Here is a 72089-nt window from a genome sequence, read left to right as displayed (position 1 = left end):
TATATATATATATATATATATTAATACAATTTTTTTTGATAAATTAATAATAATTTATCATGTAGACAATTACTCCTCGGTAAAAATATAAGTAAAATCTAACTATTCAAATCTCCAATCTAATTCCTGTCTCCAACTCAAAATTAAAAATTTCTTCATATCAAACTTCAATTCTAATCACAAATCTAAAATATATATTAAAAAAAAGTTAGGTTTGGGATGTCCTAAAAAAGTGCACTTTTTGACTTATTGGTGGGTTTGGGTTAGATTTGGGTTGGGTTTGATGTGATGTGTTAGAGAGGTGATGTGATTTAAATAAGATGATGTGATTTAAATAAGATAGTAACTTTTTAACTTTTTGACTTATTTAGTACATGCCAAACTAGCCCTAAACAAACAAAAGAAACAGATAATTGGTTGGCATTGACTATTGAGCTAGGAATGTCCCCCAGAGGCGTAGGGGATGGACCACAAGGGTGAAGAGTTCACACGTGTGGGGGAGGGGTGTGGGAACTTTGACTCACGTGACAACTTTACCATAAAACATGGTGGTACGGCCAAAGGACACAAATAGGTGACTATGTTGGGTTGAGTTGGCACGTGAGAGAGTACTGTAACACGTGTGTGCAGTGGCTGAGGGAGCCGAGTGAGGGTACAGCTGTCTCCCTCTTTGATATTTTTTTTTGGCTTTACACTTTCCTCTTTTCTGTTATTTTTTCTGTTCCAATGACTCAACGCAATTTCATGTACCTAACAAGTAAGGGTAAATTGCACTTTTACCCACTAAAGTATACTCAATTTCTCGTTTTGATTCGTATAAAAAAATTTCTCTCATTTTAGTCCTCGACTATCTACTCCGGTTCAATTGTGAATTGCAGTTCAATTTATCAAACCAAAAACGCCACATAGTATGGGGCGACATAACTCGATTCAGACTCGATCTTTTAATAATGCTAATTGAAGGAAATGTAAATAAAAAATAAAATATACATTAAAACCACCACCAACGTTCCCCTCGTATTCAATTTATAACTTATATATCTTCTCTTAATCCTTACTCTTAGTCGTTAAAGGCCCATATAATTATCAGCAATAATTTAGAACTCTAAATAAGGAGTTCTAAATCCACCACCAGTGAGGTGAAAATTGAAAAAAACAAACAAACAAACAAACAAGGCACAACATACACTGTGACAGTGGATGAGACCCACTGCCATATCATTAGTGACTCTAATTAGAACTCCCAAATATTTTTGTATAATTATTAGGCCCTTATAGGTTAGACATGTTGTCAATATAAAATTTTAAAAAAAAAGAATAATTACACATAGATGGTTGTGAGTTTTTTAAATTTAAAAGTAGGAAAGATTAGAAAATAAAGTTAAAAGATGAGAGATAAAAATAAGAGCAAATCATGAAATATAAATAATAAAAGAGTAAAATATTCTTTTACCCATTATTGTTAACACGTTAATCGAAAAATACTAATGGAGAAATCAATCATTTTGTTTGATTTTGAATTATTTCGTTTTTATTTTTTATTTTCAATGAACACTTTTTAAAAATATTTTAGTCAATTTATTTTCACTATTTTAAAAAATGTTAAAAATTTTGTCTTTGGTAAATATTTTCAAATTTCGTCACAAAAAAATTTACTTTTTATGTATATTCGGATTAAGTCAATTTGAAAAGTAAATATATATATATATATATATATTTGTTAAGAATATAAAAGTTTAAAAAAATGAAAAACAAATAACAGGAAAACAAATTTCAAAAAGTAAAGCGAAAACCAAGATTGTGTTTGATTATATTTTCAAATTAATTTTTACAATGAAAAATTATAAAACTTGTTTGGTTTACAATCTTGAAAAATTATTTTCTCTCTCCTTTCTCTTTCTTTTATATTTTATATATCAATTATATTTCTCTTATACCTACCTATTCAATTATTATAAAAAATTATAAATCATTTTAAAATGATTTTCAAAATATATAATTAAATAATTTTTAAAATTTTACAAATTCTTTGAAAATTTTATTTTTTAAAATTAAAGCAAACGAAGTTCAAAGTTTTTCTTTTAAGCCCCGTTTGTTTGGGGTTATAGAAAGGGGATTGGAACTACTAATACCTTGTTTGTTTTAAGAAATGGCCTTGGGACTACTAATACCTTGGTATTACTAATATCCTTAGAAGGGGGATTCATAGTGAGAAGGTAGAGATGATATTAGAAAAATAGTGAGGGGATTATAAATTTTTTTATTTTTTATATATTGGGAATTTTTTAAAAAATATTAATGTTTAATTTTTTGTTTTTTATTTGTTTTATTATTTTATATAAAAATAATTTAACAATTTCTCACTATCAATCATCTCCATTCTATCTCTGAAAACAAACGGGGTCTTAGTATAATTTAGCCTCCGTTTGGAAAGTGGGTTGACTTTTTGACTTTTTGACTATTTTAGCCTAGGGCTAAAAAGCCTAATTTGGAAAGAGTTTTTTGACTTTTTAACTTTTTTTACTTTTTTTTGTGAGAGAGGAGTGTAATGATTATGAGTTAGATTTGATATTTTATTTTTTGTGGCTAAAATATTTTATTTTTTGTGGCTATTTTAACCTCTAACCCACCAAAACTAACTTCCCAAACTATGCCTTACTTAATTTTGGAAGGCTGGGATGACATGACAGAGAAACCGGTGGAGTTGGTTTTGGGCAGTTTCAGGAAGTGAGACCGGCACGTGTAGGTAAATAATAGGCGGTTAGTGGTAATGCTACATGCACTAATTAATATACACACTAGTATATCAATTAGTATTATGTCTTATGTACCAATTGATGTACTAACTAGTATACCAATTGATGATGTATCATAATTTAATATGTTTTTGATATTTATAATTTATATAATAAGTGAGGTCAATAATAATCTCATAACTAGTGTTGGTATACTAGTTAGTTCAAAAATTGGTGCATGTAGCACTATCGTTATTACTGATCCCACCTATTATACATATTACAAATATCTAAAATTTTTAAAATTATGTCACATCATCTGTTAGTATAGTAATGTTAGAGGCCCAAAAGTTTTACCAAATATCTTATATGAGTATGTGATCCACACGTCCTACACCCATATGAGACATTTGATAAAAAATTTAATAGAACTTCTGATATTTTTAATATTTTTATTAATTAATATATTAATTAATATATATAACATTATTTATTATTTATTTTTATTTTTTAGAGAGGAGTTTTTTTGTTTTCCCAATGACGAGTCCTCTACTATTAAAAACCTAAATAATACTGAATCATATTATTTTAACTAATAAATATTAAAGTGGAATATCATATAAATTTGCATCAAGATCATCAAATAATTTTTTTCGATAATATCCATTGCCGTTGCAGGGCAGGTTTACATGCTGTACTCACACCCCAATCACAAAAACTAGAAAATTTAAGGGTAAATTATAAATATGCTTTCTAAAATTTATTTAAAATACGAATTATTTTTTATAGTTTAGAAAATTATAAATATTTTTTTATTATAATTTTTTATTTGACAGAATTAATTGGAACAATAAAATTTTTAACTGTTCTTATATACAATAATAAAATTATATAAATTATTATTTAAAATAAATTTTTAATATCATTAAAAACTATTAATTGACTTAATAATTTATTAATAAAATAATTAGTATTTTAAGTAAATTTCAAAAAAGTGTAGATTCAAGTTTTGTTGAAAAAATGGAATCTAAGGGTTGGTTTAGGTTGTGAGTTGGCATTTTAACTTATTGGCTAGGTTTTTTGGTTGTTTTGATTTTTGTGGGAGAAAAAAAAAATGATTATGGTTTGAATGTGACATTTTTTCTTATTTGATCAAAAAGTTTATTTTGTCTTTTTGTTACTATTTTAATAAAAAAAATCTCATTTTAATTTATGTCAAATGAAGGCTAATGCGTTTTTCAAATTTAAAAAAAAAAAAAAAAAATCTTGTTACCAACTTACCACACAAGCTAAGATGTTTAAAATTATATATATTTTTTATGTTACAAAATGCAATTTTCTTTTAAGATTTTCAACATGGTCCCGGTAAGGGTTTTTTTTGGCAAGTTAGTTACGAGTTGATTTTTTGATTTTTTTCATAAATTTTTTTGTTTTTTTATGAATAAAAAATATGTGAGGTGATGTGATTAAAAATAGATAAAGAGTTAAAAGTTTATTTTTAACCATGCCGCCAAAACAGCCTTATGGTTAGTTTGGAAAGTAGGTTGGCTTTTTGACTTTTTGACTTTTTTTGGCTATTTTAGCCTGGGCTAAAAAATTTGGTTTGGAAAGAATTTTTTGACTTTTTGACTTTTTAAATTTTTTTTTTTAGAGAAAAGTGTAATGATTATGAATTTGATGTGATGTTTTGTTTATTCTGAATAAAATAATTTATTTTGTCTTTTGTAACTATTTTAGGCACGAACCATCTTCCCAAACGGAAGTATATACACATTAACAAAATCTAATCATAATTACGAAAGAGTCTTGTCAACCTGTGTAAGGTATATGCTAAAATAACTTTAAATTATTATATTATATTCACTTTTATTTAGAATATTCACAATAATTTTTAACTTCTTAATATTTATTTTAAAGGCATCATTTAACAAAATCTTACAAAAAAGTAAATAAATTTATTTATTAATATTTGTAATTAATGTTGTATAGCTAGACTTATTTTATTTTAAATTGATATGGCATTAGTTTAGTTTTAGACAATAATGCTATATATAAACTAAATAAAATTTAAAAATAGTCAAAAGATGAAATATATGTACCAAATTCAATTTGAATGAGACCAATATCACACCAAAAATTCTGTAAGAATTGCTTTTTATATATATATATATATATATATATAAAGTTTATGCTATTATGAAAAAAGGAATATCACTATAATTTTATACAAAGTAAGCTTCAAGAATAATATGACAATGATGTATTTATAAATCATGTTGATAATAATAAATATTAATGAAAAGATCATAGTTAATCAGTTTTTGTATGTATAGCTAGGGGTCTAATCAGTGGTGGAGCCAGAAAATTAAATTAGAAGATGTATTTATTAATTACAATATCAAAAAATTTTACAAAAATATTTCACGTAAGTTTTTACGATTGATTTCGAGAAATACAAAAAAATAATATTATTTATAACTAATGTATCATGAACAATACAAAAAAAGGATATAAATCTTAAAATAAATTATATAATGATAAATTATTTTTTTTATACAAATTTTGATTAAAAATTCAATTTAATGGTAATACCACGTTATCATTGGTATATAATATCACCCACTAATAGTAAATAAACACATACAGAGTGATCCTCACATGTCAAATGTAACTAATAATCTAATAAATTTCATATCTTTATAGTGAAATTACTTATACTTGCATGTCATTAATAACGATATCACCGTTACATTCAAAAAAATTTATAGATAATATAGTTTATCATAATCTCTTTGGCTCTGTTTGGATGTGTTTTGAAATTACATTTCTAACCTATCACTCCCGCTTCACGTTTGGATACCACTTTCAAAATAGAATTCCACCATATAATTCAAACTACAATTTGAAAACCCGTTTGGCAGCTTTGTGATTCATTTCTCCACTTTTAACGGCTTCAGCCTTCTTCCTCTTCCTTTCTGAAAAGCTTTCATATCCATTGTCTCTGAAAAGGTTCATGTGAACTGATCTACTCATCTTTCTTTCTCTGTTTCAAAGATCAGACTGAAGATTTGTTACGGGTAGTGTTCACAGAGAACTTAGACTATTTTATAAATCATGAATCCTGTGAACCCACTCCCTACTCATACCATCTCCCACAAATCAAGTGACTTACAATTTGTGCGTTGTGAAAGATTCCTTCTACAGGTAACCAAACAACGACGAGTGCAAGATCGAATAAATCACAAATTTATTTCACATATTTTCAATCAAAATAACTATTATTGTTCTCATAATTTTTAAAATGTCATTGATATTTTACTCTAATAATATTTTTATAATTTTTTTATTTAAAATATTCTCTTTATGTTTGCAAAATAAAAAATAAAACTCCTAAAATCCAACAGCACGTGACCTACCTAATCACTCACTCCCTCCGCCTGCCGAATCCGCCTAACCAAATTTGATATTTTTAGAGTTTGAGAAGAATATTTAGTTTATAGGGTCAGATTTGGACTAAAATTCTTAGCGCATTTAATTTTTGGATTGGATTTGGGATAAAAAGTTATAGGCCCATTCTACTTCCCATTTATAAAATATTAATATTAATTTTAATATTATTTAGTTACAAAATAAACTAAAAAAATACCTGTATAAACTTTTTTCTGGAGCTTAAACTAGAAAAAATCATATTTATTTTATAATTAAATTTGTTAAGTTCCAAATTTAAATAATTATTAAAAGAGTATAAATAATTTAACAACAGTTCAAAAATGAAAAAAAAAAAAATTAATAACTTATATATATTAAAGTAGGTAATTATAAGACCGAGTTTAGAATGATTAGATTGGGCAAAATGTAAAACTAGCATATTGAGAGGGTAATTTATATGAAAAGTGGGCTGAGCTGGGTAATGGGCCGTCATGGGCCACAATACGAAGGGCCGAGTAAAAAGGCTTTGAAGTTAGTCCGGTCCTAGAGCCCCGAAGCTAGTCCGGTCCGGAGGAGACTTGAAGTTGATCCGGTCTAAAGACGCTTTGAAGTTAGTCCGGTCTCAGAGTTAGCCCGGTCATGGCGTATTGTGGTTAGAACGGTCTGAACCTTACTATTCGGTAGCTCGGTCTAATCACACCATGGCTTGTACATGAGAGAACCGAGATAAGGTGTAGTGAAAGGAAGAACCGAACTAAGGATAGTTCGGTCTACTCTGCGGCTCAGCATAGCCATGATTACCTCGGTCCTATTAGAAACCTACCATGGTAGAACCATCTCACTTGGTTTAAGCAGTGAGGGGGGTATTGAAGGATAAGTATTATCTTTCAGAAGTATGAATCCTAGGAGGACTCTACATGGAGGAGTAAAATTCCTACTAGGATTGTGCCACATGAAACTTATAAAAGCTCACAACATCACCTTTGGAGAGGTAACACAACTTTGTTTTCTGAATACATAGAGCTTTTGTCTATTTGTCAAGCTTACTGACTTAGGCATCGGAGAGGTTTCCGGCACACACCCGCCGGCTAGTTCACGTTTGTGTTTTCAGGTAATAAAGCGACGTCGTACGGAGGAGCGCAGATTTGATCAACAGGATAATACGAGAAAGTTTATTTCTTTCCCATACAATTGGCGCCGTCTGTGGGAAAAAACAAACAGGACAAAACCTCTTGATCAAGCTTTACCTCTTTAGGAACAATGGCGCACAATGAAGAATTACCACAGTCCGCCATCGACGAGCAAACACCAAATGGGGGTGCAAGGCGTGAAGGATTACCTTCTATCCCTCTCATGGCGGACTTGGAGCCCCAACGACATAACTCCAGGAGAGATACTAGGGGGAGGCAAACTCACAGCCCCCGTCACTCTCATTCACAAAGTCCTGACAGACAAAGGTGGAGAATTGATCCTCAAGTTCTGGAGGACCGCGTGAAGGAGCAGGACGAATTAATAAGGAAGATGGCGGCGGACATAAAGACCTTGAAGCGCCAGATGAAGGGAAAATGAGTGGCGACAGGAGAGGGGCGCAGAAACAAGACGCCCCATCGCCGCTCAGAAGACCATGGAAGGCATTCCACACCATCACAAGCAGAGAGTAGAAGCCTCAGGACAGGCGATACTCAGTCTAGAACCTCCAGAACTCGTTACTCCAGGCCTGAGAGAACGAGATCATTAAGGTCTTACACAGAGGGAAGTACCTACCGACCTTCACACTCGCACCAAACATCATCCAAACAGGCGGAATTGCCCAGATCATCCGATTTGCGGAACATGCTAGAAGAAAAGGCACGATGGAAGGAGGACAACAGGGCGCGCGACCCACGCAGAGTTTCTGCCCTTCAACGATTGGCCCCTCGATCGCATAGAAGCGTCGAGGTTGGAACGCCATTACCACGCCCTGCCTACGAATCGACGGACAAAGCATTAGCGAGGCTGCAGACCTCGCCGTTCGTTCCGGCAATCGAAAACGCGTCCCTGCCTTCAGGCTTCCTTCAGCCCAAATTCACCACGTACGAGGGGAAGACGGACCCCTACATTCACCTAAGCCACTTCCGCCAGGTTATGGCGGTATATCGACGAAACGAGGCTTTAATGTGCATCCTATTCCCATCAAGCCTTGGCGACCTAGGCTTGACTTGGTTCGAAAAACTTCCAGAAGGCAGCATAGCCTCCTGGGCACAATTGGCGGAGGCATTTGTCACAAGGTTCAGAACAAACACCAAAACCCCGGTGGAGATTGACCAGTTACTCTCCATCGACATGGGTGAAAAAGAGACACTAAGGTCCTACAATAGCCGCTACTGGGAGACATTCAACCAGATTGGGGACTGCCCCACCAATCTCGCCATTGCACAATATAAAAGAGGCCTACCAGTCGGGAATAGACTGAGGGACTCAATCACCATGACACCGCCCCTCACCATGGAGGCCCTGATGGAAAGAGTGCATCAGCACATCAGGGTGAAGGAGGATGGCGCACGTACCAAAGCAAAATCTGGCACAACCACAGCACCAGAAAAAAAGACCTCAGCCAAGGTCAACGCAGTAGATCGTCCGAACAAAAACGGACATGGCAGACGAGACAACGGAGAGGACCAAGATAAAAGATGGTTGAGGGTCCGCACGGCCATAACCACGGTATTCAAGAAACCGATTTACCGAATTCTAAGTGAAATAAGAGATGAGCCTTTCGTCAGATGGCCAGCTAAGCTTGGGGAAGCTCAGAAGGACTATGACGAAAGATCACGGTGCACCTTCCATAAAGAAAAGGGGCACCGCACTGAGAATTGCACGCCATTGAGACAGCACCTGGAGGAGTTGGTGGCAGCAGGACACTTGGATAAATACATTGAAGGAGGGATGCAACCAGCCTCCCAGGATCACAATAACCCTAACGGGATGCCAGTCGACGCCCCACCTCAAGGCATTATCAATGTGATACATGGAGTCTTTGAACCTGAGCGTGTATGCGAGCTCAGGGGATCAATCAAAAAGGCTGAACACTTAAGAGAGGTGCTAAGTGCCCAACCTGCCATCAAGAAGGGGAAGACAGAAGCCACAAACGTCATGTCTTTTTCGGATAAAGACTTGGAACGGATATATTGCCCTCACAATGATGCCTTGGTCGTCATTCTCCGAGTCAAGGATTTTGACGTCAAGAGGATTCTGATTGACCAGGGTAGTTCATGTGAAATCATGTACTACGAAACATTTAAACAATTGAAGCTGCAAGACAAAGACTTGGTGCCTGTGTATCTCCCCTAATTGGATTCAACTCCATGCCAGAATGGCCCGTCGGCAAAATAATTCTTCCAGTCAGAGCAGGAAGCGTGACGAAACAAGTGGAGTTCTGGGTATTGAAGGTCCCCTCCACTTACAACATCATCTTGGGCAGAACATGGTTGCATGCCATGCGATCGGTGGCGTCATCCTACCACCAAGTAATGCGGTTCCCCAACGGAACTGGAGTAATTGAAGAAGTATATAGAGATCAGATCATGTCGAAGCAATGCTTCGCCAAGGTGAATGACAGCCGCGCCGCCAAAGGATACGTCCATTCGGTGGAAGAACCTGAGAACAATGAGCTATTCGCAGATGTCGGCAAAGCGGCTGATCAGAAAGCAGTGGAGGACTTGGTAGAGGTAAGAATAGATGAAAAGAACCCGGATAAGTTCTTTTTGCGCGGTTCATCGTTGTCCAGCACTGAGAGATTAGAGGTCATGGAATTTTTAACCTCTAATATCGAAGTGTTTACCTGGACACCATACGACATGCCAGGCATTGATTCCAACTTCATCTGTCACCAACTCAATGTCCACCCATCCGCCAGACCAATCATTCAACGCACCCATAGATCGGCACTCCACCATGCCGAGATAATGACGGAAGAAGTAGGAAACCTGCTGGAGGCAGGAGCAATCAGAGAGGTGCACTACCCAAGATGGATCTCCAACACAGTTGTGGTGTCAAAGAAAAATGACAAGTGGCGTGTCTGTGTCGACTACAAAACAGTCAACAAAGCATGCCCAAAAGACAGCTTTCCTCTACTACGGATAGATCAACTGGTAGACCTAACGGCGGGGCACAACCGACTTAGCTTTCTGGATGCATATAGAGGCTACCACCAAATCGCCATGCATGAACCAGACCAGGAGGTCACATCCTTTACAACTCCAAGAGGACTGTACTGTTACAAGGTCATGCCCTTTGGCCTAAAGAACGTAGGGGCAACATTCCAACGAATGGTCACCAAGATGTTTGAATCATTGTTAGGCAGAACAATGGAGGCTTACATCGACGACATGGTGGTCAAGAGCAAGGATGAGAATAACCATCTCAAGGACCTAGGAGAGATGTTTGAAATCCTGAAGAAGCACAAGTTGCGCCTCAATGCATCCAAGTATGCATTCGGAGTAGGATCTGGCAAATTCCTGGTCTTCTTTGTGACCAACCGGGGTATAGAAGCAGACCCCTCCCAGATCAAAGCAATCCAAGATTTGGAGAGACCAAACTCAGTAAAAGAAGTGCAGCATCTCACCGGCATGGCAACTGCGCTCAATCGGTTCGTAAGCCGGTCATCGGACAAACTACGACCATTCTTCCATGCACTAAAAGCCAAGTTTGAATGGGACGAAGAATGCGACCAAGCTCTAGAAAGCTTGAAAGAATACATGTCTTCTCCACCATTATTGGTCACCCCAATACCTGGAGAAGAACTCTTCTTGTACCTGGCAGTCTCTCAACACGCAATTAGTGCAATGTTGGTCCGTGCGGAAGGAATTCAACATCTGCCCATTTATTATGTTAGCAAGACATTGCTGGGAGCCGAAACAAGGTATTTGCCACTGGAAAAACTGGCATTGGCCTTGATGATGGCCTCAAGGAAGTTATCGCACTACTTTCACGCCCATACCATAGTTGTCCTCACAGCCTTCCCATTAAAAGCTCTGTTTGAGAGGACAAACTTTTCTAGGCGAATCTTAAAGTGGGCAGTAGAGCTGGGACAATTCGACATCAAGTTCCAACCCAGAACCGCGATAAAGGCCCAAGCTTTAGCAGACTTTGTCGCAGAATTCACCCCAGGAAGTCATCATATCTGCCCAATCGACCTGACTGATACAACCAAACCAGGGATAGAAGTTGACGCCGGAATAGCGCAACCCCTGGTGCAGGATACTCAATCAGATCCCATGGCAGACCAGACTAAAGACAGCAAGGAAGAAGCAAACCAAGCTGCACCGAACCAAGACTCACCAACAAATAAAGACTTAGTGCAATCAGATAGCGAGGGGCAGACAGCAAGTATGGACCTTGAAGAAACCACCAGCAACATTCTTGACCCCACGACATCATCTGACCCCTCCACTTACTGGAAGTTGTTCGTTGGCGAGATGTGGAAGCTCTTTGTGGATGGAGCATCCAACCGGCATGGTGCAGGACTTGGCATAGTCCTCATCTCACCAGATGGCCTGGTTGTGGAGCAAGCAATCAACCTTGGCTTCCCAGCATCAAACAACGAAGCGGAGTATGAAGCACTTCTTGCGGGACTCAAATCAGCGTTCTACATGAAGGCCATTGAATTAATGGTCTACAGCGACTCACAGCTGGTGGTAAACCAAATTTCTGGTGACTATGAAGCAAAGGATGACAGGATGGCCAAGTACAAAGAATTGGTCAGAACAGAGATCAAGAAATTTGAAGTAGTAAGGATAGAACAGATTGGCAGGGAGGAAAACAGCAGAGCAGACGAACTAGCAGGCTTTGCGTCAATGGCAGATACATCCATCCCACACCCACTACTAATTGACTACCTACCAAGGCCAAGCATTGAAGACCCCGAAGTAGAAGAGGTATGTTGCGCTGAATTAGGCCCCTCATGGATGGATCTCATTATACTGTTCTTAAAAGATGGCATCTTACCGGAAGAAAAGAAAGAAGCCAACAAAATTAGAGCAAAGTCACAGCGATTTTGGTTCTCCCCATCTCTGGCATTACACAAAAAGTCGCTCTCAGGACCCTATCTAAAGTGTGTCCACCCCAGCAAAGTGGAAGCATTCTTATACGAGATACACGAAGGGGTGTGCGGAAGCCATCAAGGTGGAAGATCGCTAGCTTACAGGGCCATTTCGCAAGGATACTGGTGGCCATACATGCAGGCATACTCAGAGAAATATGTGAAGAAGTGCGAGATATGTCAAAAATTCGCGCACCAAATACATCAACCAGCTAGAGAACTCCTACCATTAACTAGCCCATGGCCTTTCGCAATGTGGGGCTTGGACATAGTAGGACCACTTCCAACAGCGCCCGGCAACAGGAAGTTCTTTCTCGCAGCAACAGACTACGTCACAAAGTGGGTGGAAGTAGAAGCATTGGCATTAATCAAGGAAAAAGATGTAAAGAAGTTCGTCTGGCAGAATATCATCACTTGGTTTGGCATACCAAAAGCCCTAATCTCAGACAACGGCACCCAGTTCGACGGCAGAATTTTCAGAGGCTTTTGTGAAGAGTACAAGATAGAGTTCTATAATTCTAAACCGGCATATCCCCAAGCAAATGGATAGGCAGAAGCTTCAAACAAGGTAGTCTTGGATGGGTTGAAGAAAAGGTTAGAGAAAACCAAAGGCAAATGGGCGGAAGAGCTTCCTCATATTTTATGGACTTACCGCACCACACCTCGGCGGTCAACAGGAGAAACACCATTTTCCTTAGCCTACGGTATGGAAGCAGTAATCCCACTAGAAGTTGGTCTCCCCACAATTCGAAGCGAAAATTTTGATCCAGACCTAAACAGCGAAGCCATAACATTAGAACTCAACCTTGCAGAAGAAAGAAGAGAAAGTGCACTAGTTCACATTGCCTCATATCAGCAAGAATTATCCAGGAAATACAACAAGACAGTGCATCCAAGACAATTCAAGATCGGCGATTGGGTACTATGCAAAGTGATGGGAAACACCCTCGTGCTAGGAGATGGCAAGCTAGGGCCTAATTGGGAAGGTCCTTACAAAGTGGTTGGGTTAGCAAGCAAAGGGGCATATCACCTAGAAGACAAGGACGGCAAAGCAATCCCTAGGCCATGGAACACCGCCAATCTCAAGTTATTTTATTTTTAGCTTTCCTCTTTCAAACATGTGTAATTTTTTCCTTCCTCAATAAAACAAGTCGATTCTTTTCAGCATAGTTGTTTTCTGTAAAAGTTAGTTTTAGTGAAGTTAGGAACATTGCAAACATTTTACTTTAGGTTGGCTGGAAAAATCAATCTAAAGGTTGGCTGAAAAAACCAACACCCCTCCTAAGCCCAGGATAAGAATCCAGGCTGCAGGACGTTTGGTCGGAATAACCAAACATTTTACTTTAGGTTGGCTAGAAAAACCAATCTAAAGGTTGGCTGGATTAAACCAACACCCTTCCTAAGCCTAGGATAAGGATCCAGGCTGCAGGACGTTTGGTCGAGATAACCAAACACTTTACTTTAGGTTGGCTGGAAAAACCAATCTAGAGGTTGGCTGGATTAAACCAACTCTTGTTACTCTTTAGCCGAAGTGAGGACATCGGCTAAAAAGTGGTTGGCTGGATTAAACCAACTCTTGGTACTCTTTAGCCGAAGTAAGGACATCGACTAAAGAGTGGTTGGCTGGATTAAACCAACTCTTGGTACTCTTTAGCCGAAGCGAGGACATTCGGCTAAAGAGTGGTTGGCTGGATTAAACCAACTCTTGTTACTCTTTAGCCCAAGTGAGGACATCGGCTAAAGAGTGGTTGGCTGGATTAAACCAACTCTTGTTACTCTTTAGCCGAAGTAAGGACATCGGCTAAAGAGTGGTTGGCTGGATTAAACCAACTCTAAGTACTCTTTAGCCGAAGTAATGACATCGGCTAAAGAGTGGTTGGCTAGATTAAACCAACTCTTGGTACTCTTTAGCCGAAGTAAGGACATCGGCTAAAGAGTGGTTGGCTAGTAAGTCTAGTCAGATTGCTCATCTAAGACCGGAATAAAGTATCTCGGACACACTACTATTAGAAAGCAAGCTCAAACAGGAATTTAAACCGAGGTAACAGTTGGAAGTGAAAAGATCATGGAAAAGTCATTACAAGTATAAGCATACAGTTCAAACCGAAAAAAGTGTTGTAACAGAAAAGATGATTTTCATTGATCAAGTTCAGAGCAATTACAAGGGAAGAGCTCCCAGCCTGGTTACAAGTCAAAGTAAAAAGAAGAAAAAGAAAAAAATACAAAATCAGCTAAAAAGATCATCTATTTCGGCATCCAGCTCGGCATCAACTTGAAGTCCGGTTTCAGACGGAATTACAATCTGAGTTGGGAGCTCGGTCTCGGCCTGGAGCTCGGTTTCAACTGGTTGCTCAATGGTCAGATCTTCTACCACAGGCGTCGCCCAAACTGATTGATTAACTGGAACATTGTCAACCGGAGTGTCAGTTGGCTCATTCTCTTCATCATCATCGTCAGAAGCTTCAAGGAATTGCTTTTAAAGATCGTCTGCATACTCCGCCAGTGAGGTCGGAATAAAATACTGAAAAGCATTGTGGACCTCGGTGTCAGGACCGCAACCGAGCTGCTCCACGGCACCCCTCCAGCTGCACTTGAAGAACAAGTCCTTTACAGCTTCACACTGCTGGATGTATGCAGCTTCGCCTTCCTTGAAGCCCTTCACCTCTGCATCTTCAGCTTTCTTCTTCAACAGATTTATTTCGGCGTCTTTAACACCCTCAAGTTTTGCGAGCTACTGCAAATACTTGTCTTTTATCTCAGTTAGGGCTCTCTGTCTGTCAGCATCGGCCGAAGCAACTAGGCCAGTCAGACGAGTCACCTCGGCCTCCAGCCCGGCCGTCCTCACTTGTTCTTGTTTGAGCTCGGCGGTTTTGGCCTCGGCCTCTGCCATGGCCTCCCTTGATGTTCTCCTGAGCTCCAACACCCGCTTGTGTGCAATGTGGTTCTTCTAAATGGCCTGTAATAGAATAGAAACTCTCCTTTTGAGCCGAACTGAAAGTAGGAAGAATTAGAAAGGTACAAAAGCAAAAGAGAGTGCTACCTACCAGGATCATGGATTTTGTTGAAGACCGGATGGCCTTCAGCTCGGTGTTTAGCTGATTATGGTGCTCCATGTCCTTTGGAAGGCACACACTTTTGGCAAGGTTGAAGGCCAGTATATGATCCTTCTCAGCAACCACCGAATCAGTTTCCTCAATATCTCGGTTATGATAAGTGAGCTTCGGTGCCCACTTGGAGGTAGCTCGGTCAGATGGCTCACGTTGCGGACTCGGTGGGTGGCTCGGTGGTAGGGTGGTTTGCTCTTCATCAACTAACCGTTGTTCGGTCAGGGTAGTCCCGGCGCGTGTAGTCCGGCGTGATAAAGAAGGCTGTTGAGAAGGAAGGGCCACCACAGTCTCTTGAGTTTGGTTTGGTGGTGGTACCTCGGCCCTATTCATCTCGGTCAAGAGGGCCCTGACTCTGTTTTTCTTGGCCATTTCTTCTTCAGCGGTCAGTGGGATTAGTCTAATTTCTGGCAAGGTTGGGTCCGGTTCGGGGCCTCCTCTAGCAGAAAGTCGGTCACTCTCGCTTTTCGGCGGCCGCTGTATCTATAGGTCGGTTCGAACTTTAGCAGCTTGGCCCAACTACGTTCTGGATACTGTAGTGCGGCACGTAAGGTCGCTAGATTTGGGTAACTGCATAGAGACTGGAGGTGGGTAGAATCTACGAAAGAAGACAACTGTTAGTTCGGCTGAAAAATAGAAAACCGAAATATAGTAAAGCACGCAAGAAAACCGAAGTAATTATACCAGGTGTTCCTTTATTCCAATTAATACTTCGGCCAGGAATCTGGGCTTGGTGATCCTCAAAGTTCCCAGACACCCAGAAAAAATCGTCATCATTCAAGTCTTTATCTGGTGTGTTTTTTATTATTTTCTCACGACGACGGCGTATTCTAAGATAGTACACCTAGCCGTCTTCCTTCGAACCTATGGAATACTGGTGGAAGATTTCGGCTAGACCGAGGTATCTGGTGTGTTTTTTATTATTTTCTCACGACGACGGCGTATTCTAAGATAGTACACCTAGCCGTCTTCCTTCGAACCTATGGAATACTGGTGGAAGATTTCGGCTAGACCGAGGTTGATGCCTGCTTGGCGGTTTAGTTCGACTATACCCATTATTATAAGGTAGGAGTTGGTGGAAAGCTGGGTTGGGCATAGTCTGGTTTGCCTAAGGAATTCACAAATTAGGGGTTGGACTGGAAATCTTAGCCCGGTTTCTATTATTGAAAGAAGGGTAAAGGGTACAAAGCCTTGGTTTCCCCAAGGTATAACATCTTTTTCGGCTAAGGTTAGGTGGACATCGTCGGGAATATTGTAATCTTTTCGGAATTCGGCTAGACCGCCCAGAGTATTTACTAAAAATCTATACTTCCCCATTTATTTTATAAGTTATGAATAAGTTAGATCGGTGGCAAAATTGTGCTCAGTAGCTCGGCTGAGCGCTCAGAGTTCCTGGGCAACCTAAGTCTGCAAAGTGGAAAACAAAGGTATTAAGCACAGATCGTTGGACCGTGCTACAAAGAAAAAGAGCAAAGAAAATAAGACCTACTTCGGCTATATAGGATGTTACAGGATCTATCTCGGTTTCAACAAGGTGATTGATATCTCAGTTGAGGGGAGGTTCTATTAGACCGGTTGAGCTCCTAGGGCAGCTTTCTGAGTTCGGTTTAAAAACTTAGAAAGCTGGTTTAGTCCCGAAGCCATAGTTCGGTCGAAATTGACATTTTCCCAGTACACTGATTGCAGAATTAGTTCGGTTTCTTATCTCGGCTATGATGAAACAAAAGGTTTGACTTATTGAAACTACTGGTACTAGTGTTAGTTCGGTTTTATAGTCTGGACTCACTGGCATCAAACTACAAATAGTTCACTAGTTCGGTTATATGTAATTTTGGATCAAAAGCAGTGTTCTACAGGTTATTTCACGAATACCTGAGGATTTTTCTAACATAGTGTTTTCAGAAGAAGCAAAGCAAATGGAAAAAATGTGTTTTGCAAAAACACACAAAATAAAGTACGAAAACAAGGAAAGCAAGATAAAGATGCAGTGCTTACCTGATGAAGAGGGAAGAACTGGAGATGAGAGCAGCAGCAATGGAGAACACGAGCTCAGAGGACGAAGAACAGTGAGAACTCAGAGAGAAGGAAGAGGATGAATAATAGAAGTGGGGGATTTTTGTCTTAGGATTTGTTTTTGTTAGAAAGCCCAAAATTTGGGCGGGACTATTCAAAAAACACAGAGTACGAAGACGGCGTGACAGCTGCATTGAGCCAATCAGCGTCTAACACGTGTCATTGGAATAAGAAGCGATTCAGTTGCTGTGATTGAAGAGACGTTTTGACCGGACAGCTAGAGCCCGGTGTGAATTTAGCTCGGTTGGATAGGCTAAAGGGTTTTAGCTCGGCTGGAAAAGCTAAAGGATTTTAGCTCGGCTGGAAAGGCTTAAAAACCTTAGCTCGGCTGATAAAACAGGTAATCCCTATCATGTTACGCAGATAGAATTAAAGGGCAATTGAGAGGGTAATTTATATGAAAATTGGGCCGAGCTGGGTAATGGGCCGTCATGGGCCACAATACGAAGGGCTGAGTAAAACGGCTTTGAAGTTAGTCCGGTTCTAGAGCCCCGAAGCTAGTCCGGTCCGGAGGAGACTTGAAGTTGGTCCGGTCTAAAGACGCTTTGAAGTTAGTCCGATTTCAGAGTTAGCCCGGTCATGGCATATTGTGGTTAGAACGGTCTGAACCTTACTATTCGGTAGCTCAGTCTAATCACACCATGGTTTGTACATGAGAGAACCGAGATAAGGTGTAGTGAAAGGAAGAACCGAACTAAGGATAGTTCGGTCTACTCTGCGGCTCAGCATAGCCATGATTACCTCGGTCCTATTAGAAACCTACCATGGTAGAACCATTTCACCTGGTTTAAGCAGTGAGGGGGGTGTTGAAGGATAAGCATTATCTTTCAGAAGTATGAATCCTAGGAGGACTCTACGTGGAGGAGTAAAAGTCCTACTAGGATTGTGCCACACGAAACTTATAAAAGCTCACAACATCACCTTTGGAGAGATAACACAACTATGTTTTCTGAATACACAGAGTTTTTGTCTATTTGTCAAGCTTACTGACTTAGGCATCGGAGAGGTTTCCGGCACACACCCGTCGGCTAGTTCACGTTTGTGTTTTCGGGTAATAAAGCGACGTCGTACGGAGGAGCTCAGATTTGATCAACAGGATTATACAAGAAGGTTTATTTTTTTCCCGTACACATATGATCCGTCCTATGCACGGGGATAAAATGATATATTATTATTTTAATAAGATATACTATATACATTCACTTGTTTTTTTTTTCCACTCATAAATAAAAGAGTAAATTACAAATACATCCCCTGTGATTTACTTAAATTACAAAATTACCCCCTGAGATTTTAAAATTTTCATTATGCCTCCTAAGATTTATAATTTCATAACAAATAGGTCATTTTGTTAATAAATCATTAAGGTAATTACCAGTTTTTAAAAATGTTAAAATTTTATTTCAATTAATAATTCAAATAATTTTATTATTGTATAGGTGAACAGTTAGAAATTTCACTTTTTCAATTAATTCTATTAAATAAAAAATTCTGACAAGGAGGTATTTGTAATTTTCTAAATCACAGGGAGTAATTCGTATTTTAAGCAAACTTAGAAAGTGTATTTGTAATTTAACCTAAATAAAAAAAAATAAATTTATAAATTGTATATTAATTTCTTCTCTCTCTCCATCCAAACAAATTTAGTTGTTAATCAATATGTGTTTTTAAATTTTGCTTTTTGAAAATCTAATAATCAGCCGTTTAGTTCAATAGTTCTATTTCCCCATCTAAAATATCAATGATTTTTCTCTTTAAAATACAAAAATGATATGCGTAATTTACTGAAACAAAATAAAAAGTACTAACAATTTTATGAAATGTGTTCATTTTATTTAGAAATTAAAAATATCGTTTAAAAGATCGCAATTAAACAAAATTTGGAAATTATTATATTGATAGAGTTTAAGAAGTGTAAAAATAAAGTATAAGACATTTCTTTTTGAATTTTATTGGTAAGTTTGTAATCGATTTAAGGATATCTATTATGAAAATTTTAAATTTTAACTATTTAAAGTTGAATGACCTAGACAATAGATTTTTTAAAAAAAATTTGTAGTTTGAAAACTTATAGTTCTGACAACACTCTTAGTAAAAAAGGTCCATTTACAATACTACTGGGTGATGTCAATTTTTTTTTATATTTATTTTTAAGTTATAGCAAATTTTAATTTTTAAGTTTTGTAATGGTTAAAATAGGCCATGTTGTTTGGTAAAGTTGTTATTTTTTAAAAAAACTCTTTATAACTTATTTTAGACTTTTTTTTTTTTTTGGTGCTAATTTCTTCTTTGATAGACATTAAAAAAAACTAGTAATTTTCCTTTTTTATTAAAAAATAGGATAGATTTTGAAAAAATTCCAAACTGAAAAATTAAGTCAAGAAGCAAAGAGGAAATAAGTTGTTATTTTTTTGGCTTGTTCTATGAAATAAGTTTTTTTTTTTTAGTTTTTTTTTTTTGAGGGGGGGAACTTTTTTGATCGACAAATAGAAAATACTATTTTATTAATAAAAATAAAATTGGGGGGATATGTTTTCTGAGTACCAACACGTGGCTAAGGTGACGCCGACGTGTCAGCCGGGGTGTCATGTGTCCTGGTCATGACGCCGAGGTTATCTCGGCAAGGCCGAGGTAATCTTCGAAGATATCAGAATCCGAGATGAGTGGATAAGGCACAAGAGTCCTAGAATAATGAGGGAACTCAGCCTGGATAAAGATAAAACTCTTAGGGAGTTTATCTCTATCTATAGAAGAGTCCTGGATAAGCACTAAACAGAAGTCCATTGAAGCTAGGCTTCTGTTGGGATAAGGATTAAGCTAACTATAAAAGAAAGGCACCCCCGATGGGTCTAAGGTACGCAATTTATATTCTGAATAGTAAGTTTAGCACTATTGATTATCTTTGAGAGATATACTGACTTGATCGTCGGAGTGCCCCCGGGTGGACGAACCACCGCCGGAATCTTCTCTTTCTGTTACAGGTCAAACAGGTGCCATCTATTCTGCCAGTGCTCTCCAGCTGAATACTGAGTTGGCAGTGTGATCGGAAAATCACTCACACAATTTGGCACCGTCTGCGGGAAGGAAAGGAGAATAGATGGCCAGTGACGAATAGAAGGATAAGGTTGGAGACGAAATCCCTACTGGGAGTGAAAAACACATTGACCCAAACGTGGAAGAAGATGGTCGCAATGAAGAAACTCAGAACCAGAATCACAGCAAGAAAGACGTCGGCCAGGATGGCGACGTGCCACAGAAACCAGATCGAAGCGGATCTACAACGAGGATGACCTCCAAGTATGGAAGGATAGATGCCTGCCGAAGGACGAAGAGGTGAAAGAGATGGCAAACAAATTGGCAGACCTGTAATCGGTCGTCAATTTTATGATGCAACATAGCGTCATGCAGCCATCATTCCCGCTGTAAGACACGCCGATTCCAGCGGCCAATGCCTAAAAGGGAGGGCAGAAACCAATCCCGATAGCTCCTCAGCACACCAGAAGCAAGAAACACTCTCACCGGCCTTCCAGGGAGGTCGGGCGAGGAGAGTCAAGGAGAGAAGAGTCACGAAGGACACATCGCACTAAAGAAGCAGACCCAAGAGAACATCGGCACGTTCAAAGGCAGGAGCTATGCTTTGACACAACTCATGGAGAGAGGTCGAAAAGAGCCCACAACGAAGCTGAGAGTAGTATGCCGAAAAGACTGAAGTCAGGAGATAGCCGACCTCCTGGGCAGACAAAGGAGGACTTGAGAGATTACCTCAAGAGGAAGCAACAGAATGCCGATGCCGAGGTAACTTCCCCTGATCAACCAAGAACACCCTTCTCAGTGGAATTGGACAAATTTGAGAGGCCGAAGAGATTCAGTATGCCGAGGTTCCAAATATACGATGGTAAGTCAGACCCCAACTTCCAGGTTGAATTATACTTGAACTCAACGGCATTATATAGTGGGAACGAGCCTAAAGCTTGGCCGAGATGTTTGTGGCCAGGTTCGTGACAAACAAACTGCAGCCATTAACGGTGGACGCATTGATGACTCTGAAGATCAGTAAGGATGAAGGCCTTAGGGCCTATGCAAAAAGGTACTATGAGGTGTTCAACCGAATACCAGAGTGTAATCAAGAGGTGGCGGTCGTATCTTTCAAGAACGGCCTAAAAGACGACTGTCCACTACGAAAGTCTTTGGCAAAGACATTGCCAAAAAGTATGGAAAAGCTCATGGCGAGAATCGAGAAGTATGTCATAGCCGAGAAAGATACATCGGGGACTAAGGAGGCAAAGCAAGAAAAAGGAAACGGCTCGCCGAAGCGAGGCCGAGGTAACAATGGATCCAGCAAGCAAGAGATAGGACTAAAGGCTACACAGGCAGTTACGCCTGTGTTCCGAATCCCAATTCACAAAGTCCTGGATAAAATTCGGAACCAACCCTATTTCAGAACACCAGCAAGAGCACCAGGAGAGTTTATGGGAAGAAACCTCAGCAGACATTGTGCTTACTACAATGAAGATAGGCACATGACTCAGGGTTGCAGAGCCCTGAAAATACACTTAGAAGACCTGGTAAGGCAAGGCCATCTGAGAGACCTTGTCGATGAGGCCAGGACAAGGGAAGAACAAGCAAGATTGCCTAAGGCGACAGCAGCTCCACCTCCTCCAGCACAGCAACCTTAAGCAGGAAGACCTCGGGTAATTAATGTAATTCACTCAAAGGTCAATACAAACGAGATTCGGGGGAAGACCCAGAAGGTAAAACACCTACAGCATGTCTACCAAGTCGGGGAGAAGAGACATCGGGCAGAGAAGTGCCAAGGACCAGTAGTGTCTTTCACTGAAGCCGACCTTGAGATGGTGCAACATCCACATAGCGATGCCTTGGTAGTATCCCTCTAGGTTGGGGAATGCCAAGTGAAGCACATCTTGATCGACCTAGGCAGCTCTTGTGACATCATGTACGTTAGATGTTACAAGGAGCTTGGCCTTCACCCAGATGATATGGAGCAATCCAGTAGCCCAATGGTTAGGTTCAATGGGGCGCCGACATGGCCACTGGAAACGGCGAGCTTGAAGGTGCAGGCTGGCACTAAGAGGATAAAGACAGAGTTCATCGTAATCGACACACCCTCTCCTTACAATATCATCATGGGAAGGCCGTGGTTGCATGCGATGGGGGCTGGTCCCTCAACATTGCATCAACTATTGCGGTTCCCAACAGAGCATAGGATTGAGGAGGTCAGAGGAGATCAGTTGCAGGCAAAGAATTGCTCCATGGCAGTAATGAAATCCACCTGCAGCATGAGAGAACCAGAGAAGGCAGAGATCGAAGACGAAGACGTGGAGGTCTTAGAGGATGTCGGCAAGGAGCCAGCCAAGAAGAGTGAAGAAGCACTGAAAAAAATCCTCGTCCAGGAGGGGGATGAAGAACACTTCTTTCTTCTCGGCTCGGGCTTAGCCGAAGAAGAAGAAAGAGAGTTGGAAGCTTTCTTGAGAGCAAATATTGAGGTGTTCGCTTGGACGCCTTACGAGATGCCTGGCATTGACTCCGAGGTCACTTACCATAAACTAAATGTTGATAGATCGGCAAAACCCGTAATCCAACGAGCAAGAAGATCGACGTTGATACACGTCGAAGCAGTAGAAGAGGAAGTAGACAGACTTCTGGAGGCCAGGGCCATTCGAGAGGTAAATTACCCGACATGGCTATCAGACACATTGGTGGTGAAGAAAAAGAATGGTAAATGAAGGGTCTGCGTGGACTTTACCAGCCTGAACAAGGCCTATCCTAAAGACAGTTTTCCTCTGCCCAAGATTGACCAGCTGGTAGACGCCACTTCGGGGCATGGAAGGATGAGCTTCCTGGACGCCTATAGGGGATACCATCAGATAGCCATGTATCCCCCAGATAAGAAAAAGACCGCGTTTATCACCCCAAAAGGTCTGTACTGCTACAGAGTGATATCTTTTGGGTTGAAAAACGCAGGAGCAACTTACCAAAGACTGGTAACCAAGATGTTCAAACACCTGATTAGCGGAACGGTGGAAGTTTACATCGATGACATGGTCGTGAAGACCAAGGAACCTAAAGGTCATCTGGCCGACCTGAAAGTAGTCTTTGATATCCTTAAAACATATCGGCTTCGACTCAATGCAACGAAGTGTGCATTTGGAGTGGGATTTGATAAGTTTTTGGGATACCTGGTGACTAGAAAGGGCATTGAGGCAAGCCCAGATCAGATTAAGGCCATCCTGGAATTGAAGAGCCCAACATTGGCAAAACAGGTACAAATGTTGACTGGAAGGGCCGCAACCCTAAATAGGTTCATCAGCAAAAGCTCAGACAAGTGCAAACCTTTCTTTAACTTAGTGAAGAAAGCCACAAATTTTTTATGGACAGAAAAATGTGAGGTCGCCCTGGCCGACTTGAAGAAGTATTTGACCACAGCTCCAGTTCTTTCAAATCCAGAACTTGGGAAGGAGTTGTTTTTGTACTTAGCAGTTTCAGAACACGCAGTAAGCGCAGTGGTAATCCGAGAAGAAAAAGGGGAGCAAAGGGTTGTTTACTATGCAAGCAAAACCCTGCCCGATGCAGAAACAAGGTATTTACCCTTAGAGAAATTGGCACTGGCTTTAGTAATGGCTTCAGAGAAATTGAACCATTACTTCCAGGCCCATAAAATTATGGTGCTAACAGAACACCCCTTGAAATCCTTGCTGTAACAAAGAGACCTGATAGGAAGAATAGCCAGATGGGAAGTGGCCTTGGGACAGTATGACTTGGAGTACAAACCCAGAACAGTAATCAAAGGCTAATTTTTGGCCGACTTCGTGGCCGAGTTCACACCAGAATCCATCATACATCGAGCTCCGTTGAGCCGAGGTGAACGATGTCCAAGCAAGCAAGAAGAAGCCCAGCTGAATGCAACAGAACAAAGGAAAAAGGAAAAACTCAGACCCTCTAGCATTTACATCGACGACTCATTTTGACTGTTTGTCGATAGAAGCTTAAATCGGCAAAGAGCGGGGGCAGGAGTAGTACTAGTATCTCCAGATGGAGAGATATTGGAACAGTCCATTCAATTGGGGTTCAAGGCCTCAAACAATGAAGCAGAGTATGAAGCATTGATTGTAGGACTAAAGCTGGCGGTAGCAGCAGAAATAGATGAAGTGATAGTTTTCTGTGACTCCTAGCTCATAGTCAACTAGACAATGGGCGAGTTTACAGCCCGAGATGAAAGAATGTCAGCCTACGCAAAGGAAGTCAACAGGTTAGTGGCCTTGTTTCAAAATTGCCGACTACATCAGGTTAGCCGAGATAATAATAGTCACGCCGATGCGCTGGCCGATCTAGCTAGTGCAATACAACCTGGAAAAGCAAGGACGATAATGGTCGAATACCTGTCGGGCCCGAGCACTGAACCACCGATCGTAGAGCACGAAGCAATGTGTGTGGAAACGGGACCAAGCTGGATGGATGCAATTGTAGCATTCTTAAAGGAAGGGAAGCTGCTAGATGACCACAAAGAGGCACACAAGATCAGATTGAAGTCGGCAAGATTCAGTCTAATAGCGGAAGGAGATCTCTACAGAAGATCCTTCACTGGACCCCTTTTGAGGTGTGTACATCATTCACAAGTTGAAGATTTTTTATATGAAATACATGAAGGAGTTTGTGGAAGCCACGTTGGGGGCAGATCACTTGCCCATAGGGCCATTAAGCAGGGGCATTGGTGGCCCTACATGCAGAGAGATGCAGAAGCCTATGTGAAAAAGTGTGAAAAGTGCCAAAGGTTTGCACCTTTGATACACCAACCAGCAGCAGGCCTGAACCCAGTAGCCAGTCATTGGCCGTTTGCCCAATGGGGCATAGATCTCGTTGGGCAACTGCCCCAAGCAACTGGACAAAGGAAGTATCTGCTGGTAACAACAGATTACTTCACCAAGTGGATAGAAGCTGAGCCCCTAGCCAAGATCCGAGATGTGGACGTGAAGAACTTCATATGGAGGAATATCATTACCAGATTTGGGATTCCAAGAGCAATAGTTGCCGACAACGGAACACAATTTGACAGCAAGCTAATCAAAAGCTTCTGTGCCAAATTCAAGATTAAGAATTATTTTTCAACCCCAAACTTTCCTTAAAGCAATGGACAAACAGAAGCATCCAACAAAGTTATCCTAGATGAAATAAAGAAGAGGCTGTAAGCAGCGAAAGAAAAATGGGTGGATGAACTGCCAAGTGTACTCTGGGCATATCGGACTACGCCGAGAAGATCAACAGGGGAATCCCCCTTCGCCATGGCTTATGGCACAGAAGCTGTCATTCTACTAAAGGTCAGCATCCCAGGGATCAGAACCCAGGGCTTAGAGAATGGGACTAATGATGTACTCTTAGCCCGAGATCTGGATCTTTTAGAAGAAAGAAGGGAGAAAGCTGCAATTCAGTTAGCAGCATACCAGCAGCAGCTTGCCAGGGTATACAATAAAAGGGTTAACCCAAGGGAGTTCCAAGTCGGCGACCTAGTCTTGAGAAAAGTGGTCGGCAACAAGAAGGATCCTAGGGAGGGCAAGCTTGGCCCAAATTGGGAAGGACCTTACAGAATCACTTCGATATTAGGCAATGGGGCATATTGGCTTGAAGATAATGAGGGCAAAAAGTTGCCAAGACCCTAGAATACTTGTAATCTGAAATTTTTTTATCATTAGATTTTCCTTGTTTTTTGCCGACGTAATGAATAAAATTTTAGCAGAATTCTTCTACATTTATGACTGATAAGATACTTGCCAATGTTTCTAGAATACATGCGTAATGAGAACCCCAGTGGAACTTAAGTTCACATTAGGGGGCAGAGAGTTGGAAAGCGGTTCTAACACTTGTTGAAACTTGAGAAAAATTTACAAGTTGAAGTTAAACCGAGATGATGTTTAACACTTGTTGAAACTTGAGAAAAGTTTACAAGTTGATGTTAAACCGAGATGATATTTAACACTTGTTGAAACTTAAAAATTTTACAAGTTAAAGTCAAACCGAGATTATGTTTAACACTTGTTGAAACTTGAGAAAAGTTTACAAGTTGAAGTTAAACCAAGATTATGTTTAACACTTATTGAAACTTAAAAAGTTTACAAGTCGAAGTTAAACCGAGATTATGTTTAACACTTGTTGAAACTTAAAAAGTTAACAAGTTGAAGTTAAACCGAGATGATATTTAACACTTGTTGAAACTTAAAAAGTTTACAAGTTGAAGTTAAACTGAGATTATGTTAACACTTGTTGAAATTTAAAAAATTTACAAGTTGAAGTTAAACCGAGATTATGCTTAATCCTTGTTGAAACTTAAAAATTTTATAAGTTGAAGTTAAACCGAGATTATGTTTGACACTTGTTGAAACTTAAAAAGTTTACAAGTTGAAGTTAAACCGAGATTATGCTTAACACTTGTTGAAACTTGACAAGTTTACAAGTCGAAGTTAGACTAAGGTTAAACACTTATTGAAATTTTATGAAAAATTTACAAGTTGAAACCAAGGTCGCGCCAAGAAAGGTACTTGGGTACTTGCCGAGGTAAATCGTCAGTTTGTATAACCGAGGTGTGTCATCCCGAGAAGGTTGCACAAGATTGAAGTATATATTAAAGATATGCAAAATATTCTAAGTATGGAATCATACAAGAGCAATAAAGGAAAGACAAACATGCAAGCATCCAAGAAGGAAGGAAGTTGTATTCATAAGAAGGCATGTCGGCCATATGAAGAGTTTACATTGTCCCAAAAACAAAGAAGTACAAAGGGCAAAAAACAAAAGAGAAAAACATAAAATTAAGAGTCTTCAACATCATTAGCGGCCTGGGTTTGGACTTCGGAGGACTGCTGAGAAGACATCTCGGCAGCCTTCTCAGTCGCAAGCTCGACGTTAATTTCTTGAACGGTTAGATCGAGGTTTTTATCGGCAAGGGGCACGATTGATGACGCCTTCTCAAGAGTGGCATCCTTGGGGGCTTCCTCACCCAAAGAAGGGGACTTGGTGCCAGCAGCCTCCTTTGATTTCCTCACCAAGGTCTCCTTCTCGGACTCAGATTCGTCGTCAGATTGAGTTGGAATTGGAGGGAATGGAAGAGGAATGCCAATGGCGTTCATGAGGGGTGAGTCCTCGGGAACTTCAATCTTTTTTAGAAGAGACATCCAACCTAGGGTGAAACCCTTGTTGCATGCCTGCTTCACTTACTTTTCATAGTCTGCCGTGAAGTCGGCCAGCCCTTCTGTGACAGCCCTTACTACTGTTTACTGATAACACCACTAACTACTGCTAAACTGAGACTGATCATGATAAGTAATTGAATTGATTGAAATTTTGAGCTAATTGATTGAGTGTGTTAGTTTCAATGCATTTCTATCTGTTTGTCATTGATTTATCTGTTCGTGTTTTAAGTTTCGAACTGTAAATTGAAGGCCTTATCGGCGGCCGAATCCGAAATTAATTAATGTTTTATGCTAATTGGAATTTATGTGATTTTATGGTATATTTAATTGAAATGTGATTTGGTATATTTAAATTGGATTAAATAATGCTAATTTATAAGAGTTTGACTTATTCACCAAATTGCCATGCTTAGTGGACAATTCTAAGACTTGTTTAATCACGATTCATACACTTTTGATACAACAATTCTTCAGCCATTTTGAGAGCTTGAACCAACTAAGAGAGAGAGAGAGAGAGAGAGAGAGAAAGAGAGAGAGAGAGAGAGAGAGAGAGAGAAAGAGAGAAATTGAGTTCAACTTGAAGGTTTTAGTTGGAAATTAAAGGAATTGAAGGTTAATTGCATAATTGAGCCTCTAGACTTGACATTGAGGAACCTAGGTAAGGATTTCATCATTTTAATTGTGAAATCAAGTTATTTCTTGCATGGTTCTTGGAAGATTAGAGTTTTAAAGCCAATGATTGGTTTGAATGTTGAATTGAGTTGCAATTCATGCATGCATGTGCATATCTTGAAGTGTAGAGTTGTTTTCATGGAAATTATTGCATGTATGTCTATATTATTGTTATGGTCCATGAATTCACCATGTTTTTGGAAGGATTGGCTCTTTGGAGCATGTATTAAAAGCTTTGAATTCATTAGAACACATGCATGTTACATTTAAATTATGTTCTTGTAGTTTTCCTTGAAATTGTGTTTAATTAAACTACCTTTGGACTTTGATTTTGCAAATTGATCTTCAAAACATGTTATACTATGAGTTTACAAGAGTTTTCCAGAAAATTAGCCCAAAAGGATCGAATTTGATGCATTAAAGTTGAGTTTTGAGCTTGAGGTTCAATTCTGGAAATTCCAGATTTTGGACTCACGCTTGAACGAAGAACTCCACGCTCGAGCATACGCCTTGTGTTTATGCAGTCCGCTCGAGCGAGGAAAGTGGCGTTCGAGCATGAAATGCGTGTATCCAGTACTTTGCATGTGTTTACAGTCCGCTGGAGTGAGAGAGTTCATGCTCGAGCGAAGACTTGTGTCTCACGCTCGAGCGTGGACCGAGCGCCCGTCGAGCGTGATTTTTGTGCATCCAGTATTTTTACTGTAGCTTACAGTTCGCTCGAGCAACGGAAGTCACGCTCGAGTGGAGATCCTTTGTCTGCATGTCCGCTCGAGCGTAGAAAGCCACACTCGAGCGAGACCCCTGTTTTTTGAAAATTTTGAAAAGTGTTTTAAAGTACATATTCGCATCCTCATTTCACCCTAGGAATTCCTAGGCCTAGTTTAAGGCATCTTAATGAGGATATTGATGTAGAACCACACCGAGACAAATTAGGGATTAAGTTATTATTTTCCAACTGTGTAGCTTAGTGTGTGTTCATCCTGTAATTGTGTAGGGTTGGCATCCGTGGACGCGCACTAGCTTACTTGTAGCCCAGAACTCTGTGAGTAACAATGTTACAAAGATATGTTCAATTGAGATTATTTTCTGAACAAATGACTGTACTGCTTTATGAAATGACACTGTTTACTGAATGAATGTTTGTCCTATTTGTGAACTGTATTCGTGGCATCCATAGCAATTTACTGTTACTGAATTGTTACTGCTACTGTTACAGAGATCTCTATTGGTTCCTATGTTGGAACCACTACTGTTTACTGATATGATGGCCATCGACTGACTGTTTGGTCTGTTAAGACCTACTGTGCTGTTTGCTATGGGATGTACCACTTATGACTGCTATGATCGAATAATTGATATACTGTTTAAATGACTGTTTTAAATACTGAAAGGACATTCATTCTTAACCTCTTTACACAACTGTTATTTACTGGGCTTTAGCTTACTGTTTATATATATATATATATATATATATATATGTAGGTGTTCAGGCACCGAACTGGAGTTAGGAGCGTCGGATTAGCTCTTGTTTTGTCAAGCCAACCATCGTGCCTTACCTTGAGGTTCCAAGTGCTGCCAAGCTAAGACTGCTTCGAGGTGTTTTAGATTCCCCATTTCTGTATCTGTTTTGTATAGACTGTATAAACCGTTACTGTACTGTTATGGTAGGGACTTGGTCCTTAACCTGAATGATTGTATATGACGTATGTATATACTGTTATGGTTTGAATGTGTATATGTTTAAAAAATCTTTTTGTATACAGACTGTCACAACTCATTGGACATCTTTTATTACTGTTTTGGCTTCCGCCAGCCCCTGTACTCTGTATTACTGTTTTACTGTTAAGCAGACCTTCGGTAATCTTGGATTACTGGCTGGTTACGGTTCTAAACCCTTAGGGGTGGGTTTGGGTCGTGACAGAGGTATCAAAGCGATATTAAACCTCGAGTTATACCGCACACACATGTCTAAATGAGCTATAGGATGTCCTAGAAAAGTAATTAGGACATTACATGAGCATGAAAGTGTGTGTGGCCATGACATGAATATACGTGTTAATGTGTTTAAGTATGCAACTGCCTATGTTTATTATTGTCATAATTGCCTATAGTGAAATGGATAACGCAAGAACTGCTGATGAAACTGAATCATCTGAGGCTAGAATGGCAAGACTAAAGAGAACAGTTGAAATCTTGACTGAGGCCTTGAGGCTGCAACAATAGAACCAACAGCCCCCACCTCCTCCAGTACAGCCAGAGCCACCTGTTAATGATGATATAATAGCTCTGACACAGAAGTTTAGCAAGATGAAACCGCCATTCTTTCAGGGAGGCCTTGAACCCTTAAAGGCCGAAGCGTGGGTGCTTGAAACAGAAAAGTTATTTGAAGTGTTTCCGTGTTCCAAAGCACACAAAGTTCTATTGGCTACCTTCACTTTGCAAGAGGAAGCTGGACGGTGGTAGATGCTTGTCCGTGACACCGACACTGTTATGAATTGGGCTCAGTTTAAGGGAGCCTTCTTTGAGAAATACTTTCCTCAGTGTGTCAGGAACCGCAAAGTGACTGAGTTTGAACAACTGAAACAAGGCACCATGTCGGTTGTAGAGTACGAATCTAAATTCACTGAACTCGCCAGATATGCACCACACATGGTTGATACCGATTACAAAAAGGCCAGAAAGTTTGAAGGCGGCCTTAATGTTGAAATACTTGACAGGATCAATGTTCTGAAATTACTAAAGTATGTGGATATTCTTGACCAAGCAATCATGGCTGAGTCGAACATCGAGGCACTGAAACAGAATGAAACACCGGGAACTGAATGGCGTGGTAAGAGACGAGGCTTCAAATTCAAGAAGGGCCGGAACAGTCCATTGAATAAAAAGCAAAATACAGGGTCAACAACCAGTTCTAGTCAGGGAAGTAGTTCCATACCGCCCTGTTCTGAATGTGGTAAGAAACATAAAGGGGTTTGCTATAAAATTTCAGGTGCTTGTTATAGGTGTAGCAAGGTGGGCCACATGGTCAAGGATTGCCCTTCTGCTCCTCAGGGCAATAGTAAAGCTGCACCAAGCGCCGCAGCATCAACTGCTCCACCAAAACCCAACCCCAAAGCGACTGGAAAAGAGCCTATGAGGCAAGGCCGAGTGTTCGCACTCGTACCAGGAGATGTACAGAATACCGAGACCGTTGTGTCAAGTATACTCTCAATTTGTGCTCAAAATGCATATGTTTTGATTAATTTAGGGTTTACACATTCATATGTATCACATGCTTTTTTCGCAAAAATTGAATAGACCATTGGAACCCATGAATTATCTGTTAGCAGTATCTTCACCTGTTGGGGGATCCATAACTTGTGCTTATACATACCCTGCATGTGAAATTGTTGTTGGGGATGTTCATCTGTATATTGATTTACTGCCATTGAATATAGATCATTTTGATGTGATATTGGGAATGGATTGGTTAACGAAATATCAAGCTACCATAGACTGTGTAACAAAACAAGTTGTTTTCCGTCTACCCGGACTGCTTGAATTTGTGTTTAATGGAGTTGGAGTAGTACCTCCCCGTATCTGATTTCATCCATGAAAGATTTTAAACTAATTAAAAAGGGGAGTAAATGATATCTGTGTTGTGTACTGACTGTACCTACTGATGATAAAACTAATGTGGACAGTATTTCTATAGTCAGAGAATTCCCAGATATTTTTCCAGATGATCTGCTAGGGGATTTGATTGATAGGGAGATTGAGTTCACCATTGATGTGATTCCGGGTACATAACCAGTATCTAAAGCTCCTTACAGAATGGCACCAACTGAATTGAAGGAGTTAAAAGTTCAGCTGCAAGAACTGTTAGACAAGAAGTTCATCAGGCCCAGTACTTCGCCATGGGGCGCACCGGTCTTATTTGTGAAAAAGAAAGACGGCTCATTGAGACTCTGCATTGACTACCGCGAACTGAATAAGGTAACAGTGAAAAATAAATACCCACTGCCTCGTATTGACGATTTATTTGACCAGTTACAGAGTTCCCAAGTGTTCTCCAAAATTGACCTTAGATCTGGATATCACCAGTTGAAAGTCAAGACTGGGGACATTGAAAAGACTGCCTTTCGAACAAGGTATGGACACTACGAATTTCTTGTTATGCCATTTGAAGTTACTAATGCACTAGCTGCATTTATGGACCTTATGAACCGAATTTTTAAATCATTCCTCGATGACTTTATTGTTGTATTCATAGATGACATTTTAATTTATTCCAAAAGCACGGAGGAACATGAACATCATTTGAGAATTGCCCTACAAATCCTAAGAGAACAGAAACTGTATGCTAAACTGACTAAATGTGAATTTTGGCTTGACAATGTTATGTTTTTGGGGCATGTGATCAGTAAGGATGGAATTTCAGTTGATCCGCAGAAAATTGAAACAGTAGTGAGTTGGCCTAGATCGACAAATGTCACCGAAGTCCAAAGTTTTCTAGGCTTAGCCGGGTATTACAGAAGGTTTGTCAAAGATTTCTCCAAAATTGCCCTACCACTGACACAGCTAACTCAGAAGGGGATATCATTTGACTGGACCGATCAAAGGGAATCAGCTTTTCAAGAGTTAAAAACCCGACTAGTGATTGCACCAATTCTCACCTTACCCTCAGGTACGGATGGTTATACTATATTTAGTGATGCTTCTTATAAGGGTTTGGGATGTGTTTTAATGCAGAATAGTAAAGTTATTGCATATGCTTCCCGACAACTGAGACCGCATGAAAAGAACTACCCGACCCATGATTTGGAACTTGCTGCAGTGGTGTTTGCACTAAAAATTTGGCGTCACTACCTTTATGGGGCTACATGTGAGGTATACACAGACCACAAGAGTTTAAAGTATTTCTTCACACAGAAAGAACTGAACATGAGGCAGCGGAGATGGTTAGAACTGATTAAAGACTATGATTTGCAAATTTTGTACCATCCCGGGAAAGCTAATACCGTTGTCGATGCATTGAGTCAGAAATCGATTGGAAATTTAGCCTGTTTACTCACTGGACAAAAAGAGTTGTTATGTGACCTTGAAAAATTTGAAGTTGAGGTCGTTTTGCGTGAACAAGGTGGAACCTTAGCAACTATTTCTGCTCAACCGGCACTTATCGAAGAGGTCAAAGAGAAACAGTAACAGGATGACTTCTTGAGGAAGATCATCGAAGAACGAGAATCTAAACCGAGGCCGGGCTTCAAATTTGAACACAATGTACTGAAGTTTTAAGGAAGGTTATGTGTACCGAGTGATTCTGAACTGAAAAGAAGAATTCTGCAAGAGGGCCACAATTCAAAGCTGTTTATCTATCCAGGAAACACAAAAATGTACCAAGACTTGAAACTGAACTTCTGGTGGCCGAGAATGAAGAAAGATATTGCTGATTTTGTGTCGAAATGTCTTCATTGCCAACAAGTTAAAGTCGAACATCAACGACCCACAGGTTTACTGCAACCCTTACCGATACCGAAGTGGAAATGGGAACATATCACTATGGATTTCATTGTTGGTTTACCTCGCTCCAGTAAAGGTATGGATTCAATTTGGGTTATTGTTGATAGATTGACTAAATCTGCTCATTTTTTACCTGTCAAAACAATTTATAATGCAGACAAATTGGCTATAATCTATATTGATGAGATTGTTAGATTGTATGGAGTGCCTGTGTCCATTGTTTCTGATAGGGACTCAAAGTTTACATCGAGATTTTGGCAAAGCCTATAGACAGCATTGGGTACTGAACTGAGACTGAGTAGTGCATACCATCCTCAGACAGATGGCTAAACAGAAAGAATCATCCAGACTCTGGAGGATTTACTGAGAATGTGTGTTCTTGATTTCCAAGGAAATTGGGAAAGCCATTTGCCTTTAGCTGAGTTTGCCTACAACAACAGTTTCACTCGAGTATTGGTATGACGCATTTCGAGGCTTTGTATGGCAGAAAATCTCGATCTCCGATTTGCTGGGCAGAAGTTGGAGATGGGCCTTTGCTTGGGCCCGAGATTGTACAAGAAACTTCCAAAAAAGTGAAACTGATCCAACAGAGACTGAAAACCGCACAAAGCCGACAGAAAAGTTATGCGGATGTCCGAAGACGAGACAGAGAGTATGAAGTAGGTGATCATGTTTTTGTAAAAGTGACATCGATGAAGGGCCAGACTCGTTTTGGAGTCAAGGGTAAGCTAGCGCCGAGATATGTCGGACCGTATGAAATTATTGAAAAGGTTAATTCGGTGGCGTATCAAGTAGCGCTTCCACCTGAAATGGAGCATATGCATAACATGTTCCACATTTCAATATTGAGGGAATACCTTCGGGATCCCTTTCATGTGATTGAGCCTACCCGTGTAGTGCTAAGTGATGACTACACCTATGAAGAACGACCTATTCAGATTGTAAACCGACGGATCAAGAAATTAAGGAACAAAGAAATTCCGTTAGTGAAAGTTGGCTGGCAAAACCACGGTGGCGTATATGCCACTTGGGAGAGGGAAGATGATATGATTAAGAGATATCCTGAATTGTTCCTACTGAATCCTGTTTTCTTCCAAAATGAAGATAATTCGAGTTTGGAGGACCAAACTCTTTATAAGGAGAGGAGACTATGACAACCCTCACTACTGTTTACTGATAACACCACTGATTACTGCTAAACTGAGACTGATCATGATAAGTAATTGAATTGATTGAAATTCTGAGCTAATTGATTGAGTGTGTTAGTTTAAATGCATTTCTATCTGTTTGTCATTGAATTATCTGTTCGTGTTTTAAGTTTCGAACAGTAAATTGAAGGCTTTATCGGCGGCCGAATCTGAAATTGATTAATGTTTTATGCTAATTAGAATTTATGTGATTTTATGGTATATTTAATTGAAATGTGATTTGGTATGTTTAAATTGGATTAAATAATGCTAATTTACAAGAGTTGGACTTATTCACCAAATTGTCATGCTTAGTGGACAATTCTAGGACTTGTTTAATCACACGTCATACACTTTAGATACAACACTTCTTCAGCCATTTTGAGAGCTTGAACCGACTAAGAGAGAGAGAGAGAGAGAGAGAGAGAGAGAGAGAGAGAAATTGAGTTCAACTTGAAGGTTTTGCTTGGAAATTAAAGGAATTGAAGGTTAATTGCATAATTGGGCCTCTAGACTTGACATTGAGGAACCTAGGTAAGGATTTCATCCTTTTAATTGTGAAATCAAGTTAGTTCTTGCATGGTTCTTGGAAGATTAGAGTTTTAAAGCCAAGAATTGGTGTGAATGTTGAATTGAGTTGCAATTCATGCATGCATGTGCATATCTTGAAGTTTAGAGTTGTTTTCATGGAAATTATTGCATGCATGTCTATATTATTATTATGATCCATGAATTCACCATGTTTTTGGAAGGATTGGCTCTTTGGAGCATGTATTAAAAGGTTTGAATTCATTAGAACACATGCATGTTACATTTAAATTATGTTCTTGTAGTTTTCCTTGAAATTGTGTTTAATTGAACTACCTTTGGGCTTTTATTTTGCAAATTGATCTTCAAAACATGTTATACTATGAGTTTACAAGAGTTTTCCAGAAAATTAGCCCAAAAGGATCGAATTTGATGCATTAAAGTTGAGTTTTGAGCTTGAGGTTCAAATCTGAAAATTCCAGATTTTGGACTCACGCTCGAGCGTACGCCTTGTGTTCATGCAGTCCACTCGAGCGAGGAAAGTGGCGCTCGAGCATGAAATGCGTGTATCTAGTACTTTGCATGTGTTTACAGTCCGCTCGAGCGAGGATTTGTGTCTCACGCTCGAGCGTGGATCGAGCGCCCGTCGAGCGTGATTTTTGTGCATCCAGTATTTTTACTGTAGCTTACAGTCCGCTCGAGCAATGGAAGTCATGCTCAAGCGGAGATCCTTTGTCTACATGTCCGCTCGAGCGTAGAAAGTCACGCTCGAGCGAGACCTCTGTTTTCTGAAAATTTTGAAAAGTGTTTTAAAGTACATCTTCTCATCCTCATTTCATCCTAGGCATTCCTAGGCCTAGTTTAAGGTATCTTAATGAGGATATTGATGTAGAACCACACCGAGGCAAATTAGGGATTAAGTTATTATTTTCCAACTGTGTAGCTTAGTTTGTGTTCATCCTGTAATTGTGTAGGGTTGGCATCCGTGGACGCGCACTAGCTTACCTGTAGCCCAGAACTCTGTGAGTAACAATGTTGTAAAGATATGTTCAATTGAGATTATTTTCTGAACAAATGACTGTACTGCTTTATGAAATTACACTGTTTACTGAATGAATGTTTGTCCTATTTGTGAACTGTATTCGTGGCATCCATAGCAATTTACTGTTACTGAACTGTTACTGCTACTGTTACAGAGATCTCTATTGGTTCCTATGTTGGAACCACTACTATTTACTGATATGATGGCCATCGACTGACTGTTTGGTCTGTTAAGACCTACTGTACTGTTTGCTATGGGATGTACCACTTATGAATGCTATGATCGAATAATTGATATACTGTTTAAATGACTATTATAAATACTGAAAAAACATTCATTCTTAACCTCTTTACACAGCTGTTATTCACTGGGCTTTAGTTTACTGTTTATATATATATATATATATGTAGGTGTTCAGGCACCGGACCGGAGTTAGGAGCCTCGGATTAGCTCTTGTTTTGTCAAGCCAACCATCGTGCCTCACCTTGAGGTTCCAAGTGCTGCCAAGCTAAGGCTGCTTCGGGGTGTTTTAGATTCCCCCTTTCTGTATCTGTTTTGTATAGACTGTATAGACCGTTACTGTACTATTATGGTAGGGACTTGGTCCCTAACCTGAATGATTGTATATGACGTATGTATATACTGTTTATGGTTTGAATGTGTATATGTTTAAAAAGTCTTTTTGCATACAGACTATCAAAGCTCATTAGACATCTTTTATTATTGTTTTGGCTTCCGCCAGCCCCTGTACTATGTATTATTGTTTTACTGTTCAGCAGGCCTTCGGTAATCTCGAATTACTGGCCGGTTACGGTGCTAAACCCTTAGGGCGGGTTTGGGTTATGACACCTTCGTTATAGCCCTTCTCATTGGTGGCCTTGACTTCGGCCTCTTTTGTGGCTAGGGCTTTTTGAAGTTTCTTCTGGGCCTAGGTCATCTTCTCTTCAGCCTCTCTCTTTTTGGCCTCAAAAACCTTCTTAATGGCCTCAGCGAATTTTGCTTTTTCTTCGGCCACATTTTGGGCCTTGATAGCGGCCTCGGCTTGATCTTCCAAGGTTTTCATCTTTGAATGTAGGCTTTTTTTGGCCTTTTGCAGACTGGCAACTTCTCTTTTCTTATCGGCCAGTTCTTTCCGGTTCTCAAAGGATTGTATTGAGAAGGAATGTGCATGCTGGATAACCTGAAAGTGAACAAGACACAAAGTATTAGAAAATTTTCTAAGTACAAGAAAGAAAGCAAAATGACCAAATAAAGACACTTTCTTGGACAGAGCGCTGGAGCATCAGAGCATAATTTTCATATTCACTCAACTCGGCGTTTCAGTCGAGATTACCGGGAAGAAGCAGAGCAGTACTAAGGGCAACGCCGACATTAATGTCATCAGCGCTGTCGCTAGCCCTAACTAGCTTATCCTCCAATGTGATTTGGGGAGCCCAGGGGGAATCCTGCTTTCGAGACCTCGATGTGGTTGTAGCGGATAACCTAGGCCTCTTTGATTTTTGGGATTTAGATGGTTGGTCCTCGGCTGGCCTCTTCTCGGCAGCAGATGTAGTTCTCTTGCTCGAAGCTAATTTCGAGATCGGCAAAGTATCTTCGGTGTCAATTTGAGTCACCTTTGCCTTTGGCTGAGCCTTCTTGATCCTTTTTCTTTTCGGCTTTGGCTGGGTTGGCGCTGATTGGGCGTCAACTGAATCAGGAATATCGGCCAACAGATCCTTAGCAACCGCTTTTTGGTGGCCCATTTCAGCAGCGAAAATAGTTCGTCGCCAACGTTGGCACTGGGATATTGGGATCAGATAAGGAGCAGAGGTTGACGGCTGCTTGGCTGGATCAGAGGTCGACCCTTGATCTTGCCGAGATGTGGAGGCAGTTTGAGGAGTTGTGGCAGAAAGAGGAGACAGACTCTTTTTCTTCTTCTTCTTCTTGGGGACGTCGGGAAAAGCTGACTTGTACGTAAGAATGAAATTAAGTAGAAGAGGGGCCTTCCGTTTGTGGACTGGAAAATCCAACAGTTTCCTTAAGCCTTTGCTGGGAAAGAAAGACTGGCGGAAGCCCTTTGGTGGCTGAGGAAGAGCTGCAAGAAAAGCAGACATTAGAAACAAATAAAGCATTGAAGACTTTAAAACAAACAAGTTAATATGGACACAGGGCTCTTACCATTGCCTTTTACAAAAACTGTTCGAGGAAGAGGGTAAAGATGGAGGTCCTCATCTGGAGTGAACTCTCAATTCCCCGAGGTAATGAAGTAATCGTCTCCAGCTCCCTTGTTGGAGTTTGGGAGGTCGGCTACGATTTTGTATTATGTGGATCTTGGCTTGAGGTAGTAAACGTAGCCCGTGTCTTTTTTGAGGCCACGCATGGTGTAACAATATTGGATATCAGTTAAGGTAACTCTAACGTTTTCTTGTTTGGCTAAGGCTATGATGCCATTAATGACTCGGTAGGAGTTGATGGCAAGTTACATTGGGTTCAACTTATAGTAGTAAATGATCTCACGAAAAAGGATATTAACTGGGAGTTGAAGTCCGCATTCGATGAAAGCTACAACAAGGAGGGGCATGGAATCGGCTGTTGGCATGATAGAGTCATCCTCCCCAGCCAACCTCAGATGGACGTCGCCCGGAATGTCAAACTCCTGCCTAAAGTGCTCTAATTTGCTCGGGGTATCTACCCTATGTTTCCACATACCCATGATATCGGCCTAACTAGGAGGAGTTGGGTTTCAGAAAAAGGGAGCTTTAAGAAAGGGATATTAGGACCTCGGCAAAAACCTAAAGTATGTGCTGGGTAAGAATTTGTGGAAATAGTTTCAATTTTTCCTAAGAATTTGTGGGTTCTACAAACAAATCCCAAACCTAGATCTATGGAAACGAAGATTGAAGGCGCAAAATCTGAAAAATAGAAAAGCAATAATGTGCTTCAGAATCAAGAACAAAGATGGACTATCAAGAACATTGTAAATACGAAGGGAATAAGGTCAAGAACAGTGGCAAAAGTACAGAAAAATTGTGAGCAGTGCGAGTATTTAAGACATGGGCAAAGAACAAAATCGTGAAATAAATACGCTCAAATGCATGATTTATGAATCAAATATTTGAGTAAAACAGCAATGGCGACTAATGATAAAGCAAAATTTCTTGGAGTACAACAAGAACTAAAACTAGGAGGAATAGTGACTTACTAGAGAAAAGAAGCCGATGTTGAGATCGCCGAAGTCAGAAGAACGGCGGCAGCGGAACAGATTGGCAAGAACCTCGCTGGAGGAAATGGACGGAGCAAGTTACAAAGCTTTGGAAGCTTGAGCAATGGAGGATCTTGAAGGGAAAAGTTAGAAAGAGAAAAAAGCTTCAGATGCGAAAGTGAAAAGTGAAGAGATGAAGAGAGAGGATACTGATTTTGTCAAAAAATGTGAAAAGGCGGCAGAAGGGAATTGATAACCCTAGAAATACGGATTCGTCAAACGGCGCATGCAGGCGTGAGATGACTTACAAGTGCGTACGGAGTACGATTCAGTAAAAAGAAGACGCGTGGCTGAAATGGTTGAGTTATTTTGCATGACAGCTTATACGCGTGAAGCTTGGAAACTTTTAAGCTTAAAGAGACATGTCGGCCTATATGATGATCTCGGCTGAGAGACTTTAAACCGATGTATTGACAAGAAGTTCTGATATAGGTTCAATCACCTCAGGATGCCGAGGTAATAGAACCTAGGGGGCAGTTGTGGGGATATATTTTTTGAGTACCAACATGTGGCCAAGGTGACGCCGACGTGTCAGATGGGGTGTCACGTGTCCTGGTCATGCGCCGAGGTTATCTCGGCAAGGCCGAGGTAATCTCCGAAGACATCGGAATCCGAGATGAGCGGATAAGGCACAAGAGTCCTAGAATAATGAGGGAACTCATCCTGGATAAAGATAAAGCTCTTAGGGAGTTTATCTCTATCTATAGAAGAGTCCTGCATAAGCACTAAACAGAAGTCCATTGAAGTTCGGCTTCTGTTGGGACAAGGGTTGAGCTAACTATAAAAGAAAGACACCTCCGATGGGTCTAAGGTACGCAATTTATATTATGAATAGTAAGTTTAGTACTATTGATTATCTTTGAGAGATATACTGACTTGATCGTCGGAGTGCCCCCGGGTGGACGAACCACCGTCGGAATCTTCTCTTTCTGTTATAGGTCAAACAGGTGCCATCTATTCAGCTCTATTCTGCTAGTGCTCTCCAGCTGAATACTGAGTTGGTAGTGTGATCGGAAAATCACTCACACAAAAACATTACAAAATGTCGACAGAGAAAATTGAAAAACAAAAAATGTCATCCAATCAACACAAGGCAAAAATCTGCAGAACTCCAAATAGCAAATATATATATATATATATAAACTGTCCAAGAAACAATTAAACAGAAATAAACACCCACACAAAATTATAAAACAACTTAATCCCACCCAATTAAGTTTGTAACTTCTTTCATGTAACAACATGAAAAACAAAAAATACACAATTTTTTTGGAAGTTGAAATAATAATATAAAAAAAAATCAGACAAAGACTAATGAGAGAAAAGATGTAAAATATTGTTCAAAGAATGTAGACATATGCAATCTAAATAATTAAATATAAACTAACATTTAACAATCTTAGAAGAAGAGATTAGAAGTAATGGGTCGCCTGAGCGTGACATTTATAGGGTGGGGAGGTTGGGAATGGCATGGAGAAGATGTATGGTGGGTAGAGTTTTCAATTGGAAAAGATGATAGGTTGTAGATTTTCAATATTCAAATCATAATTTTAAAATTTATAAACTCAAAATATAACTTTATTCTCAAATTATATTTAGAAAATTCTACCAAATGCTACAATTTTTTTTTTCTATTATGAAATAATTATTATTTACAGGAAAGATTACATAATCATAACAATATTTTTGTTTTTAAGAAAAAATTGTAAAATTTTAACAAAATTATAATTATTTTTATATAACTAATATGATGTGTTATAGGAATGGCAACGGGGCGGGGCGGCGCCGGGGATTACCCTCCCCGTCCCCGATCCCCGATTGAGAAAGTCTCCCCGTCCCCGGCCCCGATCCCCGATGGGGATCCTATCACCATTCCCATCCCCGTCCCCTAACGGGGATCGGGGTTCCCCGACCCCGAAAATTCCCCGGCCCAAATCTGTTATGGTCAACAATACCATCAACAACATCAACAACAGCATAATCGTTCAAAAAAAAAAAAAAAAAAATCTATTTCAACACATGCTGTGTAATATATATACATAGAAAAATCTGTTTCAACACCATATATGTACAAATCTATATACAACACCATACTGTGTATGTATTTATACCTGTGTAATAAAAATAAAAATATGTATATATACATACTGTCTAAACACATGTAACATACACATACAAAAATCGGCGTTAAGGACGATCGGCGTTGCGAAGAGGAGGATCGGCGTCGCCGAGAGGACGATCGGCGTCGAGGACGAGGATCGGCATTGTGGACGACTCTCAGCATCCTAGACGCAGATCGGAGGGAGGCAGTGACGGAGATCGGGGTGAGGCAGTAAGGTCGGAAGGAGGGAGATCGGAGGGAGGGAGAGATGAAGATCGGAGGGAAGGAGGGAGATCGGAGGGAGGAAAGGCTTTGAGAGAGAGAGAGAGAGAGAGAGAGAGAGAGAGATGAGAGACAAACAGACTAAAGTCTGAGTCCAGAGGTCCTAATGTAATATAATATACATATTATAATAACCCTAACCCTAAACATATAATATATATATATTATAATAATTATACGGGGGGTTAGTCGGGGACCAGGCGGGGCCGGGGCGGGGCCGGGGCCGGGGTTCGGAAATCTATCCCCGTCCCCGGCCCGAAAATCATCGGGGATCAGATTTTTAATACCATCCCCGGCTCTATGGGGATAAATTTCGGGGAAAAACCGTCCCAATTGGGGTCGGGGGATCGAGTCCCCATCGGGCCGGGTTTAAATTGCCATCCCTAAACATTCCTTTTAATATTTTTAAAATAAAAAAATTAAAAATTTTAGGATAAAGTCTTCGAGCTTTTTTCTTATTATGAAAAAATTATTATTTGCAGGAATGATAGCATAATCATAGTAATATTTTTATTTTAGAAAAGAATGATAAAGATTTAACAAAATTATAATTAATTTTATATAATTAATATGATGTGTTAGCTAATAAAATTTCTTTTAATATTTTTAAAATAACAAAAATTAAAAATTTTAGAATGAAGTCTTAGAATTTTTCTACTCGTCATCATTGGAATGTCACTTTAATATAAATATAGATGGATAGATATAGTGGGAACACATTTTTGAGTAGTCCACGTGATCGAAGTTGTTAGTCGAGTTACCATGATGCCAAGATATGGTGTAATAATATCGGAATCTACGATATTTGGATAGAGGACTAGAGTCCTATTTGACATCAAAATACCTATTTGGATAGAGATGGAACTCTTGAGAAAGTTCATCTTAATTTGAATAGTGTGAGTTGTGATAGATGTTATCTTTGTAAAGGATAGAGTCCCATGAAGTAAGACTTCTAGGGGAAGTTGGACATTAACCACTATAAAAGTGAAGCACCCCCATAAGTCTAAGGTATGTTTTTTATGTTCTGTCTAGTGAGTTAAACACTATTTGTTATCTTTGAGAGAGATAGATTACTGACTTGATCGTCGGAGTGCTCCCGAGTGGACGAACCACCACGGTATTTTCGTAATCTTGTTGGCAGGTGTTCGGGTTTAATCTATTTTGACGGTACTCTCCAGCTGAGTTCTCCCGTTTGGTTGTGTGGTCGAAAATCAACACCCACAGATATATAGATAATATTAGATTGACCTAAAATTTAATTAGATGAATGTAAGGCTTGAAAATATGTAGGGGTTTGTATCAAGTTTGATAGTTGATAATAGGGTTGTTTTGCAAAACAGGTTAAGAATTAATTTTTTTTAACTGTAAAAATGGAGATGTTATGTGATTTAAAATAAGTTAAAAGTTAAAATGATGATATGATATAATTTTATTAACTTTGAATTTTTATAATTTGTGTAATAAATGAAATTTATAATTTTAAAATTATATTATTATAATGGCCCTGTTTGGTAGGACTAATTTCTAGTTTATTTCAGCTTTTAGCTTAATTTAAGCTATTTTGATGTGTTTGGTTCAGCTTAACAATACAGCTCATAGCTTTTTGTAAGTCAAAAATCAACTTATTCTTTGAGTGGGAGAGGAGAAGCTTAATTTATAAGTCAAAAATCAACTTATATTCACAGTTATAAGCTATTAGTTGTTAATGTATAAGTTATAATCACTTTCCCGCATCTCTACCAAACGGGGCCAATATGTGTTGATATATTAATTAATATAATAAATAATGCGTATAACACAATTAAATTTAAAAAAAACATATAATTTTTTGCCTTGTTTGACAAAGGTTTTTTTTTTTTTTTTTACTTTTTGGGTTAAAATTCATAAAAAAGATAAAATAGACTAAAATAACCAATAAAATGAAATATCACATTAAATTCATAATCATTTCACTTTTTCATTAAGAAACATCACATTCAATTAAAAACATTTAATTATCTTCTTAAATACAAATATTTTAATCTATTAAAATAATCAAAAATTAAAATAGTCAATTTTTCCATCGAGACTAAGGCCTCGATTGAGAATAGACTTTTTTAATAATTTTTTGATTTTTTAACTAAAATATGATGTAAAAAAATTAGTATCTTTGAGATAATTTTTTAATTTTTTATAAAAATATGTGTAAAAAATAGAGGGAAAAAAAATTATTTAATTTTTTAATATAAATTATTGATATTTTAATTTTTTTTAATGACTTTTTAATTTTTTTAATGATTTTTTTTATTATCCAACAAGACCTAAGTTCGCTTCAAATTTAGCCCAACCCAACCCTACTCTACCCTGCCCTAGGACTACTCTACAAATATTATTGTTTGGCCATTTGCCGAATTATCATTATTTCGGGGGTGAATTGTTAGCTTTTTTTCCAATTTAAAATGTAAGGTTCCTCCTATTTGGAGCCTAGATCTTCTCTTGGAGGATTTCTCCTTGATTTCCTATTTGATTGACTATTAGACTTAGGTTAGGTTTGGGATTCTAAAAAAAATAAAATAAAATAACATAAAATTAAAAAGTTATTATTTTATTTAAATTATATTATTTTATTTGAGTCACATCACTTTTTTATTAGATTATTTCAAACTCAATACATATTTTATAAAAAGTCAAAAAGTATACTTATTTAGAATATTTCAAACAACTCCTTATTTTTAAGTTTAATTTTGATAATTTAAATTGTTCATATTTTGAGATTTATCGAGTATATCATACCTATAAAAAATCAAATCAATCAGATATCAAAACTCACGTGTTCAGATCATCGAATTAAAAATCGTTTTATTAAAAAACAAAATTGTTTATTAAATTTTTTTAAATAAATAATTTGTAATTTGATGATCCGAACACATAGGGCTTGTTTGGTTTGTATTTAGAAATATAATTGAGTTTTTTTGTGATTAAATATGATATTTGTAAAAGAAAAAATAAAATAATTATGAAGTTTAATGTGATATTTTGTTTAAATTTATTTTTTTTGATTTTATAACTAATTTTTTTTTAATAAAAAAAATAAAAAAAAAATTTCTCAAACAAGGTCATAATATTCTTGAGAAATTTTAAAATATAAATAGTTTATATCATTAAAGTTGAGTATAATAACCCACCAAGTAAGGAGCGAGGTAGAGATCCATGAAGGAGAGGATCTGAGCTCCCTATTCGTGGGTTCGTCCCCGATTCTGCCAGTACGTTATGTCGTTTAGTGCCAACTCATCACTCAAAATAATTAAGAAAATTCAGTTTCAATATGCTGTCCAGCCTGGCCTAGTCAAAGTCCATCCGCTAACCTCCCCAACCGTACACACACACACACTCACTCTCTCTCTCTCTCTCTCTCTCTCTCTCTCTCTCTCTCTCTCTCTCTCTCTCTCTCTCTCCATTTTCAAATTTCTCCCGATAAAACTTCCCATTAACTTCCAAAAACTGTCCAATTCATAGATAATACATGTAACAGAGATTGATTTTGATTTTTTACTCGTAAATTTCAAAATTACCCCCGAGATTTTCAATCAATATAGGTGTACAGCTCGATTCATCACACGCCGACGCGTGTCGCTTTACAGCTGTATGCTAGTAACTGCTTTGCCTAGAAGCAGCGCCCAACGGCTCATAACCGGTCACTCCCACCGGCTCAGCCGGTCATCCCTATCCTCCTCTTCGTCTCTCTGTGTATATATATATATATTCTCTCTCTCCACTCCTAACGCACTCTCTTCTCAGAGCAAAGGTGAGGCCCTGCCTCTCCCCCATTAGATCACCCACCAAGCTACTATTGGGTAGTCGTCGAAATTTTAGGTTTTTTTTGGGGGGTTTGAATCTATGGCTTCTTTGTCTAGGAAGGATGTGGATCGGATCAAGGGTCCGTGGAGTCCGGAAGAGGACGAACTGTTGCAGACCCTGGTGCAGAGGCACGGGCCAAGGAACTGGTCGCTGATCAGCAAATCGATTCCGGGTCGATCCGGGAAATCGTGCCGGTTACGGTGGTGTAACCAGCTGTCACCTCAGGTGGAGCACCGTGCGTTCACGGCGGAGGAGGACGAGACGATCATGAAAGCCCACGCAAAGTTCGGTAACAAATGGGCTACGATCGCTCGACTCCTCTCGGGTCGCACGGACAACGCGATCAAGAACCACTGGAACTCCACTCTCAAGCGTAAATGCTCGTCCATGTCCGACGATTTCAATTTCCCCGACGGGTCTCATTCGCATCAGCCTCTGAAGAGATCGGCCAGTGTTGGACCGGGCACGAATGTATCGGGTCTGTACCTGAACCCAAGTAGCCCATCCGGATCCGATTTGAGCGATTCAAGTTTCTCCGGTTTCCCTTCCGCTCAAGTTTTCCGGCCAGTGCCGTTAACCGGCGGAGTTCCCCCTCCGGTTCACCAGATCGAGACTGCATCAACGACTGTATCGGATCCTCCGACCTCCCTCACCCTATCCTTACCCGGATCCGATTCCTCCGACCCGTCCAATCAAATCGCTACTCCGCCGGCGCCACCACAGGGCGGCCAAAACGTCGATTTTGGGGCGGCGATTGGTGAGAAACAGTTCTTCAGCCAGGAATTTTTGGCGGTGATGCAAGAGATGATTAAAGAAGAAGTGAGGAGCTATATGTCTGGGATTGAACAAAACGGGCGGTGCTTGCAAGCAGAGGCGATTAGGAACGCAGTGGTGAAGAGAATTGGGATTAGCAAGATCGAGTAGGAGTGAATTGATGAGTCTGAAGAGACTTTTGAGTAGTAGTTATTACCTAGCGATGACGAACGAAATGATTCTCGGCTTCGGAAAACCTGAATTGAGGAGCCAAACAATGGTCTTCGTTTTCGATATCATCCCAACTCCTTATATATATAAAATAATATTTTTGGGTAGTGTACAGGGAAACTAGTTCATGTTCAATGGAAAATGCAAAATGCAAAAAAGAAAGAACGAAAAAAAAAGAGAATGAATTTCCTTCCTTCTATGTGGAGTTGTGAACTGCTTTTGTTTAGATGGACATGAACCAAAAAAAAAAAAAGAAGAAGAAAATTCGGAACTTTTATAGTATAAATGAATTTAAAACAAATTGTTTTTGCTTTATCAATTATGAAAATTTTTAAATTTATTTCAGAGTAATTTACATTTTAACTCCTTAAAATAAGAGTTATTTTTCACTTTGATTATTAAAGAAAGTGTTTTTATTTATTTATTAAATATTTGTGATATCTCATTTTAATCTAATTATTGACTGCTATGGCAATTAAGGGGCAATTTAGAAATTTTAAACATTATGTTCGTCACTTTGATCTTTAAAATTTTAAGTAACGTTCGGTAGAATTTTAAAATTAAAAGAATAATGCTGTAGGCTTCAAATTTTTTTTAAATTAATTTTTTTTTTTGTTGGGTTAAGGCTGTGTTAGTTTGGTTTTTTTTATTTTTTATCCCTATTAGGGGTGGACAACGGTTTATCTGAACCGTTCAAACCGTTTAATCCGTCCAACCTGCATATAAGTGGGCGGTTTCGCAAACATAATGCGGGCGGATACGGTTTGAAATATGACAAATTTACGGGTTGCGGGCGGGTCGTGGTTTAAACTCCCAAACCGCAAAAATCGCCCGCACTTTAATTATTATTATTATTATTTATTTTTATATACCAATTTTGTAACTTTTACAGGAGCAACATTATATTCTCTATGACACTAGGATTTTTATTTTTAAGTATTTCTCAACTTTCTTAATGCCGTAGAATCATCAAGTCCTAAACTTGGTTTCTTATATGATTTTCATTGGTGATTTATCCATTTTTTCCTAATAAAATTTTTCTTCTAATGGTCGATAGAACTTATAGTTTGATTATTGATTACTGAACTGGCAATTCTAATTGAGTACAACCTTTAATGCATTGATATACATTTTTTTCATAGCAAAAATGTTAGTGTAGTGTCTCTTTATTTTGGATACTTTCATTTAATGCATTGATATTCAATTTTTATTTGTAAACTCATCAAAAAATTATTATCACAAATATATAAAAAGAATCTGATGCCTAAATTCGCTGGAAAAAAAAAACTCAAAAATTAATTTTTAAAGAAAAAAGTGTAAACCGCAAACCGCCCGCAACCGCCCGCATATTTGTAAACCCTATCCGCACAAATCGCAAACCGCACTGCGGGCGGTTGCGGGTTGACTTTTTCCCAAACTGCATAAATGCGGGCGGGTCAAAACCGAACCGCAAACCGCACAAAATCGATCTACGAACACCCCTAATCCATATCTCTTTTTTTTGTAAGGATGGTTATGTATAGGGGTGTGTTAAAAAATTAGACATTCTGCAAGTGAGTTGGGTTAGACTGATTGAGCCTCCGTTTGGGAAGTGGATTGGTTTTTTGATTTTTTGGTTATTTTAGCCTGAGGCTAAAAAGTTTGGTTTGGAAAAGACTTTTTGACTTTTTAATTTTCTTGACTTTTTTTTTGTGAGAGAGCAGTGTAATGATTATGGGTTAGATTTGATATTTTATTTTTTGTGGCTAAAATAGTCTATTTTGTTTTTTGTGACTATTTTAGTCCTTAACCCACCAAAATCAACTTCTCAAGATAAAATTGACTGCTTAGGTTTTTTTTTAAAATTTAATTTAATTTTATTTGTTAGGCTGTGTTGGTTTGGTTTAGTTTGTTTTTTTATTTTTTTTTAAAGGTGGCTATGTGTAGAGGTGTGTCAAAAAAATTAGACATTTTGCGGCAACTCATAATACAAAATTATATAAAATTAACGAATTTTAACAAGCAGTCTAACTAATCAGTCAATTAGGTTGGATTGGTTGAATGATAAAATTGACTGATCAGTTAAGCTGGTTAAATTTTGTTAATTTCAAATAATTTTTTATGACGAGTTGGTGCAGAATGTTTAATTTTTTGGCACATCCTTACATAACCATCCTTAAAAAACAAAACAAAACAAAAACAAAAAAAAAAAAACTAACACAGCAAAAAAAAAAAAAAATGCATTCGAGGCAAATTCGAGGCCTCTAGCACTATCGAAATTATAATTTGATAATACAGTTGTATTTTGAATTTATGAGTTTTGGAATTATGATTTGATTGTGAAATATTTGCTTGGTTATGAATTTTAAAAAAAATTTTGAATTGAATTTAGAATTTTTAATATGATATATAATATTTGATTTAAAAACTTATAATTCATAACCAAACACACAATTTAAAATTCTATTCAAAGTTCGTACAAAATTTAATTTTTTTTAAAAATATCTTAAATTTTAAATATAAAAAATAACAGGTGTTAATTGTCCCTCCCAAAAAAAATAGCACTGTTATGATTAATTGGCTGGACGATCGGGAGGACGACCGGATAGGTTAAATTTTAAAATTCAAAATCCTACTTGAAATGAGTTTTTAAAAGTAAATGTGAAATTAATTTTTGAAAGTTGTATTCAAACACTATATTCAATTAAATATACAGCAGTGCTACGTCGCTCGAATTCACGCCCCCCCGAATCCCCCGAACCAAAAACGACGTCGTTTCGTCGTTTTTGGAATTTTTTTTTTTTTTTTTCGTTTAATCAGAGATGAAGCAGAGGCAGAAATGAAGAAAGAAGAAGGGAAGAAAGAAAGAAGAGAAGAAGAAGGGAAAAAGAAGAGAAGAAGAAGCAGAGGTAGACGACAGCGGCACGACGGACGAGCTGCGACGATCTGCGATCTGCGATGATGGCGGAGCTGCAACGATGGCGGAGCTGCAACGATCGGCCGATCGGCCGGAATGCAGGGGCCCATGAGTGTGTGTGTGTGCGTCTCCCTCTCTTTCCCTCTCTCCTCTCCGTTCTCCCCTCTCTCTCTCTCTCTCTCTCTCTCTCTCTCTTCCCCCTGTGTGTTTGAGCTCGAAAATGTCGAAAATGGAAGAAAAAAAAGAAAAGAACAAAAAAAGCCTAATGCCCAAAACGAGTCGTTTTGGGCATTAGGGGGATTAGGGGGGGCAAATTTTCGAACTCTGAAACATTATTCTTAAATATAAGTGTGAAGTCATGGGAATTGGGGTGACTGTTGTGCCTCATTTTGAGGTACATTATGGGTTTGTTTTTATGATCTGAACCGTTTGTAGGATTTGTTGAGTACTTCATGCCTACCAAAAATCATATTAATCGGATATCAATAACTATATGATCGACTTGCATGTTTTTATACAATTTTTCAAAAGAAAAAATTCTTGTTTATTTTTTTGGTTATCAATCATATAGCTATTGATATCCGATTAATATGATTTTTAGTAAGCATGATGTACTGAACAAACCCTACAACATGACGGTTCAAATTATAAAAATAAATCCATAATGCACCACAAAATGAGACACTACAGCAATTCAGAAGTCATGACTATGTTGGTGAATTTCAAAAACTGTTTATGTTGGTGAATTTAAAAAAATTTCATTTGTTTTTGTTAATATTTTTATAAATATTTTAGTCAATAAAAAATTCAAAAAAAAAATTGTTTGTTTTTAATAACTTTTTTCATATTTTGTCAATTTGTTTTACTTTATAGTTTCTAAAATATCAAACCAAATTGAAGTAAGTTTTCTTGAATCAAACTATAATTTCAAAGCCATCTCCATTTTGCTAAAACTCAGCCAATCGTAAAAATCAACTCTAGAAGAAAATTTATTCACCCAAAACTTTAGATGAAAATTAATGGTCACAAAGGATTTGAGTCATAACCAAAAAAAAAAAAAAAAGGGAAGGGCTACGAATGGAAAATTAATGGAGAAGATTAGGTGATGAGTTAAAAGAAAGGAGGTTGTTAGTTGTGAGAATGAGATCCAGGGACACATAGAACATGCAAGAGTTTTTTTTAGAAGGGTTAGTAATATATTGTGCAGCTTCGGCCACAATCAACGAGGCCAATGTGTTAAAGATTAGTCTACTCATGTGACAAACGTGGGTTTAATTATACAATTGTTAGGTTGGTTTATATAGTAGAGTTTGAAATCTATAAGGAAACCACCTAATACATTTAGGATTTTGGTTATCTAATTGTATGAATTAGAATGCTCATAATAAATTGCTATAAATAATTATGTGAACTATAAGATTTTTTGATAGAGATTGAGAGAGTAGTGAGGGAATATATATATATATATATATATGGGTGAGAAGAAAAATATTGTGAGGACACTAGGGTGAGTAAAAGCTCAATTACCCTTGAGTATGGGGTTCGGATAGTGGTATAAGTTTTGAGTATTTTGGCCATCTCACATATATTCTCACAAGGACACTCTCTTTTCCGTGGATGTAGATAATTTGGGTCGAACTTTATAAATCTCTATGTGATTGTTTTTTGCGAATGAGTGTGCTCCCATTTGTATTGGCGAGATATATCCCAACACAATGTTGGTGGAACATCTTCCATCTAAATCCTTAGCCCAACACAAGCAAACACTAATCTACTTAAATAATGAGCAACTGAATTGCCTTCCCTATAAACGTGACACACAGTGGTGGATCGTGTTGGACCATTTTAATATCTTTTATTTATTTATTTATTTTGTTCATGAATCTCATTTTGTTTGGTGAATGGAGATTTATTATTTTTTTTTAGTGACCTTTTGTCTTGTTCATGAATGGAAATTAATTGGAAGTTCATGCACTTGGTGGTGAGTTAATATTTAGAGGCTCTCCATTGTCTCTAGTTTAATGGTCATTATTATTTTTTGGTGTAAATTATAAGGTTCTAGTAGCTTATAAATAGTTTCTTTCATCTACTCTTTTTTACACCAACTATTGTTTATACTTGAGAGATTACTAGCAAAGAAGGGTGTATTTCTTGGTGGAGCATTGGGTTCATCATCTTGTACGGAGTTGGCCTCAACCATACGACAAGTGGTCAGGCTGTTGTATCCTGGAGGGGATAAGTCATAATTTCGTAACTGTTGCATCTGTATTTGGGTTCTTCCTATCACAGTAGGCTTAATCTCCTTAAAGAAAACAAGATATCCGTGCCCCAACTTAATCTATTTGTATCTCATTTTCTTTGCATTATTTATCAATAAAATATAAATTTTTTCGATATTTTCACCAACAATTTTAAGGAGATCAACCATGGAACAAGTATCAGAAAAAACTAATGATGGAATTGGAGATCTAAACAAGCCTTTTAAGTTCAAGGGAGTTTATTTTAAGAGGTGGAAATGAAAAGTTCTTTTTTACCTCAGCCTTTTGAAAATTGTATATGTTCTTACAGAGAATAACCCAAACAAAATCCCAACCGAGGAGGTGAATGATGAAGACTATGAGGCACATGATGCAAAAGTGGTTTCCTACAATATAGATGAATATAAATGTCATTTTTATCTCTTAAATTGCCTTGCTGATCAATTTTATGATTACTATGACACCACTTACACTTTCGCAAAGAAAATTTAGAAAACTTTACAGACTAAGTATGATACTGAAGTGGCAGGAGCAAAAAACTATGTAGCTAGCCACTTTTTTCGCTTCCAAATGGTGGATGAAAAATCTATTGTGGAGCAAGCACAAGATTTCCAAATGATAGTTGCAAAAGTAAAATCTGAAAGCATTAAGATTGGTGACAACTTGGTAGTTGCAGGACTTGTTGACAAGCTATCGCCATCTTGGAGAGAATTTCAAAAGTGCGTGTGCCACAAACAAAAGGAGACTTTCTTAAAAGCGTTGATTACTCGCATCCGAGTCGAAGAAGAGGCTAGAGACCAAGATGCATTAATAACACAAAAGAGTCATGACAATTCTACTACAAAGGTAAACTTTGTTTCAACAAATAATAATTTATCCAAAGGTCACAATTTCAAGAATGCTTATTTAAAGCCGTATAAAAAGAATATGAAGAATTATGGTAAACCTCACAATAAATGGATTAATCCAAACAAGAACCAAGGTCCATCACCTCCGCAAAATTTTACATGCTTTGTCTGTGGTAAAAGTGGGCATATTGCTCGAACTTGCAAATTCTGAAAATGTGCACCTGCCCCAAAGATTAACGTTATTAAAGAGCCATTTGTGGCAATGATTACAGACATTTGCATGGTTAATTATGTGGACAGTTGGTGGGCAGATTCTAGTGCTAATAGACATGTTTGTTATGATCAAGCTTGGTTCAAGGTGTATACTTCCTTTGATGAGGAAAAAAACAATTATGCTTGGTGACTCTAGTCAAACCAAGATACTTGGTAGTGGTGAGGTAGACTTTAAGTTCACCTTTGGACATGTGTTTACTTTAAAAGATGTGCTTTATACACCGTCCATGGGGAAGAATTTGATGTCAAGCTATTTGTTGAATACGGCTAGTTTTAAGCAAACTATGGAATCTGATCAATATGTGATTACCAAGAAGGGTATATTTGTGGATAAGGGTTGTGCTTGTGATGGGATGTTCAAATTAAATGTTGAGATTAATAAACCATCTACCAATTCGGTTTATATGTTGTCTTCTATTAATTTTTGGCATGCTCGCTTGTGTCATATTAACAATAAATATGTGGGAATCATGAGTAGTTTAGGATTAATTCTTAAAGTGACAAATTTTTATGAGAAATGTGAAGTTCAGTAAAGCAAAAATTACCAAGAGGCCTCATAAAAGTGTTAAAAAAAAAACCGAATTGCTAGAATTATTTCATACTGGTGGAATTTTAACTCATGGTGGTAATCGATATTTTATCACTTTTATTGATGATTTTTCAAAATACACAAATATATATTTATTAAAAAATAAAAGTGATGCTTTTAAGAAATTTAAAGAATTCCTTTTTGAAGTGGAAAATCAATTCGGTAAAAAGATTAAGAAAATTAGAAGTGATAGAGGTCGGGAGTATGAATCTCTTGGATTCAACTTTTTTGTTCAGTCATTGAGAATTATTCATAAGACTACTCCATCATATTCATCTTCATCTAATGGCGTAGCTGAAAGAAAAAATAGAATGTTAATTGACTTGATGAATGCTATGCTTATTGATTCAGGTGGTCCCTCAAATTTTTGGGACGAGGCTATTTTGACTGCTTTTCATGGATAAATAGAGTGCCATACAAAAAGACTAAAATTGTACCTTATGAGTTGTGGCGGGGGCATAAACCAAAGCTAGGTTATTTTAGGGTTTGGGGTTGTTTAGCTTTTGTGAGGATTGCAGATTCTAAACGACCTAAATTGGGTGAACGAGCTACCACTTGTGCTTTTCTTGGGTATGCGTTGCACAGTACAACCTATAGATTTTTTTATATGAAAAATAATATTATTTTTGAATCAGGTTATGCTATTTTTCATGAAAATAAATTTCCTTTCAAATCTAGAAATAGTGGGGGTCAAATAATTTCTGAAAATATTTTATCTATGCTTAGCTCTTCTCCTCCTTCTCAAGTTTTTCAAAAACAAGAAAATTCTCAAATCCAACCAAGGAGAAGTAAATAAGCTATAGTTGAAAAAGATTTTAGCCCTGACTATTATTTTTACAATGTGGAATAAAATACTCTTACAGTGCAAGAAGCTTTATCATCACCTGATACCATTTTTTGAAGAGAGGTTGTAAATGATAAGATAGATTCACTATTTTCAAATAAAACATGGAAGCTAGTGGATTTACCTCCAGGTTGTAAAACTATTGGGTGTAAATGGGTCATTTGTAAAAAACTTAAATCAGATGGAACTATAAATAAACATAAAGCGTTGTCGCTAAAGGTTTAAGCAACAAGTTGATTTTCATTTCTTTAATACTTTTTTTTCGATTACTAGAGTTACATCTATTAGACTGTTGATAGCAATGGCTACAATTTATGATTTAAAAATTCATCAAATGGATGTAAAAATAACATTTTTAAATGGAGATCTAGATGAGGAGATTTACATGGACCAACTCGAAGGCTTTGTGAAGCTTGGCCAAGAAAGCAAGGTGTGTAAGCTAACTAAATCCCTTTATGGTTTAAAACAAGCTCCTAAACAGTGACATGAGAAATTTGATTGTTGTATGCTTGAAAATGGCTATAAGACTAATGAATGTGATAAGTGCATATATTATAAAACTTGTGAGAATACACATGTTATTATTAGCCTATATGTGAATGATCTACTTATCTTTGGCTCTAATTTGCATATTATAAATGAGACTAAAAATATGCTTAATAGTTACTTTGATATGAAAGATCGTGGTGAAGCCAATTTTATTTTGGGAATTAAAATTACTAAGACTAATGATGGCATTTTTCTTGATCAATCACATTATGTTGAGAAATTTTTAAAGAAATATAATTTTCTAGACTGTAAACATGTTGCTGCTTCTTTTGATGCAAGTATACATTTATCTATTGTAAAAAATGAAAAAGAAGTGATTCAAAAGGAATATGCTAGCATGATTGGTAGTTTGAGATATGGTACTGACTGTACTAGACCTGACATTGCATATGCTGTTAGAGTACTTAATAGGTTTACTTGCAAGCCAAGTCGAGATTATTGGCTAGCCATAGGAAGAATTATGAGATATTTATCTGGTACCAAAAATTATGGTTTGTTTTATAACAAGTATTCTGCGGTACTTAAGGGATATAGTGATACCGATTGGAACACTTTGTCAAGTGATTCTCTCTCTACCTCGGGTTTTATTTTTACCTTGGGTGGTGGTGCTATATGTTGGAAGTCCAAAAAACAGACTATAATTGCTAATTTTATAATGGAAGCTGAGCTTATAACGTTAGTTTCAGCATGTGAGGAAGCGAATTAGTTGATGAAATCCATTTTTGGGCAAAATCAATTCCTTTTGTGTTAATTCGTTGTGATATCACTACTGCTATTGGTAGAGTGAACAACCATTTTTATTATGGTAAATCCAGACCTATTCGAAGGAAACACAGTAATGTGAGATCCTATTTGAGTAATGGCATCATAACTGTGTATTATGTAAAATCTTGTGATAATCTTGCGGATCTGTTAACCAAGGCCTTGGCGAGAGATAGGGTCTAGAATACATCAAGGGGGATGTGTTTGAAGCCTATAAAATCATAAACCATGTATGAGGACACGCAACTTGGGGACTTGTAACTAGGTTCAATGGGAAGAACGAATCATATGATGATGGTAAACAATGCACTCTTTAATATTTTGTTGTCCATCCCTATGATGTAAGTGCATTTGTCCTGTAATGTTGGAGGGTTGAGTTTTTATACTCTTAATGAAATTCTGTAGCTCTTGTTAAGTAGGGTGTGTATATTATAGGAACATCCTTGACAAATTTCACCTATGTGAGCATGAAAGTAGGGCTGCTTTCTATGAGAATAAGACTTATTCATAAATATGTTCATGAAAACTGGGATAAGCACAAGGCCGTAATGTACTGGCTATTAAAAGCTCATCTCAACACTTGGATTATTATGTATGAGCAGTAATACTTTATTTCTCCTAAGTAGTCATAGTTCAAATTTGAGACCACTATTGATTATGGAGTAGAGGTTGTTATTTTATTAATGAAGGTTCAATGCAGAGCACACCTTTATGATGCATACTAGTCTATTTTTGTTTGGTAATCTCTCTTGTCCTTGTTGATATTAAAATAGGTGGGGGATTGTTGGACTACTTTAATATCTTTTATTTATTTATTTATTTTATTCATAAATCTCATTTTGTTTGGTGAATGGAGATTTATTATTTTTTTTTTGGTGACCTTTCGTCTTGTTCATGAATGGAGATTAATTGGAAATTTATGGCCTTAGTGGTGAGTTAATATTTGGAAACTCTCCCTTGTCTCTAGTTTAATGGGCATTATTATTTTTTGGTGTAAATTATAAGGTCTTAGTAGCCTATAAATAGTTCCTCTCATCTTCTTTTTTCTACACCAACTATTATTTATATTTGAGAGATTACTAGCAAAGAAATGTGTTTTTCTTGGTGGAGTTTTGAATTCACCATCTTGTACAGAGTTGGTCTGAAGCATACGACAAATGATTGTTAAAATTTACTACTCACCTACCACCACCATTTACCTCCACCTACTACATCACCTACCACACACTCACCTACTACACTCACCTACCACCACCATCCACTACACCTACATCTATATAAGGAACCATGAACCATTTGTAATACACAAAACAATCTTGTAATATATCAATCAATAATAATACATCAATTTATTTTACATGGTATCAGAGCTTAGAATTTAGAACTTAGAATTTTCGCTTCACCGGCGGGCGGCAACCTCACCTTAGCCGTCCGCCGGACCTCAACCTATTCCGTTTATTTTTTACACATACCTTCCACAGCCAACTGTTCCATTCGCAATTCAAGCTCCCTTGGTCAAGCTTCCATCCTCCGACTCAAGCACCATGCTCAAGCTCTCCAAACTCCTCCAGCAAAGAGGTTTTCACATCACCTTTGTCAACACTGAGTTCAACCACAAACGCCTCCTCAAATCTCGGGGCCCCGACTCCCTCAACGGGCTCTCTTCCTTCCGGTTCGAAACCATACCCGATGGGCTCCCCGAGTCCGATGCCGATGCAACCCACGACATCCCACTTCACACCTCCGACTACATCGATTCCGACGACGAAGACCTCTTCAATTCCATCCTCGATCGCATCTCTACCCAAGCTCGACAGCCCAAGCATTTGTCCCATACCTCCAAATCCTTCATCAATTCACTTCCAATCTTGAAAATCACCGGGTCCCTATTATCCAAATCTTGCTCAATTTGCAAGGATGAGTTTGAGAAAAATGATCAAGTCAATCCATTGCCTTGTGATCATGTTTTTCATCACAATTGCATCCTTCCGTGGCTCAATCGCAGCAATTCGTGTCCCTTGTGTCGGTACAAGTTGCCCATGGAGAGGAGACCGAAGCCCTTGATGCTGTATGTGGTGAGGTTGGGGCATTTGTATGTGGAAGGATGGGGTGAAGACCATGAAAGTGGGTTTCGTGACGCCGTGCTGAGGAATGGACTGTTTGCTGTGTTGACTCAGCAGCAGTCTTCATCTTCCTTCACCGCAACGCGAATGGGGAGAGCAGAGAGGGGTTCAGCAGTGGGAACTGCTAGTAGTAATGTGAAGTCCAACTATGTAAAGCAAAACTCCGAAACCCTACCATCCCAGAAGAAGAAGAATGTCGTCGGATGCCACCATCGCCAGCGCCGGCAACCCCAACGCCGCCACAAACCAATCATTCCGGTGCCACAACTGTCGTATCGCCACCGCCGCTGCCGCCCGCCGGTGACTTGCATAGTCTCCGATGGGGCTATGAGCTTCACTATGGATGCTGCTGAAGAATTGGGCATTCCTGAAGTTCTTTTCTGGACAACTAGTGCCTGTGGATTCATGGGTTATGAACAGTATCCTAATCTTAGCGTTGTGCAACATTTTCGAAAAGTAATTCCCATAGAAAGAAGACAATCTCGGGCTTGTGCAAAACTGTCCACTCTTGGGTTAACTTTGGGAAACTTTTCTTCTTTTTTTTTATTATTTTACTCCATCGTTTGGAAACCCAGCTTTTCTTTTTTTATCACCCACCAATCCTTACTTTAAAACCACACTTTATTTTTTTATTATAAACCACACTTTTTGCAAAGCCCACGACACAGCTTTGCACATGCTATAACATTATTTTTCTTTATTTTTTATTTTTTAATTCCATCCACTCCCTCTCTCTCATCCTTTTTTCTATCCACTAAACCCACTTTCATCATTTCTCACGTGATTCTCTTCTTATTATTTCTTTCTTTTTTTATTTTTCTTTCACTTTATTTTTTCATTTTTTTTTTTTCATTATTATTTCTTTGCCAAAAAAAAAAAAAAAAAAAAACCAAACAAAACAAAAAAAAAAACAAAACAAAAAAAAAACAAAAAAAAGAGAAAGAAGACCAACTGCACACCAACTTATTTTATTCGTGTCGGGGCTCACCCCGATCACCATTTTACACCACTTCACAAAAAAAAAAAAACACAAATTGGAACAGTGGGATTTTTCGTCTCTACTCTGCCGCCGGTCTCTTCTTCTTGCCTCCGTCCTGCGCGGCCCTTGACAGTGTTGCCTTCGTGTTTCCTTGTCCACCGAGCATGTTCACTCCCCCATATTCCTCCACTGCAGCATATGGCGGACCTCCAAATCGGAACATCACAGTGGCCTTCCGCTTCAGTTCCTTATTTTCCGCCTTCAGCACACTTATCTCTGCTCGCGCATCCTTATACATGCGTTGGAGCAGAGCCAGTTGGGAGTTTAACTGTTGCACCTCATTTGTCCTACTCTGCAGCCGGTTCGACAGGTTTGTAACCGCCGTCATGCTTTCCACACATGCCTTCAAAGTATACTGATTGGCCTCCACATCCGACAGCACTGCCATTCTTTGCTCCACAGACCGCATCGGAAAGTTCAACGGAGTAAACTCCGGGGCGCTTGGTTGAGTTTCCAGTGCCACCGCACCAGTTCTCTCTCTTGTTGACTCGTTGAGGTCGGGAAAGAGGGTGAGCAGCCCGCGGGAAGACGATGAAGCCATTTTCTAGGCAACAGAGTGTTACACAGTATCTCTCTCAGCAAACTCTCTCAGAAAACAGAGTGTTACAGAATCTCTCTCAGAACTCTCTATCAGAATATCTCTCGCAGGTTTTTTGCCTCCGCCTCCGCCTCCGTCTTATAGCCGAGGCAGCCACGCGCATCGCGCGCCTCTTGACGCCAGACAAACGGGCACGCCAACCAAGGCACTCACGTGCCTCGCCATGATGAATCCGGCACACCTTTTGACGAATTGGGCACGCCTTTTGATGGCACGCCTTTTGACAAATTGGGCACACCTTTTGAGGGTGCAACTTTTACAACGGTCCGACATGACCCTATAAACTGTCCCGACAACGTTATGACACCACCATACAGTGTCCTCTACACGTTATGACACAATCATCCAGTGTCCTCTACAACGTTATGACACCACCATCCAGTGTTTTTACCAATGGTCTGACACGACCATACAGTGTCTCCTATCTTTTTTTATTTTTATTTTTTATGTATTTTCTTGTTTTGTTCCTCTCTCCAAACTCAAGTTGGTTAGTTTCTATCCTCTTTGAGTTTGCGGGGGGCTGTTAAAATTTACTACTCACCTACCACCACCATTTACCTCCACCTACTACATCACCTACCACACACTCACCTACTACACTCACCTACCACCACCATCCACTACACCTACATCTATATAAGGAACCATGAACCATTTGTAATACACAAAACAATCTTGTAATATATCAATCAATAATAATACATCAATTTATTTTACAATGATCGCGCTGTTGTATCTTGGAAGGGACAAGTCATAATTTCATGACTGTTGCATCAGTATTTGGGTTCTTCCTACCGCAGTGGGCTTGATCTCCTTCAAAAAAACGAGATATCCGTACCTCAACCTGATATATTTATATCTTATTTTCTTTATATTATTTATCAATAAAATATAATTTTTTAAAATATTTTTACCAAGAGATTGATATCCCCAGCAAATTATGGACACCATGCGCAAAGTGGCCAAATTGAGAGAGAGCCTCACCCGGGTCAATAATCGCTTTTGATCACACTTGCTGAATCACCCTTCAAGTAGATGTCTTGGCAAACTGGACTGCTCTAAAGGAAGTCATGGCTTCCACACAGTCAATATCCTTCCAATGCGAGCATGCGAGAGTCGGAGGGAAAGAAAGCAAAGTAAAAATATATTTTGTTTTATTTTATTTTTTCCAGTTAAATCATTTTTGGGAGGTTATGCACCAAATGGGAAATATATGTTTTAAGGAGCAAAAGTGTAATTTGCTATATTTTGCCGTAAAAATATAACAGTTATAAGTTGGACCAAAGTGAAAAAAATTTAATAATTTAGAGACCAAAGTAAGATGTTTGTGTGTGTGTGTGTGTGTTTTTTTTTGTTTTTTTTTTTATTTTTAAGGACCGAAGTTAAAAATAAAGGGTCACAATTTAGGGAATGAAAGTGTAATTTACCCTTTGTTAACGGGATAAGTTTCTTTTCAGTTGGGTTTCCTAACTAGAGCGTGTTGTTTGATCTCTGTGAGTCTACAACAGAATCCACATCAATGATCCAAACCATTCAATATGTAAGGTTTGTTGAATACTTCATATTTCTAAAAAAATCACGTTGATCAAATATCAATAGTTATTTGATTAGAGCACATTTGTGTCAATAATTTTTTTTATTATAAAATCATAGTTACCGTTGACACAAATTCAATATGATCAAATGGCTATTGACATCCGGTCAACCTGATTTTTTGCAAGAACGAAATATTCAACGAATTCTACACATTCAACGGTTTAGATTATCGATGTAGATTTTATAGTAGGCCTACATAATCCTACAATATATTTGAATCCGATTTCAGACTAGACACAAACTGAAGCTTTAAGCTACACGAAAGTGAATTTGTGCACATATTGTGAAAGTATGTGAGCAATAAACTAATTGATTGGTTTAAAATTGTCAGCTGGACCATATTTAAAGAGTGCACCTCTTATCCTATTTTTTAGTTCCACAATGTTGAACTAATGAAAATACATGATTTTATTTGTGGTTTGTCAAGCGTGAATATAATCAGACTTAAGTCGTAGTCTAAGTGATCATGGAGAAATATTAAAGAGTCAGTAAAGTTAGATTTTAAATTAAAGTGAAGTAAGATTCTAAATTTGAGTAATGTTTAACTTTACTAATCTATTAATATTGTGCAAACAATCCTCCACCCACCCACACACGCGCGCCAAAAAAAGAAGTTAAATCGGGACAACGGAATGTTGAACCTGATTGATTTTGGAGTAATAGAAGAAGAGAAAAAGATAGGCCTATCATTTAATGGATTTGGATTTGATTTTGAATTGGTAAAATTAGAATCTGCTAACAAATATTCAGGCCGATAATCCGATTGAACCCGAATCCAGTTGATCAGTCCCGAGGATTAAGACCAACAATATTCTCTCTGTTTCATGAGATGATGTTTAATACTCCCACCGTCTCAAAATATTAGTTCGTTATTTTATTTTTTATTGTCTCAAAATATTAGTCCCTCTTCAAAAATCAAGTACAAAAATAATATAAATTTCCTATTTTGCTCTTCTTTTAAATTAATAAATAATATAAAAAGTACAATTATGACATTGATATTCTCAAAGAATGTACTATCAAAAGGGTAATTTTGAAAAATTTACTTTTTTCAAATGTAATAATTGTACTATCAAAAAAAGTTAAATTCTCTAAAAAAGACCATTATTTTGGGACGAAAGGAATAATAAAATTTGTATTTTTGTATGGTAATTTGTAGTGTTCTGGGTGTGGCTTTCCAGTCATTCTTTTACTAATCGGATTGGATTTGACAAGCTTTTTCAATGGATTGGTTTCGATCACATCTAGTCTGATCTGGAGATGGTTTGTTGAAAATCTTTACTAAAGCATCATTGGACTCACATTCAAATAAAAAGAGTTTCATTTTTAAATTTATGTCCCTTTTTGTTTTTTCGGTTGGTCTGATGTACAGAATTTAAAAGTAAAAAGTAAAAAGAAAAAAAAAATCCCAAAATATTTTACTAAAGACAAAAAAAAAAAAAAAAAAAAGAAAGAAAAAATCTCAAAATGTTTCATTAAGAAGACAGCCAGTTATTTTTTAAAATATTTTACAGTAAACTTTTTTTCAATCTTTATTATTTTTAAAATTTTTTGGTTCATATAATCATGTAGATTCTAAGACCATGTTTGTTTTGTGGCTTGAGTGGCGGGATTGGACTATCATGGTTGTGAATCCTATCCACAACATGTTTAGTAATAAAATGGGAGCAGGGCCGGCCTTGAGTTATTAGGAGTTTAAGGCGAATTTCTTAAATTGGACCCTTCACATATATCATTACCCCAAAAAAAAAAAAAATTGTTTGGATAAAAAAAAGGATAAAAAATCATTTTTATTGCATTACAGTTTAACAAAATTTACATAACATATATACATATATATATATATATATATATATGAAATAGTTGAACTTTAATTAGTTGAATTGAATATTTATTTTTTAGCTTATCAATGCTGTAATAGCTAAAATTAATTGAGGGTAAGGATGAGAATTTTCGACACTACTCAAACAATATATAAAATTAGCTAGGGTTGACTATTTTTCAATAAGAGTCCAAATATGACACGACTCAATAACATGAATTATTAATGACATTTTTTTTATCTTTTATTTAACTCCATCTGATTGAATAAAAAAGTATGTAAAATAATAATTAAGGCTAATATCTTTTTTTCATTTAAGATAGGTATTTTTTTATTAACTATTTTAGAGTCAATCTAGTAAAAAATATATAGTAATAAGGTACAATTTTTTTAATTAGAAAAATGCAATTGAATTAAAATCAAACATTCTATGAATAATTTTATTTAGTAGAAATAAATTTTATAAAATACAACTTATGGAAAAAAATTTAATTTCACCATACACTTGCTAAGTTATTTTTAACTAAAAGTGAAAGTTTTCACATTAAACAACAATCGGACACGAATCAAAATAACACCATACGACAACATGAAAATAAATGAATTGAGCTAATATTGAAGTAATTATAAAATAACATAACATGATACACTCTTCTAGTTAGGGGCCCTAAATTTTGTTCAAAATTGGGGGCTCGAGCGATCGCCTTAGTGGCCTCACCTCCGGGCCAGCCTTGAATGGGAGGACGGATTGATAGTAATCCCCCTCAGTAGGAGGATTAGTGTGGCTATATTTTGGGAGAGATTAGGAAAATAGTGAGGAGATTGAGTTTATTTTATATAAAAATTTTATTTTTTTACCAAGTACATCCATTTTTGTTTTAATATTTGTTTTAATATAAAAATAATTTATTTATTTATTTTATATAAATAATTTAATAATCTTATCATTAACCATCTCCAATACTATCATCAAAATAAACATTCTTTTACTTTAATTTCTTCACTAACAATTCCTACATTAATAATTTCTTCATTAATTATTCTCTCACTAATAATTTTATCTAACCTAATCCGTCAAACAAACATGATCTAAAAGTCTAAATTTATCATAAAGGAGTGAAATTACTATTGAAAAAATATGAAAAGAAAGAATATTATAAATTTATCCCAAAAAATGGTTCACATGATAGTAACACTACAACAAAAACATACTTTAGTGGCACTACACTAGTGGCATATTTTTAGAAAATGCCACAAAAAAATGATATTTAGTGGCACGTTTTTGAAAAATGCCACAAAACGATAAACATAAAAGGCTCTAGTGACATTTCAATGAACAAGTGTCACAAAACTACAACAAAAACATACTTTAGTGGCACTACACTAGTGGCATATTTTTAGAAAATGCCACAAAAAATGATATTTAGTGGCACGTTTTTGAAAAATGCCACAAAACGACAAACATAAAAGGCTCTAGTGACATTTCAATGAACAAGTGTCACAAAACTACAACAAAAACATACTTTAGGGGCACTACACTAGTGGCATATTTTTAGAAAATGTCACAAAAATGATATTTAGTGGCACGTTTTTGAAAAATGCCACAAAACGACAAACATAAAAGGATCTAGTGACATTTCAATGAACAAGTGTCACAACACTACAACAAAAACATATTTTAGTGACACCATACTAGTGGCATGTTCTTAAAAAATGTCACAAAAAGAATATTTGGTGGCATTTTTTAGAAAATTGTCATAGAGCCACAAACATATAAGGCTCTAGTGGCATTTCAATTAAAAAAGTGTCACTTCACTACAACAAAAATGTCACTACAACAAATTTACACCTTAGTGACACTACACTAGTAGCATGTTTTTAGAAAATGCCACATATATAAAAATTGGCATTAAATGTTTTAGAAAAATGCCACAGAACCACAAAACATATAAGGCTCTAGTGGCATTTCAATAAAGAAATATCACATCAATTTTATGACATTTTATAAAATAATGACACAAAAATTTATGTTCGTGACATTTACCAACAGATGCCACTAAACTTTAGTTGCAATGACATTTTTTAAAAAATGTCAGGACACTAGGTAGGTGCAAATTACTTTTTATGGCACTTAGGTGAAAAGTGTCATAAACAAATATTTTATAGTATTTTAAGAAATGCCACTAAGCCAAAAACTTTCTAAGCTTATAATGACATTTTTGAAAAAATAAAAAATGCCAATATATTTTCTAAAATTTTAAAATGCAGTAAATGATTAAAAATAAATGAATTAAACTCAACATACACTATAGGAAAAAGCATATTTGGCGACTAAATTTCCTGACAAAAAAAATTTGGTCGCTGAAATTATAGCTTTCAGCGACCAAAACAGCATTAGTTGCCAAAAGTAAAGGTGTTTGGCGACTAAACAATTTTAGCAGCCAAAAGTCTACAATTGGCGACTAAAACTAAGTTTGGTCGCTGATTATATGGGTTTTAGTGACTAAAAAATTTTAGTCGCCAAAAGTAAAGCTTTTTGGTGCCAAAAAAAATTTTAGTAGCCAAAAGTCTACAATTGGCGACTAAAAAATAAGTTTAGTCGCCAAAAGTGGTCATTTTTAGCGCGGGAGAACTAAAATCCTAAGGCGGGAATAAAATTTTTTGGTGACTAAAATTTTGGTAGCTGAAAGTGCATCTTCGGCGACCAAATCTGATTTTGGTCAACAAAAGTTAAGTTTTTTAGCAACTAAAAAACAATTAGTAGTCAAAAGTATAGAATTGGCGACTAAAAAATATTTTTAGTTGCCAAAAGTGGTCTTTTTTTTATTTTGGTAGTAAATAGTTTATTTTACATAAATTATGTTCAATAAAATAATTATGTTTATACATATACTTTTATATTAATATAGATGTATGTACTATATAAATAATATATGTTGCATATATAATCATGTGGTGCTATAGAGGTGTAGTGAGAGAGTGTGGTGTATAAGGTTTATGGTGCGGAAGGTTGGCGGTTCAAGTCTCCGCAAGAGCGGATCAAATTGTTCTACAACGAATTATCGTCATGAATGGCACTTGATAACGTCACGAATAGTGCCTACCATGACATTAAAATGTCACTGAAAGGTTTTAGTCTTGATGGTGTAATGACACTTACAAGTGTCACTAACTCTTTTTTTAATGGCGCTTGATAGTGCCACAAATAATATCTACCATGACATTAAAATGTCATTGAAAGTTTTTAGCCATGATGGTGCAGTGGCACTTGCAAGTATCTACCGTGGCACTCGTATCTACCGTGGCACCGATAGAAGTGGCACTTGTTCAAAATGCCACAAGACCAAAAAATGTCATTAGAAGAATAGTTTCGTGGCACTTTCAAATGTCACTAAACTAAGAAAATGTTGTAGTGTAAATTAGTAATATTGATTTTTTACATAATTTAACATCAAACTAATGAAAGAGTCATGTTACAATTTGATCAAGAATAAAAAAATTGATTGATATAATTAAAAAATAAGAAATTAAAAAAAAATTGATAGAAAGTACAGAGAAATAAATTATAAATTATCATTACTTTTAAATAATTATGGTACCCATTTGATGCATGCTCTGCAAGTAGTTAATTATTTTTGGTAGAGTACAAAAGCAGGACGCAACCATTTCTACTTGTTTTCTTCTCAAAAAAGTAAAAATGACAACTTTCAATTTTGTTTGGGAGCGAGGAACATAAAAGTGAGTCGGTTTAGAATAATGATTTTGTTTGTTTGGTTTTTCACTTTTTAGCAAACAAATATACATCAACCATTTTGTGGATCAGAAGCTACCTTCACATTATTTTTAGTAAAGGTGGTTTTCAAGATTTTTAAGTGAAACAGTGAACCAAATTTAGGAAAAGATCATGTCAATGCAACATGATGAACAAGTTCAACTAGAGCCACAAGGAAGTAAGAAATAAATAAATAATCATGTGCAATGGCTATTGCTGAATATATATATATATATATTATAAAAAAATAATTTGTGAACATAAATTATATATAAAAAACACCAATAAGATGACGTGAAAATGACATTTTTCTAATAATATTAACATAGTTATACTTTCAATAACAGATAGGATATAAATGGTATTAAGTTTGATAAGTAAATTACTTTTTTAGCCTTGTGTTTTTATTTTCTAGCCCAATGGACAATGGGTCAAGTAAGGTTGAGCTTAAACTGTTTAGAAATTATATAACATCAATTATGATCTCAATTTAGAGACTACCCCATTCCCATAATTTGATATAATTATTTGAATATTATTCAGTGTGCTAACCTTCACAAATGATCCAACTAAAAAAATTATAAGAATTCACATAAGAGATCAATCCATTTTTTAGCAAAATTTCATTTCTTTTCGTAATAATATTCATTGCTTAATATGATTTCATTCAAATCAAGTATTTTCTTATTTATTGTAAGTTTTTAGTATGTAATTTATCAATGATTTTTTAACATGAAAATCTCGAAACATGTTTAACAATTATGAAAAATTAGAACAGAAAGTGTGTGTGTCAATTTCTGACCACACTGTCAAATTAGTACTTAGCTGGAGAGCACTGCCAAAATAGATTAGTCCCGAATGACCTGCAACAGAAAGAAGAGATTCCAGCGGTGGTTCGTCCACCCGGGGGCACTCCGATGATCAAGTCAGTTATCTCTCAAAGATAGCAAAAGTGCTTAACTCACTATTCAGAATAAAAATTGCGTACCTTAGACCCATGGGGGTGCCTTCATTTTATAGCCAATACAATCCTAGTCCCAATAGAAGCCTAGCTCTAGTGGACTTAGGATTACTGCTACTCTTGGACTTCCAGTAGGATTGTGATAAACTCTCTAAGAGTCTTATCTTTTACCCAAACTGAAGTCTTCTCTCACTTTAGGACTCTTGTCCCTTATTCGTTTATCCCGGACTTCGATATCTTCGGAGATAACCTCTGCCTAGCCGAGATCACCTCAGCGTCATGACTAGGACACGTGGCACCTCGGCTGACACTTCGACGTCACCTTGGCCACGTGTTGGCACTCAGAAAATATGTCCCCACAACTGCCCCCTAGGTTCTATTACCTCGGCATCCTGAGGTGATGGAACCTATATCGTCATATCGTATAGCATGTCGGCTATCTTGCTCTATCATCCATTACCGAGGTCATAATACGTCGGCTTCACACAACCAGGTCCTGTAGTCTGTCTCATCAAGGCTTTTAGAACCAATAACCTAGTTTATTTGAGTTATTTAGCCGAGATCTTCCTACCAGCCGAGATCATTGCTTCATTAAACTAAGAACTCCAAGAGTTTTATCACGCGTATGAGTTGTCACGCACAACATTTCAACCATTTCTACCACGCGTCTGTCCCCCACTAGACCGTGTTCGATACGCGCCACCTGCGTGTGCTGTCTGACAAACACATTGTTTGAGGTACATCAATTGCGTTTTGCCACCTCTTCGCATTTTTGACAAAACTTCTTCCCTCTCTCCTCGTCTTCTCACCTCTTCATCATCACTTTTGCAAAAAAACCCTTTCTCTCTTTTACTTTCCCAAATCCGCCATTGTCTCAAGCTCGCAAGCTCTGTGATCGCTTCTAGTCTTCCCCTCCAGCGAAGCTTTCGTTTTGCTGTTGTCGTCTGACTTCGGCGAACTCAACGCCAGCTTCATTTTTCTTCCGTGAGTTACTTATTCCTCCTTTATCAGTGTGTGTTTCTCTTCAAAAAGCTTTCATTACTCATCGCCATTGCTATTTTGGTCAAGTTCTTGATTTATGAATCACGTATCTGAGCACCTTTACTTTACGATTTTGCTTCTGCCCAATTCGTGTCTTGAATACACATATACTGCTCACAAATTTGTTCACTTTTGCCACTGCTCTTGGCCTCGCACCCTTGTGCACACTTTGTCACAGTGTTCTTGATAGTTCATCATTGTTCTTGATTCTTCTTGTTTTCTGTTTTCTGTGCCTTTTCCAGATTCGTGCCTTCAATCTTCGTTTCCATAGATCTAGGTTTGGGATTTTCTTGTAGAACCCATAATTCTTAGGAAAAACTAAAACGAATTCCCCTTAAAATCCTCACAAATTATTACCCTAGCTCACATTTAGGTTTTAGCCGAGGTCCCTTCAAAACTGTCACAAAACACTTTCTTTTGAAATCCTACACCTTCCCCTAAAGCCGACATCATGGGTATGTGGAAGCATAGGGTAGACACCCCAACCAAGTTAGAATACTTTAGGTGGGAGTTTTCCATTCCAACCGACGTTCACCTTAGGTTGGCTTGGGAGGACGACTCCATTATGCCCACAGTCAACTTCATGTCCTTTCCGGTCATCGCCTTCATTGAGTGTGGACTCAGGCTTCCACTAGACATCCTTTTCCGAGAAGTCCTCCATTATTACAAGCTTAACCCAATGTAGTTAACCATTAACTCATACAGAGTCATTAATGGTATCATAGCCTTAGCACGCTGAGAAAATGCTAGGGTGACCTTAGCCGACATCCAATACTGCTACACCATGTGTGGCCTCAAATTAGAAAAAGGCTATGTCTACTACCTCAAACCGAGGTTTACTGAATACAAACTTGTTGCCGACCTCCCAGACTCCAACAAGGGAGCTGGGGATGATTACTTCATTGTCTCAGGCAATTGAGAGTTTGCTCCAGATGACAACCTTCACCTCTACCCTCTCAGCCGAATAGTATTCGTAGAGGGTAATGGTAAGAGCCAAGTGCTACATTTTCTCAAGCCTTTAATACTTCGTTCTTTCCATATGTTCTAACATCTGTTTTTCTTACAGTTCTTCCACAACCACCAAAAGACTTCCGCAAGTCCTTCTTCCCTAGCAAGGATCTTAAGAAGTTGCTGGATCTGCCAGTCTACAAGCGGAGAGCTTCTTTACTGCTCAACTTCATCCCGACCTACAAGTCGGTACTTCCCGACGTCCCAAGGAAGCAGAAAAGCAAGTCTCCTCCTTCCGCCACAGCTCCACCCACAACTTCATCATCTCGGCCAGATCAGGGGTCAACCTCAGATCCAACAGAACAACCATCTACCTTGGCTCCACAGCTGATCCCACCCTCCCGACGTCGACGCCGACGCCGACGTCGACGCCGACACCGACACCGAACTACAATTTCTGCTGAGATGGGTTGCAAGAAGGTAGTCGCAGAAGATCTCTTGGCCGACATCCCTACCACCGTTGACGCTTAACCAGCACCATCTCAGCCTCAACCGAAGCCGAAACAAAAAAGACTAAAAAAGGCTCAGCCAAAGACAACGGTGACTCAAATTGATACTGAAGACACCTTGCCAATTTCAAAATTGGCTGAGAGTGAAAAGACCACTTCTGTCGCCGAGAAGAGGCCCGCCGAGGCCGAACCATCCCAATTCACTCGGTCAAAAAGGCCAAGGTCTGAGTCGGCCACAACCTCGAGTCGGCCACAACCTCGGGGCCAATGAAGCCAGATGCCCTCTGTAGACACCCCATTTTTGACCGTCCTCAAGACTTGGACGTCACCGCTCGAACACTCGGTGATTACTCATGTTTGTGTTTCGTTTTGAGTTCCCGGAGGTCTCGGCTACGCGCCTTGCCTCAGGATCTCTCAACTCGACTATTCTGTATTTGGTTTTGCACCAAACACTTGTGTTTTTGCTTCTGAGGGTAGAAAGTAGCTTGTTAGCTACCCCTGACACCCACCGGCCTTGGTTTGAGGCCACCGGCTATGTTTTGAGGCTACCGACCATTGGTGAATTATACCATTGGCCGGTCGGCACTCAGTATGGCCGGCCGGCCATCTGTTTGGCCGGTGACCTCATTTTCTGGCCGGTAGCACCTTTTTACCTTTTTCAGGCATGGTGTATGCCAGCTGTGCCAGCTGGAATGCACCAAACCTGCCCTGGGGCATACATGTGGCTGTTTTGCCCTTTTTGCACCCTTTTGGTCAAAGCTACTTGAGGAAGCTTGACCCTTTGTCAAAGCTTTCTCAAGAAGCTTGCCAGCTGTCCTAGTTTTCTCAGGAAGCCTTGCCCCCTTTGACCCCTTTTTTTGTTTAGCTTCTTTGAGAAGCTTCAAACCTTTTTTTGTCTATATATAGAGCCCCCCCTCCTTCATTGTTGGAGGTTCAGCAAAAAAAACCAGAGGGATATACATATATACATCTGAGATATACCTTCTCTCTCTATATCTCCCTCTCCCTCATCATTTGTGTGTGTTTGAGGGCCTTAAGGTGTATTTTATCCTTAGTTTTGCACACAAACACACACTACTACACCATACTTCAAATTTGAGAGGCTTTGAGGGTTTGTTCTTGAGGTTTTGGATTGGTTTTGATCAAAAGAAGAAGGCTGCACTTGCTGTTCATCAAGGGTTCTTCAAGGGTAACTCTTTTACTTTAGATTCCCCAATCTTGTACTAAACTTTTGACTATCTTGCTCATTGTTTTAGACTTTGTGTATAACTGAAAAAAGTCTTGTATTTTCATGCTTAAGATACTTCATTAAGGTTGTTTTGGTGTTGGGGGTCGATCTCCCCCTCTTAGGCCTTGTTTGGCCCTTTTGGTGCTCTTCTTGCTAAGCTTTGGTTACCCTTGAGTATTAGCCTTCTCACCACTGAAATCCAGTGGATTTTCAGTGGTAAAGAAGAGGTTTTGAGGTCTTGCATAGGGAAGGGACACCCCTCTCCCTTTATCTCTCTTTTGCCCTCATTTTTGGCTCATAAGGGTAGCATGTATGCTTGGTTGTATTTGGCCCCATTTCAGAAGTTTTTGGATGTTATTTGGTCACTTATTGCCTCTGTTTTTGGTCAGATTTGTGGTCCCTTACATGCATAGTATACTTGCCTTGCATTCCTCCATTTTGCCT

At 38.0% G+C, this 72089-nt stretch overlaps 2 protein-coding genes across 2 annotated transcripts; both read left to right on the top strand.

Annotated features, from left to right (window-relative positions):
- Positions 1 to 45624: 45624 nt before the first annotated feature.
- Positions 45625 to 47186, top strand: LOC114281782 (transcription factor MYB44). Its single transcript, XM_028224366.2, has one exon. It carries the CDS (start codon positions 46045 to 46047, stop codon positions 46927 to 46929), a length of 885 nt encoding a protein of 294 aa, XP_028080167.1. The 5' UTR covers positions 45625 to 46044; the 3' UTR covers positions 46930 to 47186.
- Positions 47187 to 57185: 9999 nt separating this feature from the next.
- Positions 57186 to 58836, top strand: LOC145823038 (uncharacterized). Its single transcript, XM_082921980.1, has one exon. The coding sequence runs from the start codon at positions 57553 to 57555 to the stop codon at positions 58741 to 58743; it is 1191 nt and encodes a 396-aa protein (XP_082778106.1). The 5' UTR covers positions 57186 to 57552; the 3' UTR covers positions 58744 to 58836.
- The last annotated feature ends 13253 nt before the right edge of the window (positions 58837 to 72089 follow it).

The sequence above is a fragment of the Camellia sinensis genome, chromosome 3 (genome assembly GCF_055761805.1).
Source record: "Camellia sinensis isolate YWXY chromosome 3, ASM5576180v1, whole genome shotgun sequence".
Taxonomy (NCBI): domain Eukaryota; kingdom Viridiplantae; phylum Streptophyta; class Magnoliopsida; order Ericales; family Theaceae; genus Camellia; species Camellia sinensis.
The sequence above is the reverse complement of the archived record's forward strand: the minus strand, read 5'-3'. Positions and strand labels throughout refer to the sequence as shown.

Bases quoted from the DNA above. Each gene is read 5' to 3' on its own strand.
- LOC114281782 (XM_028224366.2), top strand. From the start codon at position 46,045: ATGGCTTCTTTGTCTAGGAAGGATGTGGATCGGATCAAGGGTCCGTGG.
- LOC145823038 (XM_082921980.1), top strand. From the start codon at position 57,553: ATGCTCAAGCTCTCCAAACTCCTCCAGCAAAGAGGTTTTCACATCACC.